Source organism: Monodelphis domestica, chromosome 2 (genome assembly GCF_027887165.1).
Source record: "Monodelphis domestica isolate mMonDom1 chromosome 2, mMonDom1.pri, whole genome shotgun sequence".
Lineage (NCBI taxonomy): Eukaryota > Metazoa > Chordata > Mammalia > Didelphimorphia > Didelphidae > Monodelphis > Monodelphis domestica.
Window position 1 is genome coordinate 367,516,016 of NC_077228.1, and position 72,089 is coordinate 367,588,104.

The window sequence follows — 72,089 nt, forward strand, 5'->3', positions numbered from 1 at the left end:
TCACATGATCATCTCAATATGCACAGAAAAAGCCTTTGACAAAATACAACACTCATTTCTATTGAAAACACCAGAAAGTATTGGAATAGAAGGGTCTTTCCTAAAATTAATAAACAGTATCTATCTAAAACCATCAGTCAAAATCATCTGCAATGGGGATAAATTAAATGCATTCCCAATAAGTTCAGGAGCAAAACAAGGATGCCCATTTTCACCTCTATTATTTCATATTGTACTAGAAACACTAGCAGTAGCAATTAGAGAAGAAAAAGAAATTGAAGGTATTAAATTTACAATGAAGAGAACAAGCTACCACTCTTTTAAGATTATATGATGGTCTATGTAAGGAATCCTAGAGAATCACCTAAAAATCTAGTAGAAATAATCAATTACTTTAGCAAAGTTGCAGGACAAAAAATAAGTCCACATAAGTCAGCAGCATTTCTATATATCTCCAACACATCTCAGCAGCAGGAATTAGAAAGAGAAATCCCATTCAAAATCACCCTGGAAACAATAAAATACTTAGGAATCTATCTGTCAAGACAAACACTGGAACTATATGAATACAACTATGAAACATGTTCCACACAACTAAAACTAGATCTGAGCAATTGGAAAAACATTAACTGCTCATGGGTAGGACAAGCTAACATAATAAAAATGACCATCCTACCCAAACTAATTTACTTATTTAGTGCCATACCTATCAAACTTCCAAAAAACTTTTTTTACTGAATTAGAAAGAAAACATAACAACATTCATTTTGAAGAACAAAAGATCAAGGATATCCAGGGAAATAATAAAAAAATTCAAAAGAAGGTGACCTTGCAGTCCCAGATCTCAAACTATACAATAAAGCATTGGTCATCAAAAGAATTATGTATTGTCTAAGAGACAGAATGGATTATCAGTGGAATAGATTTGGGGTAAGTGACCTCAGCAAGACAGTCTATGACAAGCCCAAAGATCCCAGCTTTTGGGACCAAAATCCACTATTTGATAAACACTGCTTGGGAAATTGGAAGACAGTGTGAAAGAGATTAGGTTTGGTTCAACATCTCACACACTACACCAAGATAAACTCAGAATGGGTGAATGACTTGAATATAAAGAAGGAAGCTATAAGCAAATTAGGTGAACACAGAATCTTAAACCTGTCAAATCTTAGGGAAAGGAAAGATTTTAAAACCAAAAAAGAGCTAGAAAAAATCACAAAATATAAACTCAATAATTTTGATTACATCAAATTAAAAAGGTTTTGTACAAACAAAGCCAATGCAACCAAAAATTAGCAGGGAAATAAATTGGGAAACAATCTTCATAACAAAAAACTCTGGACAAGGTCTAATTACTCAAACTTGCAAAGAGCTAAATCAATTGTACAAAAAATCAAGCAATTCTCTAATTGATAAATGGGCAAGGGACATGATTAGGCAATTTTCAGTCAAAGAAATTAAAATCATTAATAAGCACATGAAAAAGTGTTCTAAATCTCTTATAATCAGAGAGATGCAAATCAAAACAATTCTGAGGTACCACATCACACCTAGAAGATTGGCTAACATGATAGCAATGGAAAGTAATGAGTGCTGAAGGGGATGTGGCAGTCAAGACATTAATTCATTGCTGGTGGAGTTTTGAATTGATCCAACCATCGTGGAGGGCAATTTGGAATGATGTCCAAAGGGCGCTAAAAGACTGTCTGCCTTTTGACCCAGCCATAGCATTGCTGGGTTTGTACCCCAGAGATATAATAAGGATAAAGACATGTACAAGAATATTCATAGCTGCGCTCCTTGTGGTGGCAAAAAATTGGAAAATGAGTCTGTGCCCTTCAATTGGGGAATGGCTGAACAAATTGTGTTTATAGGTTGGTGATGGAATACTATTGTGCTCAAATGAGTAACAAAGTGGAGGAATTCTATGGGAACTGGAACAATGTCCAGGAAGTGATGCAGAGCGAAAGGAGCAGAACCAGGAAAACATTGTAGACAGGTACTGATACACTGTGGTACAATCAATTGTAATGGACTTCTCCATGAGTGGCAATGCAGTGTTCCTGAACAACCCAGAGGGATCTATGAGAAAGAACACTATCCATATCCAGAGGAACAACTGTGGGGGTAGAAATACCAAAGAAAAACAAATGCTTGACTACATGGGTCTAGGGGGATATGATTGGGGATGTAGACTCTAAATGAACATCTTAGTACAAACACCAACAACATGGAATTGGGTTCTGATCAAGAATACATGTAATACCTGGTGGAATTGAGAGTTCCCTATGGGAATGGGTGGAGCGAGGATAGGTAGGAATAGGAAATGATTTTTGTAACCAAGGAATAATGTTTGAAATTGACCAAATTAAAAAAAAATAGTGTTAAAAAGTCCCTGTTAGATAGGAAATATAACCACTACTTAAAGGCATATGGAAGTGTATCTTGATATTTTTAAGAACAAATCTAGTCACCTCTTATTCCTCAGGACATGAGATCACACTCTTCCCCACAATATTTTTGGCTGCTTCCAAACTCATGGCAGTTCAAAAAGGTGTAACAAAACAAAAATAAATGAAACACACTCATATACATGTGAATAATTGGAAAAAATGCTGCTGGAGATATATATATATATATATATATATATATATATATATCTCCCACTTGGTTTCAAGCAGAGGCCTGGGATCAGTTCTCATATTTGATTCATAAAGAATTGTATTGTCATAGACAAGTCACAGTCTTAACCTGTTTCCTCATTTGTCAAATGGGATAGTAAGACCTGATGTAATTCTCTCATAATGTTGTTTTATGACATGAAAGATAAGAAATGCTAAGTGCTATAAACCTCAAGTTGCCATGGAAATTTGAGTTATTTTATTTTTTTCAATATTTTGTCTTGTTTTGAATTTTAAGGTAACAATCTACTATGGTGTGATGAGGCAATTACTTTGGAAATTAAAAAAAAAGGTGTCCATTACTTATCAGGTTAATTACCTTTCAGAATTAGTTACATAATAGAAAATAATACTGCCTGCTGCTCATTCTATCATCACATATTTTCTCCCATTGCCCATCCATACTCTAGCCAAGTCATTGAAATTGACACCATGGGGGATAAAGAGATAAAATTAAGAATAAGACTTCCTACCTGTAATTAAGAAAAATAAAATAAAGTCACATTTTACAATATACATTGGCCAACTGAACTGATTTGATTCACCCATTATAATCAAATGTTAAAAAATCATTTTTACAAATGTCATTTTCTAAGGATATCGTATTTTGTGATCTTTGTCACCAGTCCAGATATCCATCTTAATTTCAGTCCTCAACAGATTACTTTAAATTATTTCAATTCTTTAACATTTTAATTGATTTAGAGTCCTCTGCAGAAGATAAAAGATGATCTATCATAGTTACTCTATCTATTACTGAAAAGAAAAGGAATTCCAGGTTTCTAATATTGAACATAAGAGATTCACTTATGCTCATTCTACTCTGGCTTAGAGCAAGAACCATAGTACAAAGCTGTTGAAAGAGCAGTGGATATGGAATGAAAGAATTCAGTTTACATCCCTGCTCAGCTATTTTGGCATCACTAATCTTACTCAGTATCAGTTTCCTTATCTGCAAAATTAAGAGGATAGATTTGAAGACTTCTATGTATATATAACTCCACTTGATAATCTATCCATTCATCTAGTCATCAACCAACAAACATTTATTAATCACCTACTTGGTGCTAGGAATAAAAGAAAAAAAATGAATTATTTCTTCCCCACATGGAATTTATGCTTAAGTGGGTAGTAATATATGCCACCTTCCTATCCATAATGGCATATGCCCAAAGGTTGTCAACAATTTAATGCTAGCCCAAGACAGACAATCAGAAGGCAAAACTGGAGGCATTGGGAAGGGGGGTGTTAATTACTACATGATCCAAAGATTAAAAAAAAAATCATGGTTGATCAGTCCTGCTAGAGCAAATAACAAAAAGGGAGCTACTTTAAAAAGCAGCAGTCCTAGTCTTTATTGGAAAACAAGGGAAGATACCCACAGAAATATTTTGCTCCATTCAATTCATTTCAATGAACCTTTATTAAATGCCTACTATGTGGGACTTCAAGAAAAAAATCATAATGATATCCAGGTTGCTTTTGACTCTTTTAAGAAAATATAAAAGATATAAAATTTCATCTAATTGGCAAATGTGTCAGTATTTACCCATTTAGCCTATAAATTCATTTAACTTGATGCCCCTTTCATACTCATATGCTTAATGGGAAAAAAGATTAGTTATGTTGGAGAAGAAGAAAAAGGAGACATTATTATTTTTATCTACCAATATGCATTCACATCCATTAGAAGTCTCAAGCCTCAGAGGTCCTAATATAGTACCTTCTAGGAGCTTAGACCCACAATTCATCTCATGACATATCACTAAAAAGCCGTCATATAGTAAAATAATTTGGTCACAGACAACTAGTTTTCTATCTCCCTTACCATTAAAACATAATCGCATGTCTAGTTTAGACAAGATAAGATCCTCATTAGAGTCTCATAAAGTTTGGCTGGCTTGAGTAAATTCCTAAGGGGTAAAACACTATTTTCAAGCTTAGGAAACCAAACTGCATATATTTAAATTTTTGTTCGTACTTTGTGTCTGTGTAATATACTCTCATTAGTGATAAAGTACTCTTGTCTGGTACACTGTTATCCTTTCTTTGCCAAACTCTAGTATCCTAAATTTACTTTTCATCAGGTTATAATCCTGATAAATCAGATAAAGACCTTGTTTAAACAGCCTGAGTCTTGCAGGATTTTTGGATCATAGATTTAGAGCTAAAAGGATAGGGAACAGTCATCTAGACCAATTTCCTTACTTTACAACCACAGACCCGGAGACCTATACAGTTTAATGATGTGCCCATGATGACACAGGGAATAATCCTAGGTTTTCCAGATGCAAATTCTATGCATTTTCACAGATGTAACACTTTTTGTCCTTGTTCACCATCCTCTTCATTTATATTTATTCTTTTCATTTTATTTTGGAAATTTTTCTTTTCAAAGTTCATAGAATTATTATCAATCAAGCAAGTATTCATTAAGCATCTACTATATATCATCACCTGTGCTCAGCACTAGGGACATAGAGAAAAATCATGTGTCCCTACCTTCTGGATTTTTCATTATGGTGGAAGAGATAACATGTATACATTAATATATAAACATGCATATATACATAAATGTGTATTCATATATGTTCATATGTGTATTTATATACATATATGTGCCCACACACATTCTCTCCCCCTCTGTCAATATAAATTTATAATCTGAATCAAGTAGAATGCTCTCTTAAAAATAAAATGTCAAATGAAAAGCAACTATATATCCATATATATGTATAATGCATGTACATATTCAGGAAGAATACTTTCATGCAGATCAAATACAATGTAACTTTGGAGAAAAAAAGCCATGAGATTTATGGCACTTGAGTGGAGTCCTGAAGGAAAGTAGAGATTCCAGGTGTAAAAGTAAGTGTAGAAAATCCATTCTGGCATGGAGGAGAGCAAAAGGAAAGACAAAGAACCAGAATATAGAGCACTGAATGTGAGGAAGGGCAAGTATGCTAATTTGAACAGATTATGACTCCACTATGTTCTGGAAAATTGAGAGTCTAGGTTATAAAGTATTTGAAATGCCAGACAGAGGAGTTTATATTGATAATAGAAGTGACAGGGAATTACTGGAGTTTATTGAATGGAGGAAGGAGAAGGTAGCAGGAACAGTGTGATGTGCTCAGATCTATGCTTTAAGAAAATTATTCTGGTAACTGTGTCAAGAGGACTGATTGAAGTGATGAGACACTTGAAGCCCCCAAATCATTTGGGTGGTTATTGTAATAGTGCAGGTAGCAACTGATAAGAGCCTGAACTAGGGTGGTGGCTACATGAGTGGAGAGAAATTCTAGAAATTTTGTACAGAGATAAATGATCTGGTAAATGAGGAATTAAGGAGTAGATGAGGATAGTGAAGTTATAAAACTGGATGTCTAGAAGGATGGTAGAGTCATTAGTAATACTATATTTTATGCATATATTTATGCAGATGAAGACTACTTCATTTTTGTACTTTGTATTGCCAGAATCTAACACACTTCCTTGCATGGAGTACAAACATAATAAACGAATGTTTGATTGCATTGAATTTAAAGCAAAACAGGACTTATTCAATACTTTAGGTTCACTCTGCCTCAGTCGAAAAACAAACACAAAAAGTGGGAATACTATTCCCAGATCCACCCTGGCCACATGACATTGATTATCTGGAGTTTTATTCATTATTAGTGCTAATTAAGAGTTAAAATCAGGGAAAATAAGCTTGTTCTTTGAATTTACCAAGTGCTGCCAAGTTTCTATATAATTTGAGAGTTAGCATTAATCTTAATTCTATTTGCCTCCTGTAAAAATAGACTTGAATCCAGGACTTCAATCCCCAGAAGCCCTTGCTCCACTTCCCCAGAATGCTGTGTAATCTCACTGAATTCTCACATGGGCCGAGAGCAAAAATCATTATTTAGAGGGTCTCCGCCCACAGCAGGGCTCTTCTTCTTCCCTGTTTCAGCTTGCAAGGTGATGTGTCTCTTTTCGTAATGTAAGTGAGGTTGTATTGGCCCCAGGGCCTAGACATATGCTTTCTTATTCTGTATTTCTTTAAATCCTTAACCTTTAATAAACCTCATAAAAATAATACACCTTGCTGAGAGAACTAATTTCTACCTTCCTCAGTCTCCCCTAAATTTTAATATTTACAGTTCATGACACAGATGGGACAAAAGACTCTCAATTTTTTTTAAAGAAAGATAGCCTAGATAATAATTTTTAAGTCACCTTTCTCCAAGATGCTTTTTTAGAAAACCATCTTGATCAGCTCCTGCCTGCAGCCCCTGATCCTGACCTCTCTCCATCCTCACCTGGTCCCAGCACTGCCCACCCCGGTGGCCTGCTCCAGCTCTGGCTCCTGCTCCTGGCCTCTCACCTGGTGCCTGATCAACTGGCCCTGCCTGCCTGTGTTCCTGCCTGCAGCCATCTGCTGGCCGCTGCCTGCCTGTTTCTGTGCCCCAGAACCAGGAGTGTGACCCCAGCTGGCTTATCACCCAGATCATTGGAGCAGATTGCTCAGGACTCATTTCTACCAGCTGGTAACAAACTGGGGTATTGGCCAAGTGGGCAGATGGTAGGAGGGTAGAGACAAGAGGGAAAGGAGAATTAGTAATTTTCCCTTAGGAAAATCCACAAGGATGGGGGTATTGACCACGTGGGCAGATCATAGGAGGAGAGAGAGAAAAGTGAAAGGAGAAGAGACAGACTTTTCCATACAGGAACTTAAAAGCAATTGGGCTATTTAAAAGGATACCTTTTGACTGTTCTGGTAATTTTATTGACTTCACCTGCATGTCCGGGGAAAAGATTCAACTTAACTTTGAATTTGCAAGTGGGTGGCTCAGCAAACTGAAAGCCAGGCCTAAAGAAATGCAGTCCTGGGTTAAAATCTAGCCTCAGATACTTCCCTGCTGTGGGGCCCTGGATGGGTCCCTTAACCCCCATTGCTTAGCCTTTACCACTCTGCCTTCAGACAATAGGCATTTAAATGGATAATAACCCAAGGAACTTTGAAGACTGGAGGTTATAAATTTTAAGGCATTTCAGACTCCAATGGTTTATAAAAAAAATCTCTCTGTTGCATTTTACTGTTTGCTTTGTTTAAGGTTAACTTTGTGATTTTAAGTTCATTCTGTTATACTGTTCATTTTAATGTACTGGGTTAACTACTGTTAAATTCTGTTGTTTTTCCCCTATAACTGTGCTGAACAAATATTATTGAATAAGCCCATATATGAAAAAACAGCTTTTTTCTATTTTTGCCTTTGTAAATTGTCACATAGAGGATAGATGGATTTCTTCAGAACTGGTTACAATTGCTATAACAACCTTTGGAAAATTTAATGTGCTAAACATCTCAAATGATTTTAAGGGTTTTTTAAATATGATTTTTGGAATTTTTTTTATAATCTCTGGTCATTTTTGCCTGCCCCTACCACTAGGTAAGGCCAATTCTAGCTGAAGTGAAATACAATTATAACCCCCAACCTTCCTGCATTTCTAAATATGTGAATGGAAGTTGGGGCAGTTAATCTCAGGGCATTTGTACCCCTAAAAAGCCTCCAAAAAAGGAGCACCTCTCATTTATACTCTTCAGCTCACTATTTTACTTCCACCAGAATGACATATAGATTTCTTGATTATGTTCTTAACCCAAGATGAGTTTTACTTTGTTTAAAAATATGTTTAAATACCAAGGTTGAAAGATTTGCTATGATTGTAAAAACTTGTGACAAATATCCATCAATTCATAGTTTTTTTTTTAATTCCATACAGCAACTTTTGTGAAATATGATAGTGTGTTTGTTTGCTATTGTAATTAATTGGGCTATTGACAATATGGGGGATATTGATAACTACATATTTGTAATACTGTTCTTTAAAAATGAAAAATGTTACCTTGTTCAATTCATTTGCTTTTCATTCACAGTGGAGCATGGCCAGACATGAAAAGGAAATGGATCTCATTTTTGGTGAGAAAGCCTTGTATTCTATATTTTCTTAGCTGACACAGAGTGTCAATGATTATAAGCTATAATTTTGAATTTTTAAAGACTTTTATTATTATATTTTTCTTGCATGTGCAATATACTTTTTCATGTTTTTTTATATATTTTCTATCCTTTTTTATATTTGAAGCACATCACCAGCATTAAGATTTTCTTTAACTTTTTGACTTTTCAGTAATATAAGTTTAAGATACATTTGCCAATGCATTCCCCAAAAGCTATAGACTATAAAAATTATGCCACTAATTATTTAAAGTAAATTATGGGACTTTGCTTAATGATTCTGTCTGATTCCAGGACAAGATATACACAACAGAGCCATTGCACAGAGCCAAAGAAAAGCCAATCCCGGATCGATTGATGCACTTCTAGGCCAATACAAAGGTCTTGAACCTAGTGTGAAGACTCTAGGTTACTGTGTTTAACATGTTGTTACAACATAGGCTTTCCTTGTGTCCACACTCACTCTGAAAATACTCACAGACAAGTATCCCCGAAACCTTGGTTCATATAATCTGATCCCCTTTTCTGCCTTTCATAGTGTGGTAACTTTTTGTAGTCCTGGCTACTGACTGGGTAAATGCATCATTACTTTGATCATTTTAATTGGGCCCTGATTCAAGGACCTGTTATAGATTTATTTTTCCTTTACTTAGAATTTTTACACATAAGACTTTGATAGTCTATATTTTCATCTAGTATTTTCTTTTTTATTTGGATTTTTCTGATATCTTTTTAATTTCTCTTACCAATTGATTCATATACCTCATACCTCAGCCATGCATCCCTAAGTGATTCTTCAATCACCCTCTTAAAGGGGGAATGTAAAAAATATCATTATTTTAAATTGCAAAGTTTAAATTTCTTTTTAGAAGAATTTTAGGTAAAGAAAGATGAAACCTCTCTGAATCCAGAAACTCAACTGTTGAAGAAAACACCATGAAGAAGCCTCCAGATCATAAGCTGCACAAAAATGAACTTTGAGTGTAGTTGATTGAACATTTATGTGTATGTATACTTTCATGCCAAAGGGGACTGCCCCCTCACTGGCTTTTTGTCAGTGCATCCAGCAATTATCATTTTTGTTTTTTTTCTTTTTTTCTCTTATCCTCAAATTATTGTAATCTTTAAATTGATTATGTTTTTATGATCCTTTGGGGAAATCCTTCTTCCCAGAGGATCAAATGGGGATATTGTAAAAATAGACTTGAATCCAGGACTTCAATCCCCTTGCTCCACTTCCTCAGAATGCTTTGTAATCTCACTGAATTCTCACATGGGCTGAGAGCAAAATCATTATTTAGAGGGTCTCCGCCCACCACAGGGCTCTTCTTCTTCCCTGGTTCCATTTGCAAGGAGACGTGTCTCTTTTCGTAATTTAGGTGAGGTTGTCTAGGCCCCTGGGCCTAGACACATGCTTTCTTATTCTGTATTTCTTTAAATCTTTAACCTTTAATAAACCTCATAAAAATAATACTCCTTTTAGAGAGAACTAATTTCTACCTTCCTCAGTCTCCCCTAAATTTTAATCTTTACACTCTCCCTCCTGTATCTGAAAACCAATAGACTTGGGTGATTCTTGAAATGCTAACTTCCCTCCACACTTAAGAGTCACTGTAATATTGGTCTCTGGGTTACTAAAGTGTTTTCTACAAAATTTGTATGATTCATTGGAATAATATCCTATTCTTGAAAACCATAGAATTAAAAATAAAACAAAAGAATACAATGAAAAATATGTGAATGTAATCAGATCTAGCATTCAACTGACATGTAACTGACTAAAGTTAGGTTAAGCAGTTCAATCTAATTCATTTGGACAAGGTCTGAATTCTGAGTCATCCTAGTGTCAATAGATGTACATACACATGATCATTGCTGTCCCAAAATCAAACCATTTCAGATTATTACTTTCATAAGAAATTCACACATGACATAAGAGAAATAGAATAAGATTTGTTGAAAAGATAACTTCTCTTTCGAACATATTGAGTTTGACATATCTACATGCCATACAGTGTGAAATGTTTACAAAGGAGACTAAGATATGCAAGAGTAGAAAAGAGGAAAAAATTTCGTAAAACCCCAGGTAAAACCAGGTATCATAGGGGAGGAAGTGTTTAGTAAAGGAAAGTGATAGAGGGGGATCAAGAAGAGAAGGACTGGAAAATGGCTGTTAAGTTTTATAATAAAGAGATTGCTGATAATTTTGGATAGAGAAGTTTCAGTTTAGTGATAAGTTCATAAGCCATTTGACAGAGGTTTGAAAGGATAGTAATAGGAGAGGAAGTAGAGCCATTGAGTATAGAAAGCTTGTTCAAAAATTTTTACTGAGAACATGAGAAAAAAATATAGGTCAATATCAAGGTGGGGGGGGATGATAGGACGCATTGAGAGTTTCTTAAGGAAGGCTTTAGCATATTGTACATTTCATGGAAGAAACCAGTTTATAAGGAATGATTGAAGAATATTAAGAAGAATTGATAGGTAAGACCATCTTCTGAAGAAGGAAAAGAGGGATAGGATTAAGAGTAGATGTAAAAGGCTTGGTTTTATAGAAGAGAAGAGCCATGCCTTCGTCAGAGACTGAATTATATAAGCAAAAAATGGGAGGCTAAGTCCAGATGTTGTAATATGAAGTGGGTGGAAAGAAAGCTCAGCAAATGAACATATTCCTCTGTAAATTAGGAAGTGAAATCATCATGTTGAAGTCAACCTCTCCTTTTGTGGTTTACTAAACAATGTAATGATAGTCCACATCTTAATCAGGGCAATGATCTGAATGATCTGGGTAGTCTCTCTCTCTTTCTCTCTCTCTCTCTCTCTCTCTCTCTCTCTCTGTGTGTGTGTGTGTGTGTGTGTGTGGTGTGTGTGTGTGTGTGAGTTTATGATTCTTATAAATTTCTTTATCTCTGAAAAATTCTGTACTTTCCAGGCATTACTGAAGATCTCTTCTTACCTCTCTAGAATCTTTCCTGCCTGAAACCACTCATATACTCCTTTCTGTTGTTTGTTTATGAAGTGCATATATCTTGTCTCTCTAACAACACTTTGGATTTCAACAGATCAAGAATTGTACTTTATGCTTTTTTTGTTGCCTTCCTTTTACAGAAAAAATCCACAAAATATGTGAAAAATAAATATTACTCAATTGAATAGTCATATTCTGCCTTCAGAATTGAACAGGGCTTTTTAATATGCCTTACTAGAAACTTGTTGAAGAATGAATTATTTTTAAATATTTTCAAGAATGAAAGACATATAACCCCTGAAGATTACTCCATTAGGAAATTTCCATATTCTCATGGATTTTCCATTGGTGAATTCATGAGAATAATCTAAAGTGATATATCAGCCTTCCATCTTGGCAAATTATTTATAATGACAATGGCAACTCAATTTTTTTTACTCTTGGGTTAATATCCATTAACCTAAATCTCACTCCAATTACAAGGTTTGGACTAGTAAAGTAAGATATATTTAGGGTTTCTAGATCCACAATGTTTACACATAAGCACAAAGCTTTTATCTATGACCTTAATTCCCCCTATAACTAAGAAATGAAAGAAAAGAAGCAAGTGAATGCTTCCATGGTTAGTGTGAACAATTTCAAATTAAATTAATAGCTATCCTTCAGAAATGAATGTTATTAAGAGAGATTCTATTACTTCTTGACTTCAATTGAATGGAAAACCTATTCTGGTGAGATGAGCTTCCACCATCTCTCCTCCTTAACACTTAGTAGCAGCTCCCTAAAGGATAATATTTGTAATAAAATTCTCACTTAATTAAATCTGGTGAAGATTGTTTCTCTTTTATTTTTCAAAACTTTTTCATTTAGTTTCCAGGATCCTTTTGGGTCTGCTTTGTAGTCTCAAACCTTCAGGTTTTTTTTTGGTTCTCTTTGAGATCCAAAAGGATTTCTACAGCAAGCTGCTTCTCCTTCTTTCTAAAGCCTCTATTTCTGGGAATTTGTTGGTGCCTAGGGCATTCCAAGCTATTAACATTCATGTCCTTTGAAATTAAAGGATGATTCACAGACTCCTCTTGGCAGAGGGGGGAAAAGATTTAATTTTGTCATGGACCCGAAGGATATGAGAAACATAATTTCAAGGGATTCTTGGTCATCTCACCTTTCAGTGTTTACAAAGAACAAAAGCAGGCCACCAGAAAAATAATTGCAGCTTAAGGGTCAGCATCTTTTCAATTCAGTTCAATACAAATGTGACAAGAAATGTAAAGCTTTTTATAATTATTAAAGCCTACACAAATGCTAGCTATTATTATTACTATTTAAATCAATTCAATTCAACAAACATCTACTCTGCTTATAGTACTCTCATAGGTTTTGGAATACAAAAGTAAAGATTTTTTAAAATTACATATACACATATATATTATATATGCATATATTTGTGGATCCACAAATAAATATGATTATACATATGCATGTATTTAAGTATATAAATATGCATGTGAATGCATGTGCATTTGTATTTATATATATATTTTATGTATGTATAAATCTATCTGTCCTTTTACCTTTAAGGGATTTGCATTCTTTGGAGTCTTGCAGTTTTGTGTTTTGGGTGCAAGATGTATATAAAAACAATAATACAAAAATTTAAGGAGGAAATATGCCCTAAAAACTTGGGATCAGGAAAAGTGTTCAAGTAGGCAAACACATCTTTACTAAATTTTCTAAGCTGTGAATATGAAGAAAGAGTAAATTGTAGGCAGAAGTAATCACCCTATGAGAAGGCATTGAGGTTTGAGATATAATGGAACATTCAGGGAGAAGATTCAGGGAGAAGAAAGTCCAATTTGCTGGAAATGTACAAAAAAAGTGGAGGAAGTAAATCTTCAAAGATAGGTGGCAACCTTTGTGAATCCTTTACCTGTTATTCTGAAGAGTTGATTTTAAGTTAGGAAGAATAAGAAACCCACCAAGATTTTTTTAGTAGATCAGACTTCTTTTTTAGTTTCATTTAAATGTTTTATGAAGTAATAAGTTAAAGAAGGTAGATCCTGGATCAAAGGAGATTCGTGTCCATAAAAGATCCCAAGCCTCAGGAGTACAGAAACACCTGCAGGACTATACAGAAGAATACCTACATCCATATGAGATGCAAAGATCTATCAGAAATTCTTAGTATCAGAGTGTGAAAGATACTAGAGTTCATTTCTGGAAATTCATAACATAGATTCTGAATGCTTGCAACACATGCAAGGGATATGGCATACCTTGTCATGTTAAGATGAAGCTACATAATTGAAGTCCATCATGAGCTCCACCTAGCCTCCACTGAGTCAGTCACAACATTCCCAAGGAGCCAGAGGCAACAAATAGGTCTAAACCAAAGAGGAGCCACATTCATCTAAAATACTAAACATTCTGAAAAATTCTGAGCCTTGTGATAACAAAAGGCAAATCTCTCTTTCTCCTGGCTACATCTCACGCTCTCTGTTCAATTTAACCCTACTTTCCTCTTCTCTCCCATTCCATCATGTCATCTTTAGCCCTTTATCTTCATCCAAGATCTTTTCACTCATCAAGAATGCTATCATTAGGACACAGCTGATTGAGAGCCAGGACCAGAGATGGGAGATCCTAGGTTCAAAGCTGATTTCAGATACTTCTTAGCTTTGTGACCATGGACAACTCACTTAATCCAAATTCTCTAGACTTTACGACTTGCTTCTGTATCTATATACAGTATTAATTTTAAAAAGGTAAGGGTTTTTTATTTTTTTTAAGAATGCTGTCATAAATATTGAGACTTGAGGTAGAGGTTTCACTAGATAAAACTTTATGTAAAGTTCTGAATGCATGATTGTCCTTTTTTAAAAAAAGATGTGAAAATTGAAGGTCTGGAGCATTAAGTATATTCTCTAAGATTTCATAACTAATAAAAGTTTAAGTGAGGAATAGAACTTGACTCAACTACTGACTCCAGGTGCAGTCCATTTCCCTTAAATAGCATGTTGACTTTTTCTACATTGGAATGTGTGGTACTATGAAAAGAACTATGGCTCATTAGTAAAAAGACCCGAATTGAAATCTTAATTTTTATGCTAGTTACTTATGTGAATTTGGACAACTTGATATAATCTCCTTGGCCTCTTTTCCTTAACTATGAAACAGGGGGAATGGACATCATAAACCCTAGTTCATTCAAAGTCCATTCAAACATTATCCTTTTATCCTCAGGTCAAACAGGTCATTTTAGTGGCTAAGAATCATCAACTGACCTCTAGTTTAATACCTTACCCACTATACCTGCTTTTGTGTTGAATGTATACAATTGTATATGCCTTCTTCAGCACCTACAATCTCACAACAATCTCCTCACTACCCTCTTTGTTTTACCTGCAGTGTAAAATGGATGAATAGGGTTGAATATGAATTACACACCAGTTAAAAGAAACATACTACAACAATCCCTGCTCATCTGTCTACTTCTAAATAAAATACCTATGATTTCTCTAGAAAAAATAAGTATTTAATATTAAAAATTATTTTAATACCTGTCAGGAAGACATATAAATTATTGAAAGGGTATACATATGAATCCTTGGAGCAGGAATGGATTGACACAAAACAGATAGAGACTTTCTTTCAGGACAATACACAAGTCCATTAGGTTTTAAACTTACCATATTGAAAATGGATTAAGCAGAATTATATCAGTTATAACTGTACAATTGAGAGTAACAAAAACAGGTGTGGAAAAGGCATTTCAAAAGTAGCTTGATTTTATGCATGTTTATTCTGCCACCAGCTTACCTTTCAATATTATTATACCAATTGTTTTGAAACCAAAAATCGTTCTCCAAGTTCCCCATCTTTCCTCTCATGCCATGTCTCTAGCATAATAATAGGGTGATTTCAGGTGATCGTTTACTTTATGATGCAAGAAATTATGGTGGACATCATGAAGATGATGATAATGAAGATAAAATATGAAAAAAGATGATGATAAAGATGATGAATAAAATGAGAGTGATGATGATAATGATGACAGAAACAAAAATGGTTGTAAAGGCTTTGGCTTTTTATATTAGAATGATGTATAGGGATTTTTTTATCTTCTATGTTATTACCACTGATACTGTGACAAAAATTTACCTCATATTTCACATGACTAATTAATAGTAACAATAATAATAATAATAATAATATGTATATATTGCTTCCTATGTGCCAGGCACTCTGCTAAGTGTTTTATAGTTGTTACCTGATTTGATATTCACATCATTACCCTTATTTTACTTATGAGAAAACTGAGGCAAACACAAGTGAAAAGACTTACCTAGGGCCACATTATTAAGTGACTGCTGCAGGATATGAACTCAGATCCTCTTGATTCTAGGCATAGTAGTACTCTATCTACTGCAACACCTAACTCTATGTAGTATATGCATGGCTACTATCAAGCACACATATCTATATATAATTAATATGTATATATGCTATATAATTACTATATAATTTATAAAACATTTCCTTAAATGCGGCCATGTGGTATAGTGAAAACAAGAGCTTTTACTAATTTACACAGTAATTTTACTCAAAATTTTACAAAAAAAATTTTTTAATTTACAAAAATTTTACATATAAAATAATTTTACACGTGAAAAATATTAAATGTTGTATCCAGGTCATGTGGGTTACCAACAGTGCCAGAGCTAGAGATTAAATCAAGACCTCTTGAGAGCAAATTCAGTTTTCTTTTTACTGGACCTTGTTTCCTATTCATAAGCATCAGAGTAATTTGAAAAAAAATGAACTACAGATCATGAATGCAAATTATGTGCAGATATAACATCCTTCTCAAAAAGAAAGATACATTATTAAGGGATGGTAATCTTTTTACACTCTTAAGATGATAAATCTCTCTCAAAGATCATCAGTAGCTCCCTATTATCTCTAGGATAAAATACTTTTAATATTTAAATATGAAAAAAAGAACCACATTCTCCTTAATCCTCCTCTTCTCCCTCCCTCTCTCTCTTTCTCTTTTTTAAAGGAAAAAACATCGTTCAATATCTTGTCATAATGAAGTGTATGATGAAAAGCTGGTTGACCAAGGCAGGATATTTGGTTTGATTTTTTTGTTTATTTTCCTTGACTTCTACCTTCTCATCTCCCTGCCTTCCTCTCAAGAAAGAAGCAATTTTGGAAATAGTTGTTCCAAACAGAAAAAATAGCTTCAGAAAACTATGTAAATGACTGAACTGAGAAACCTTCCAAGATGTCACATCTCTAAACATCTTTCTGGTTTTCTTAGTGATCCAACCAGCTTCCCCTTATGGAGGATGGTGGGGCATTCTTGATAATTACCTGCTTCCTAACACTGTAGCATCTGTTGATGGAAATGCAAAAACTAAACCCTACACCAGATAAAGAGAAGCCATTTCCAAGTGTCTCTCTTTTTGGAAATTCATGATTTTACCCAGTCTTGTCCAATTCATGCTGCTATGTTACAAGCCCAGAGGCATTTTTTTTTGTTTTGTTGTTGTTTGAGGGGTGAGAGAACAGGGGGAAGGTTATTGAAAAATCAATACCTTTGAAAAGAAAAAAAATCTTAGGAACATCCAACCTCTTGTGATGTTATTTATGTTGGTGGGGGATGGCAGAGAGGGTCTAAGACAAGGAAAATCAGTAATGCACAAAATCTAAACCATTTCTATTTTGATCAGAAAACAAAAGGAAATCAATAAGTTGGAATCTTACATAGGAAGTGTATGTACACACATATATATGTATACATAGATATATAGATATATATACACACACACACACACACACACCTATGCATATATGAAGACCTCTGCAGACCTGAGACTCTCTGTTTCACTAATTGTTTTTTGTTCATTGTGTTCCCCATCTCAGAAAAAGGTACAAGTGTAAACTCCCTCTAAGACCTTCTGATTTCACACTACTCCTAATGAGATGGCTAAAACTGAATGAGTTTAAATCAAGCTTTTCCCTTTGGTTCAGAGAAGAACCTCCTGATCATGGGAAATCTATAAAAGCACATACTGGGAACAAAAATAAAAACTGTTTATGAGAAAAAGGAAAAGATAAGGGATAGAAAATTATGATTAAATGACTTGCTCAGGCTCACACAACTAGGAAGTATCTGATGCCAGTTTTGAACCCAGAACCTCCCATCTCTAAGTCTAGCTCTCTATCTACTGAGTCACCAAGTTAACACTAAATTGTCTTATATTAACTAATCTCCATGATGTTGAATTTTCTAAATAGAATATAGACTCTTTTGGGGAATAGGACACATTTATTTCCAGGTAATTAGTCAACATAGCATAGTGTTGCACTTAAAGTTAGAAAGATCTGAGTCTGAATCCTATCTTAGGCACTTATTACCTAGGAAAATTAATTAAACTCTCTCAGTCACAATTTTTCTCATTTGAAAAATAGGGATGATAATGATAACTATCCAAATATCTATTGTGATGATAAAATATATAAAGCAATTTTTAAATCTTTAAAGTCCTATATAAAAGCTAGCTATTATCTATCTATCTATCTATCTATCTATCTATCTATCTATCTGTATGTCTGTCTGTCTGTCTATCTATCTATCTAATCATGTTATCTCCTTATTCATTAAAGTCCAATGGATCCTACAGTCTGAAGAATAAAATGCAAAATGCTGTTTGGCATTAAAACCCTTTGAAGCCTAGTTCCTTCTTACCTTTTCAGTCTTCTTATACCTTTCTCTGCAACAGATACTCTTCAGTCCAGTAATGCTGGCATCCTAGATGTTGACACTCCATCTTTCAGTCCTGAGATTTTTCTCCAGCTCTTCTCCATGCCTTGAACACTCTCTTCTCCACTCTAAATACTGACCTCTCTGGCTTCCTTTAAATTATAGTTAAAATCTGCTTTCTATAAAAAGCCTTTAATTCCAGTATCTTCCCTGTTAATTATCTCCTTTTTATCCTTTAGGCTGCTTTGTATATAGATTTCTTTGTATATATTTTTCTTGGCATGTCCTCTTGTATTAGATTGTAAGATCCTTGAAAGCAAGGATTATCTTTTGCCTCTTTTTGTATCCTAATGCTTAGGACATTAACAGATGGTAGGTGCTTAGTATGTGTTTTCTGATCTTTCTCTCATATATCAATTTTACACTTTTATCACTTACTGGTCAATAGCACAATATTTGATCCTTAGTAGACACTTAATTTTTTTTTTAAATTTAATTGACTGCATGAGTTAGGCACCATGTTTTTTTTTTTAATATGACCTGTACATAATTGATATTATTTAATTTCTAGATATAATATTGTCATTGTGCTATTGGTGTGTAAGTATTAAAATATTAACAGCACCAGTTAATATATATATATATATCCCTCTATATATAATTAATATAATTAGATGTACTTCTCTCACTACCATATTTGAAATTGTTGACATCTCATAGTATAAAATGTTCCACTCTTTCCTGGCCTAACTTGGTTCCTTCTTTCCAATGAAATAATGGCATATAAATATATTTAGGTATTCATATTAGAAAGATTATTAGAAGTTCATGACAGAAAAAGTGAAACAAAACATCTGATTTCAAGCTTCTTTCATTGTCATTGATAATACCCATGGTATAACTTGAAGGGACATGGACCCCAGCATGATAGTTCACTGACCAAGCATGGATAGTTATTTTCAGGCTCAGAGATCATAAAATGAAAGCTCAACATCACAATGTAGCCCAGAGTTTCATATCCAATTTTCTAAGCTTAGACAACCTTATCAATAAACAGAGCAAATCATAATTGTAATGTGTGTTTCTTTGCATAGATACAAGGGCAGGCTATGAACCCTTTGTCTTAGCTGAAACAATAAAATAATGACACCTTAGAGTATATTTTTGTTTTTCAGATTTATTTTTCAAATGATTCAGATCTCCAACTTGTCTTTCCCTTTCAGTCCTCACTGACAGCTGTTCTTCTTCCTCATCGTGCATGGAAGCCTGAAGCTGTCTTAGATTTGATAAAACTAAAACTCCTAAAGTGGCTTAACTTAAATTTCAGTCAGGGTTCTTAAATCTTTCATATAGAAGGAAGATTATGCTTAGCGTTCCTGGGCAGATGGTAAAAACAAAGTAATTAAAAATCCTGTTTTATTACTTAGCATGGATTTTATAATCATGACTAGAAGGTAATTTATAATATTTTACTCTAAATACTATCACCTAAAACAAATGCTTTATTCATACTCTAAAAATGGTAGCAGGGAACTTAAGCTGCAGTGAAATAAAAGGAAGACAATTTTGAATTCCATCTTATAGAAAATATTCCTAAAATTTCTTAAATGGTAAAAATTTAAATTTTAAAGCTATGAAATATTAAATCCCATTTGGACTTCTGAACTTGGGCAGGTCACTTAACCTCAGTGAACCTCATTTTTCAGCTACAAAATGAGATTAGTCCACATACTTTTGAAAGTCCTTCCCAGCTCTAAAATTCTATAATTTGATTTCATAGAATTTTTTGAGTGTGAAGGGAACTCGGAGAATGTCTAATCCAACTCCTTCATTTGAAATATTGGGAAATTAAGGCAGGCCCAGCAATATTGAGTAGCCTGCCCCAGATCACACTGATATAGTTAAGTGCCTGATCAAATACTTCAACAAATGTCCATTACTCACTAGTGATTTTCTCACTGTATCAAACTTCACAGATTTCTACTTGAAACTTAATTCACATTCCACCCCATTTGGTAGTGAGTGCAGCTTATTATCTAACTACCTAATGTATATAAATTGATGGTCTAAATCAGAAAACCCAGGGGCAGTTTTCACATCCTGACGCTGGCAAGAGCCTTTGGAGGTAGGGATTTTCCCTTCAGACTGTCCACAGTGTTCTGGGTTGGCAAACAATTTTAGTAACTATACAGTATAAATCTGAGTCAGTTTAGCAATAAGAAAGAGTAAGAGGATATATGTGTAAACTCCATAGTGGGGAACTGGGGAGGAGGGGATCCATAATCTCTATCATTTATGTCCAGAAGCAGACTCAATCCAAGCTTCAATTCATAAAATTCACTTAAAATATATTTTTGTAGTCTTTTTCCAGGATTTTACTTGGAAATTTTGAATTGCTTTTTCATATGGAGAGTGATGTTTAACTCTCTTTCTTTTGTTCTTGACTGGTTCAAGTATTAGGAGCAAATTTGTCTCATGAAAGTTTTAAAGACTTCTTTCTGAACATTTTGAGAATATTTTTTGTGTTACAAATAGTAGTTGTTATTTGGAAATTTTAAATAATTGTCCTGTAAATCCATGTAGAAAAACCCCACCTCATTTCATTCCCATGTCCTTTGGTAGTTATTTTTACAGCTAGTTCAAAACAGGAAAATAAAATGCACAATGGCCATGGTCATATAAATGAAAAGAACAACAACATTGTTATAAGAGAAATTGGAAGATCTGAAATTGTAATGACTGAAATTGTACTCACAGGAAATATATAAAAATGCACCTCCTCCTCTTCTTTGCAGAGGTAAGAGATCATGGGTGTGAAATACTGATATAGGTGTGAAATTTTGTGTAATTTTGGATGTGGTTGAAGGATTGACTAGTTTTACTGAAAAAATGTTATGTTTTGTTTTGGGGTTTTTTTTTGGTTATAAAAATAGCTTTCTGAGAGAGGAAATGGAGGAGTAAATAGCAAAATGTAGGTATTTATACAACAAATAAAATAACATCTTAAAAAAAGACACTAGTCATATTCAACAAAGTGTATTAACAAAAATAGCACAAAGTGAGAGATTAACAGAATAAAGCTATTGGGTGGAGTATGAAATAATAAAATCTTCTATTTTAATTTTTCAATTTTTTTTTAAATTTTACATTTTATTTTACATGTATTTCTCCTAAATTCTCTTATTAGTTATAGCCCAATGTTAGTTTCTCAAGATACTTTTCGATACTGAATTTTCCATACAAAGCTTTGTAACCTTCCTACCTTTCAAGTTTTTTACATACTGCTATTCTCCAGTGATAGAAGGTCTTTTTATTATTCCTCCCATAATACATTGCAAACCCCCAACTCTATGCATTTTCACTGACTGTCTCTCATGTTTGGGACTCTCCTTCTTCATCTTTTACTCCCAGCTTCCCTGACTTCTTTCAAGTCTGAAGTTAAATTGCATCTTTTGCAAAACATGTTTCCCAGCCCTTTGTAATGTACCTTCTTTCTGAGCTATCATATCCTGCATATATTATGTTTGTACATAATTGTTTGCACATTGCCTTCCTATTAAAACATGAGCTTCTTAATAAAAGGTTCTTTTTTGCTTTTATTTATATCTTCATACCAAAAGATAGAAAAATTTAATAAATTAAGAAGCATCAGACTAAGGAAATTAGTTCATTAATTATCATGGTGGTACTCAAGATGACAATTTCTTAATAAAAAAAAAATAACATGTACATTTTTACTCTTCCTGAATAGTCCCATTAATATATTCTAAATTTATCTGGCTAATTCTTCCCTATTTATTCATCATCACAATTGCTTAAGTTAGGCACTCAACACTTAGATGGGAACACAGTGCCTGGTAAATAATAGATGTTAATAAAGATATTTTAACTGATAACTAATGTTTACAAAAGTAAAAGGGGGGGGATTAAAAAAACATTTATTTCTCTTGAATTCTGTCTTAGATATAGCCCAATGTTAGTTTTTCAAGATATATTTCTATCCTGACTCTACCATAAAAGATGTTTGCTATCAATCACAGTTTTCTGTCACCTACATTTTTGATAAGCATATCTTTATCCAAGTCATTTAAAACAATATTAAAAGGCATAGGACCAAGTCAAAGGACAAAGACCACACATTAATGTACAATATTTTCAGCTGGTTTAAGAATTGCACAATTAGCCATATCTTCTATTCAACCTACTACAGTTACTGCAGGACTAAAGTAGGTCACAAAAAAAGTACAGTCTTGGAATTATAATTTGTATCTGGTTCATGACTCACCAGGTCCAAACATAATCATCTCTTTATCATTTACCTATGAACTTTCACATATTTTTCCTCATCCTCAGAGAGAAGAAATAATCCAGCACTGAGGCCAGATTCAAAACCTTTTCTATTTCTCAGAATTTTTCAGAGCTTGTATTTTTATTGACAGAGCACTTGCATGCCACAGTGATGGATTAGAGTAACTTGACATACAGAACAATTTCACCCATATACTAAGTTTCCACAAGGTCCAAAATAATATGTTCTGTCACAAAAAGAAGCAAAAATTCCAAATGTCATTCTTTTTTTTTTTGCCCTTGAACTGCTGATTTCCCATTATTGACAAACACAAATAATATATTACTATGATAATTGCATTTTAAAAAATAATAACATTATATATATACAAATTATTTGTAGATGTTAATCTGAATATTTCCATGATCAATCTGAAATTCAGGTATCAGAAATTACAAACAAGAATATTTTCTTTCTGCAGATTCAATCCATCCATCAATTATCAGTAATTTATGAAGTTCTTGCTTAATAGTAGGCATTGTATGATTCATATGTGGTTGTTTTGTTGTCATTGATAATGTGTTATTAAAGAGATGCTTAAAAATGTGTTCCATTTTGTACCAATTATTTGCCTTTTTATTTTTATTTGATTTTGCAATTATGTGGCTTGATATTGGGCCAAATTTACTGCAAACAATTTTGTTTCCTGTTTGGTAATATGCCTCACTTTTTTGCCGTTGTTTTCACCAATGCTTTACAAATATGTTTGTTCCCTAAAACATTATTATCCTTGGTTGTAATTCTCTGCTGCTTGGAAAGGTCACTTTTATACCAGTTGACTATTCATGAACACCATGTTATGGTGGTAACTTCTAACTCTCGGTTAATCTAAAAATAATGAAAATCACAATATTTTATTTTTATATATTTTTCAGTTTTTAGAATTTAAATAGATTGGATCAAAACTGATGGAATTATATATCATGTCTTTTTTCCTACCCTTTCTTTTAATTTAGCATTGAATTTCACATTCGCTATAACTATTGGAAGGCTTGGATAGACACAGACCATTGTATGTCACTAACAGATTAGCTATTTAAAGGTGCATACAGAGGCCAGAAAGTGATATACTGAAGCCCTTCTTCCCAGCTCTCAAGAGCTGATTATTGAAGTTTCAGTGTGAGGATTTTCACCTAAGAAATTGGCAAATTCTACAAATTAAGACTTGATTTGTTACTTTATTGTTTGTCTAGGTTTTGGAAATGATAGAGAAAATATAAACAAAAGTTAAACTTAAAAGAATGTGGGCTATAATTTTTTTCAGAGTTGGTTGGTTGTTAAATACTTACCAGATATATACACTTAATTTCCATCCATTTGCCTGAGGATACTAAAATACACTGCAAAATTCCTTTTCTTTTGATTAAGCAAGAAACCCAGTTTGTAGAAGATTTGTTTTCTGTAATTAAAATTCCTATATGTCTTTTAAGCAAACAAATGTTATTAGGTTCATTATCATCATTCAATTACATGAAGTATCTTCATTGCATACTATCTAGGGCTAAACAATTCACAAAGGAGCAAAACAGAAATGTGCTTTAAGTAAGTTCAAGCTTTCATGGGTCAGAAGTATACTCAATATAAGAAATGTACTATGTACTTTCTAGGTTTGATCACAACTTATGCATTGGCATAAAACAAAAAAAAAGCTAGCTCAACTAACAAAAATACAAAATAATATTAATAATAATTGCAAGAAGGAAGATGAAAATGACTAGAGTGAAACAGGAAAAATTGTTAAATATGGTGCTTGACTTTTTAAAATCAAGTTAAAAACTTTTACATATAAAGAGCTTTTAAATTTTTTTTAATGTCTTTAAATGTATTTCCCAGACACCTTCCCCCTGTTTTTTTGTTTGTTTGTTTGTTTTTTAACCATCCAGCTAAGTGGTAAAGTGAATACAGCTCTAGGCCTGGAGTGAGAAAGGCCCAAGTTCACATTTATCCTCAGACAATAATCAGTTCTTTGACCCTGGCTAAGTCATTGAAACTTTGTTTGCCTATGGTTCTTCAAGTATAAAATGAGCATAATAATTTTATCTGTCTCCCAGGATTTTTATGAAGGTCAAATGACATAACATTTTTAAAGCATTTAGTACAATTCCTAGCACATAGTAGATGCTTAATGATTGTTATTTCCTTCTACTCTTATGAGATAAAAAACATTTAATTAATGAAATTAAGTTAAAACCATCTGACACAAAATTTTCTTTTAATCATGCATATTTTATAACCTTCCTCTTAATTCTCTGCTTTGAATTAGGAGGTATACTTCCATAATCATTTTGTCCATTTTTATTGCAATTTCCTTTAAGTAATCTTTTCATTTATGTTGGTATTATGACATACCTTGTTTTCAGACTCCTTATTTTATTTTGTCTTGTTACTTTTTTCGTTTCTTTGTATTTATCAACTTATATTTAAGTCACTAATCACTTTTTTTAGCAGGCTTAAGGGAATCTGACCCTTTTGAATTTCTCTCCCCACCCATTTAAGTTCTATTCTCTATTATGACTTACCTGTAACATCTATGGCCTTGAAAGGTGAGCACTTAATTCTTACCCCTGCCTATTATGATGGGAATTTACATATTCTAGTGTCACTTAACTTAAAAGATTGTTTGTTTGTTTTATTTTTAGGGAACCAGATCTCAGTTAGGTGGGATTGTTGCCTGTTAAGTCAACAAGATAGTCACTGAGGGATGCTTAGTTGAGCTCTTTTGAAATATGTCAGTGTTGCTATGGCTACCTAAACCAAAAAGCCTTGGGGAAAGGGACCTGGAGAAAATCTACTTGGAAATGATAGAATATTAACTACAAAATTACACATTAGTGACTCCATTTTCCAAAGGAGGGCTCTCTTTGTGTAGGGCTCATCTTGTGCTTGTAATTAGGGGGCAAAAAGAGGACCTTTAAAATAAGTGTAACTGCAAATGTCAGTTAGATGGAAAAAGTTGTCATTTACTATTAGTTCTGCTTCATGTAAAAGCAGCCTGACACAGAGCCTTAAAAATGTATCTTTAACACTTTTGTCCATTCAGCGATTATTTTGTAATTAATTATTTTTTATTGCAAGATATTTAAGAATAACATTATTATTAGATGAAAAATATCCGCAGAACACAGATATACCTCAGTTATTATTTTTCAACAGGGAAGCTTCTCCTAAGAGCAATTTGCTTCAATAATTTAGCTATATAACAGATATGTTTATGATATATATATATATGTCCACATGCAAATTTGGTGTTATTTCTAGAAGATATTATAGGTGTTCATAGTTCTCATTAACTTTGGCTGCATTGACTTCAGTGGTTGGAACATAGACTTCTATGATGCTGAATGATTTGCCTTGTATTCAAACAGATATCAAATAAATTATTATACCTTTTTTTGAGATTTTATCCCAGAACTGCTCTTCTCATCTTTTTTTATTCACTATGAGGCTACTCCATTTCTTCTAAAGGACTCTTTCCCACAGTGGTATATGCAGTGGTCACTTGAATTAAATTCACCCATTCCCATCTATTTAAATTCATTGACACCCATAAATGTCAATGTGTTGTGGGGGTGAAGAGGTACACCCCTGGGGTTTGGGAAGGATACCTTTTGCAAGAATGCAAGACTCCAAAATTTAGTTTAAAAATAAAAAGAGAAATTTATTAAGTTAGAGAGTAATGTTGAGAATGGCCCGGAGGATGGCACAGGTGGAACAGCAAGATGGAAGGCTGCTCCTTGGGAGGACAGCATGGATGGAAAAGCTGTCCCCCAGATGACATCAGTTCTGAGGATTTTATACTCTTTACAACAGATACTGTGTCATGGTGAGGATGTGACTCTAGAGTGGCAAACCCTCAGGCATTCAGTCAGGGGTTTGGTTATCTGACTGGGGTCTGCCTGGAGACATAGGGCATGACCCTCATAAAAGATTCTTTAGTTTTAGGGGACAGACAGATGTCTGAGATGTAGCCTGATAGAATCGAGGTGTAGCCTGGAGGTTCATCTCTCTGTCCATCTTAAATCTAAAGGAGGATCAAAGGAGGACAATCATTTCAGGGTCCTATAGGGGCCATTGGATGTTTTAGGTTAGGAGTCACGAGGATGTAAGGGAGCAAAGGAATTTCCCTGATAATAGTTTGCCTGAGTTTCTGGGGGTACAGTGCCCATGTCAAATGTTTATTCTATCTCCTGCTTGACCACATCCAAATTATCTTGGCTCATAGATCTTATATGCAAGGTTCCTGTGCAATATTGATCTTTACAACACCAGACTTTCCTTTCATCACCAGATATATCCATAAATAAGATTTCTTTTAGCATTGGCCCATCCCCTTCATTAATACTGGATATGCTTGTAGTTTTCCTCTGTTCTTCCTTAGTAAGATATTGGAAACCTCCTGATCCAAGGAATTAGTCTTCCAATGTCATCTCTTTTATCAATTTATTGTCATATATCATAATATCAAATTAATATTGTCCATAAGGCTTTCTTGGCAAAGATACTGGAGCAGTTTACTAATTCCTTCTCCAGAGCATCACCTTTTATAAGTATACTCCAATATGACCTGTCTATCTTGAACATCCCTGAACGGCATAGCTCATAATTTCATGGACTTATGGAAGCCTCTTCAACACTATGAGGCAGTGATCCAAGAGGCGACTTATGCATAAATATCTAATATATATAAATTTATGTACATGTATATACCTAGATATGTGAATGTGCATATATATATATATATGCCTGTTTAAACTTGGATGTATGTTTATGTGTATATATCTATTATATATATATATATATATATATCATATGCATCATGTCCAAAATAGAGACCATTATCTTTCCACAAAATCCCTTCCCTCAAAAAAAACTCTCTTTTCGGATTTTCCCTAATATTACCAAGGTCACTACCATGCTTTTAGTCATCCATTTTTAAAATAACTATTTGATACTAAAATTTTTATTTATTTTCATCAAATATAAACTACCTGTAACCATTTCTTAATGGTTCTAATTTCAGAGAATCTCTTATATATCATTCATGGACTATTAAAATAGATTTCTTGTCTTTCCTAACTCAAATATCTCTCTGTTCCGTCCACCAATGAGCTACTGAAGTGATTTTCTTAAAGTAAAGATTTGATTATGTTACTATCTTGGTCAACAAATTCCACTCACTCCTTAATACCTAAGGAAAAAAATAAAAATCTTTGACATTTAAAGCCCTTTGACAGTTGGACTTTTCCTATCTTCCTAGACTGGTTACACTTTATTTTTTCTTTTCCAGTTACCTACTCTATATTGTAACAACATTGGTCTTTTTTGCTGTTTCTTGCCCATGATACTTTTTATAGGTTTTCTGTCATGCTTGAAAATACTCTCCCTTTTATCTCTGGCTCCTAGCTTCCCTATCTGCAAGTCAGTTCAAAATAATTAACTCTCACCTCTTCAATGTATAATCTATTACCAATGGCTGGTTGATTTTACTTCTGCCTCTGTGTCTTTGTCTGTATCTGTGTCTGTTTCTCTATTTCTCTGTCTGTCTGTCTCTGCCTCCCTCTCTCTCTGTGTTTCTGAGGCGGGACACTTCACAAATGAGTTCAAACACCTAGAATATTGATTATTGGAAACATCATTTATTAATAAAAGAGAGAAATAAAGAATCTACCAACTGGAACAGAATTCCCTAATGGAATGCTGCGTTGGTTTGACATTAAAGACCAAATTATATACATTGCAGAATTCTTATCTAATAAACAAACCTTAACACAGGAATGTCGGGTCCAAGATGGGGGGAACGATTCTTAGATTTACAATGGGGCTGTTATCCAAGAAGTGTTTATCTTCACTTAGTCAAATGTTAGTTCACTGGCCCTTTGATATTCCGAAAATTCCTCTTTTGTCTCTTGCCACCCAAACTAAGCAGAATCATTTTGTTATCTGCCCCAAACATCTTGTCCTTCTGGAGGGAAGGAAAAACCAAGTCTGTCCCCTAAAAATGCAGACAGGGATAATTTTTCCATCTTTGGTCTTTCTGGGACTACTTCATTTCCTTTTCTCTATGTCTCTTTCAGTCTCTGTCTCTCTCTGTCTGTCTTTCTCTGCCTTTCTCTCCATCTCTCTCTGTCTCTCTCTGTGTGTCTCTGTCTGTCTGTCTGTCTGTCTGTCTGTCTGTCTGTCTGTCTTTTCTCTTAGACTGATACCACTCCACTTCAGGCCCTTATCACCTCACATCTAGACTATTGTAATAGGTTGCTGCTAGTTGATCTGTCTGCCTTAAGTCTCTCCTCACTCGAATCTATCATCTTTTCAGCCACCAAAGTGATTTTCCTAAAGTGCAAATTTAATCATGTTAGTCCCCTATTCAATAACTTCCAACACCAAATACAATATTCTCTAATTGCTATTCAAAGCCCTTAATACCTAGCCCCTTCCCCCCTTTGTGGTATTCTGAAACCATAGTCTCTGTTATTTACCTGTCAGTCCAGTGACAATGGCTTCCTGACTGCTCCATAAACACCTCACCACTCTGCCCAGGGCATTTTCTCTAGTCACCCATTTCTGAAATACATTCACTCCTCAACTTTACTTATTGAGTTCAATGATTTCCTTAAGTCTCCACTAAACCCCATCTTTTATAAGAAACATTCCTCAATCTCTCTTAATTCTAGTGCTTTCCCTCTCTTTATTATTTTCTATATTTCCTATATGTTGGTTGCATTTTGTCTTCCCTATTAGTTTGTAACCTACTTAAAAGTAAGACTATCTTTTTGTCGCTCAGCACTTAGCACAGTGTCTGGCTCATAGTAAGTATTTAACTACCCTCTAACAGGTTAAATACCCACTTGACTAACAGTTTAACTGATTGATTACTTGATTGCTAATTTGTTTATATTTTGTACTTTTTCTTACTTCTTCCCTTTCCACTTGGTGAATCTAATTAATTCAAGCAACATCTACATGACTCTAATATCCAGATGGCATCTGAAAAACTCAGGTAATTAAAATTGGAATTCTTCAGCTCCAGGAAGAGAAAATTACTCCTACCACCACCACCACCACAAACACCACAACCACTACCACCACTAAATAAAGGTAAATGATCACTTGTCAAATATATTATAGAAGGATTTCTTTAATAAGAAATTGGTCCAGATATCCCTTTTAACTCTTCAATTCTGGGAGATGCCAGACAATGTAGAATCATAACTAAAGCTGGTTAACCATAACTAACTAAACTTACCCTTTTTCCCCCTAAATTGCTTCCCAAATACATAAAATGGCATCAAAATATCCCTTCCCTTAGCTACACATGAAAGAACATAGCTTGAGCTCACAGCTGCATTGCCTTTAGCTGAATGGGTAGGGAAGAAGGAGGGGGCAGATGGTTAGCCTGTTAAGGCTATCAAATGCTTCTGCCTGGGGCAGGTCCTTTGTATGAAGCAAACTGGCAAGAAACACTAGGTCCCTATTTTGTTTTTGTTTATGGTTTTTTACTGACCATGCTCTGTGTATATCCTCCTTAAAGAATGGACTGCTTCTTCTAGAACCATATAGCATTTTACTTCATACACCCTGCCTAGTTATATTCTGATTGTTATTCTTGGTTCATGTGACCACTTAGTCTGCAGATTCTTTATTTTTAAAACTAATGATTTATTGATTTTTTTAAATTTTTTCATACTTTTCATAGTTCAATGACTCTCACACACACACACAAGACCCTACCTTGTGACAAAGAATTATAGCTGAGAAAAACATATCAATATGTCAGTTATGAATAAGAAAGTATGACTTGCTTCTTTTTTAAAAAAACCCTTGCCTTCTGTATTGGAATCAATGATGTTTCCAAGGAATAAGAACATTAAGATCTAGACAAGTCGGGTTAAGTGAATTGCCCAGGGTCACACAGCTAAGATGTGTCTGAGGACAGATTTGAACCCAGTACCTTTCATGTCTAAGTCTGCCTCTCAATCCACTGAACTGCTTAGGTGCTCCCAATGTAAGCCTTATTTTCACTTCTATAGTATAACACTTCTCTCCAAGGATGGGGAGGTATGGTTTATCCATAGTCTTCTAAAGCCAAGATTGGAGATTGCATTTAGCAATAATTCTAACATATTTCAGTGTTGTTTTCCTTATATGAGTATGAACAGATTGTTTTATGGGATGTGATTATTTCACTTTGCATCAGCTCATGCAAGTCTTTTCCAAATTTTCCTGAAACTTCATACTCATTGCTCTTTGCAGTATAATAATCTTCTGTCATGCATAAATAAGCAAATACTATAATTGCTCAGGTATTTCCTTTTCCTTCAATACAAACTTTGTTTCAGTTCTTTTCTAACACAAAAAAATGGATACAAATATATTTGTACATAAGGGATCTTTCCTTCTATAACCTTGGACCAAATAATAATATAGTGGCTTCAAGAAGTAAAAGTAGCTCAGGGAAAACCCCACACTGTTTTCTGGAATGAATAATCCAGAAGTTCAACCACAGCGAATAATATATCTGTTTTTCTTCATTGCCTCCAACATTAGGTCGGTTCTAACTTTTCTAAATTTTATAATGACTTTCCTTTAGAATTCACACTCTAGTCACATTGAATGTATTCTTGATATTCACCCTCTGCCTCTCTCCTCTGTCTCTGCTTCTCTGTCTCTCTTTCATGCAGATACAGTTATGTATATATATATATATATATATGTATATACATATACATATATATATATATATGTATGTATGTATATGAGTATGTGTACATGTGTATGAAGTATGGTTGTATTTCTCTATGGAGGATGTGACCTTATAAGATAATATTATCTATTGATCTACTTAGTCTGTTGATTCTTGGAAGGGAGTACTATGTTAACCCCATTGATTTGTCTGTCTTCTCTGAGTTGGATTTCTCTCAAGAATCTTACACTGAAATTTAAAACCATTCATGCCCCATCTGCCTCTTGAGGTCAATCCCTTACTCATGAAATAAGAAAATAACTTCTTTATTTCATGCACAAAAAACACTTTGCTTGGCAAAAATTAACAAACACAACATGTTTTGCTCATATCTAAATGAATCTAGGAGCTTGGATAGATTAAGTTTAATTTTTTCAGTTTTAGATAATTGAGAATATTTAAATAAACCAACGTAGTCAAACTATTTAGGTCTCTGTATTTACAGTGTACTCACTCACATTTATATACACTCATACACAAATATACACTTACAATTTTATATTTAATAACCCAGATGTACTTTCATTTAAAGCTTTTCCATCATAATGAGCTTATTTAAATGAAGGAAACAAATATCTAATTGATGTAGTTGAGATTTTTTATTAAATTTTCTCATAATTTATACAGAAAACTACAATAGTTCCTTGAAGTTCCAATAAAGACTTTTTCCCCCCAATATGGAAAAAAATTCAACTGTTAAATAACTCTCACTCATTCTACTACTCACAGTGGAGGTCAAGAGCACCCATAATTTTTGCCCATAATTTACCACCATCCATGAGAGCTGCCTTGGCAAGCTGCCAATAGCCCAAGAGCCATTCCTAATTCTGAAGAACATAAAACAGATTGCAGCCTCTCATCTTCAATATAAAATAGTCGGCACAGGAAGGCTACGGGTTTCAACACACAATACTCTATTTTGATTTAAGTAGCTTTGTACTCATAAAACTGAATCATTTTTCAGGATGAAGAATGTTATCTTTGCAAGCCAAACATCCATATTACAATAAGTATGCTTAATGAGAAGCCTCTTGAGAGGCTTGAAAGGTCTCCATTGCTCTCTCCTGTTATCTCACAATCCCATCTAAAATGGAAAATACACTTTTAGGAGAAGAGTATCAGCTCTTCCTTTTTTAAAATGGATGAAGCTATATTAATGTGGAGTGTCAAAGGACTGATTGTAGGACCATCAGAATTTCTCATCACATTCACTGTTATGTTCTGCATGTCTCTCCTTGAACCATGGACAGCTCTTTAGTTTAATAATGGAATGCAGTGACTTTCTCTTCCTCTGGACAACTTGAATGGTAGCAGAAAGCATGCTATGTTAGAAAGAGCACAGATTCAGGGATTAGAAGGTCTAGATTCAAATCCTACCTCTAACATTAACTGTCTAAAGGATCTTACACATTTCATTTAAATCTTTTTCATCAATCCAATGAGACTAAATTAAATGACTTCTAATTCTGTTTCTTGCTCTAATACTATACTCCCAATGATTCTCAGGTCTCTTTCTTCTTCCAGTTCAACCACAAGCATTTACTAAATATCTGCTTTGTGCCAGGAACTTCAAGATTCTAAGGATATGATATAATACAAAACAATCCCTGCTCTCAAGGAGCTTAATATTCTAATTAGGGAAACAACAGGTACCTAAAGATATATATGTGTGTATGTGTGTGTGTGTGTGTGTGTGTACATATACATACTGGTATATACCTTTATATACATGTATGTGTAAATATCTAGATATAAATTTATATATATATATATATATATATATTTCATTTGTAAAACACATATTATATACATGATGAATGTATATGTTATACATGTAAAGGGTATAAACACACATGTGTAAGCATAAAACACATATTACACTTATGTAATATTTCATGTTTTAATATATAATATCATGTTATATATGTGGATATATATCATTTGGATGCATAATACAGAATACATTTAAAAACCCAAAAGTTGTGAAAGTAAAAAAGAACCTCAAATAGCAAGTTCTCCTTTCATTAGAAAACATTCTGCCAAAAAACTTCCCCTCTTAAGAGAATTTTATTTGTTAGGTCTACAATTGGTATCATTTGTAGGTAGAGCAGAGGACAGAAAGGGAAGGAGAGTATTAACAATCCATTACTGGTCATCTTCTCCCAAAATAGAAGCTTCATAAACCTTTCTAATGTTTATAGTCACCTATAATAAGGATGAAATTGTGCTTTTTCCATGTCAATGTTTTGAGTACAATCACTCCAAGAATAAAATATTTTCTACTGTTCTTACTTGAGAAAAATGGATGAAGTCTTCCTTTGGCCTTTGGTTCAGTAAGTTTCAATTTTATTTTCCTGCTGGAACAACTGGCTTTCAAGTCTTTTCAGCCTTCTTTTATCATGCTTTCCTTTTAGATTTATAGTTCCCTTTTCCTACCTGCCTTCTCCATGATATGCCTCCAAAGGAAAGATGAAATAAAAATGATTCCTCTTATTTGTCTATAAAATTAAAAAAACTTCACAAAAATGGTAGGAAATGAATAGTAACAGCATATTTTAGATAACTTCCCCATGTCAAGAAAAGAAACCTTGCCAGCATTTTATTCTGCTTGAAGGCAGGCATATGCTCTTGCTAAAAGAAACAACTTTGTATCATTTTTTTTTCAAATCTTTTTTGCCTCACCGATATTCACTCACTCACATAAACACTTATACCCACATATATTCTTTTCTCAGATCACAAGTCAATAAGATATATTTTGAACATAACTGGGAGACACTCCTTAAGAAGTTCTATTTATGGATGACATCTGAAGTACTTATTCATTATATATTTTTTATTTCTTCTCCAAAAATGATGTTTCAGCCTGATACTCTACAATATGCTGTGTAGAATAGATGATATAAGAAAGGGTTAGATATAAGACTTTTTAGTATATATAGCATAAAGGAGCAACAGAGGCAGCAGCAGATCAGGCCAAGATGTTGAAGTAAGAAAAATTTGAAACATCCTCCAAATGACCACAAGAGAACAAAAATGTCTTAAAACAAATATGGGAGCAGGAGAATCAACAGAAGAATGTGTAAAGCAGTAGTCTGACCAAGAACATTGGGAGACAACAAGGAGGATGTCTCACATGAGTGTGAGGAGAGATTGCCGAACCAGGCTCAGTGAAACTCAAGATAACATACCCCACAAGGAGCAGGGAAGAGAACAGCCAGCTCGGTCCAACCTCAGTAGGGTAAGAGCAGAAACCAAAACAATCAAAACAAGTAGCAGTGGGAGGAAATAAGCCCTGCATAGTCTAGTTAGAACAGAGACTGGACATGAACCAGTGCAGGCAGCAATAAGAAGAACCCAGCCCCAAAAGGTCCAGCCCCAAGTCAAACTAGCTGAATTGAAAAGCTTGCAATCTCCACATAGCAGGTAAATCAGGGGATCTCTGCAAAGTGCTCAATCTGCTACCCAGACAGCTGAGCTGATCCCAGGCACAGTACAAACTCAGGTCAGTACTCCCTCCACCCCAGGAATGAATATACATTTCAGAATCTAGACAAAATAAAGGAAAAATTAATCCAAAAATAACTTAAAGAAAAAGTCTGATGTTAGGAAAATATCTGAATAAGAGAAATTATTAGAATACAAGCTGAGAGGAGAGAAATACAAACATGAAACTGTATAAAGACTCAAAGAAAATGTGAAAGGATATAAAGCCCAAAGTGGACCAATGGAAGAGTTCCAAAACAGATAGGAAAACAAATAATAATAAGCTTAAAAGAAAAATTAGAAAAGAATAGAAAAAGTAGAAAAGTCAATAACAGCACAAACACTGGCTAAAGAAAACAGTTCCCTATAAAGGAAATACAAAAAAAAAGGAAATACAATACCTAAAGCAGGAAAAAGAGTACCCAAGAAAGTACAAAGACTCAAAAAAGAAAATGGCTTCCTAAAAATTATAACTGGACAAATGAAAGCTAATGACTTCATGAGACAGCAGGAAACCATAGATCAAATCTAAAAGAATTAAAAAATAGAAGAAAATTTGAAATCTCTCACTGGGAAAACAACTGACCTGGAAAACAGATGAATGAGAGATAATCTTTGGAATACTTGAAAGCCATGATCAAAAAAAGAAACTGAAGACCATATTGAAAGAAATTATCAGGGAAACTACCCTAATTTTTTTAACAAGAAGGGGAAATAGAAATTGAAAGAATCCACCAATCACTTCCTACAAGAAATAACAAATTTAAAAATTCTAAGGCTATTATAGCCAAATTCCTGGACTCCCAAACCAAAGATAAAATACTGCAAACAGAAAGAAAAAAGAAAAAATCAAACATTGTTGAAGCACAGTTAGGATTACACAGAACTTAGCAGTTTCTACTTTAAAGGAATGGCAAGCATGGAATATAATATCCTACAAAGCAAAGGATTTAGGCCTAACCAAATATCACCTACCCAGAAAAACTAAGGATAATACTCCAGGGGGTGGGGGGAATGGATGTTTAATGAAATAGAGGAATTCAAGGTTTTCCTGATGAAATAACCACAGTTTAAAAAATTTTGATTAACAAATTACAAACTCAAAAGAAGCATAAAAAAGTAAATGGGGGGAAAACCTAAGAGAATCAGTGGGGTTAAACTAATCATGGGAAATTGGTAAGTAGGATACTTAAGATTTCTATATCACTTGAAATACCTAAAGTTCTTCATATATTTAAAATAATCAAAGGAAATAATGGCATTAAACTAATTATATTTCTTGAATAGAAAAATGATTACTAGAATACTTAAGATATATAAGGTACCACCTATTTAAGATTCTTAAAATACTTAAAATAATCAAAGGAAATGAGATCAAACATTATGTTATTAGTAAGAAGGTGATAACTAAGGTGCTTAAAATTTCTATGACATTTAAAACACCTAAAATATCTAAAGCACTTGGGATTACTAAAGTACTAATGAAACTTGAGGTTTTTATCATTATTTGGCCAATGAACAGAAACATATTTTTTGAGAGAGCAGGGAGTCAATTGAATATGATAGGATGATATTCAAAAAAATTAAAGGATAAGAAAGAGGAATGCACTGGGAAAAGGGAAAAGGAAAGAAAGCTGGGAGTAAATTATTTTACATGAGGAGGCATGTATGAATCAACATAGTGTAAGGGAAATGTAGTGTAGGGTGGGATATGCTTAAATCCTGTTTTCACTGGAATTGACACAAAGTGGAAATAACTTTTGCACTCAGGTATAGAGATCTGTCTTACAATAAACTGGGAAAAATATGTAGAAAAAGTCTCTATAACAAAGGATGAGTCAAATTCAGAAGAATACATAACATTTTCAAATTGACAAATGATCAAAGGATATGTACAGGCAATTCTCAGATGTAGAAATTAAAACTCTTTATTCATATGAAAAAATTCCCCAAATTATTATTGATTAGAGAAGTGCAAGTTAAGTAGCACTATGGTAACAACTCTCACCTTCAAACTGGCTAAAATGGCAAAAAGAAAATAATAAATGTTGGAGGGAAAGTGGAAAAATCAAGACACAAATACATGACAATGGAGCTTCAAATTGAAACAACCACCCTGAAGAACAATGTGGAGCCCAAAAGAATATAAAACTGTGCCTAACCTTTGATCCAGTAATACTACTATGATGTCTGTATCCCAAAGAGATCAAAGGTAGAGAAGAACATATCTGTACAAAAGTATTCATAGCAGCTCTTTTTGTGATGCCAAAGAACTGCAAACTGAAGGGATGTCTATCAACTGGGGAATGGCTAAACAAGTTGTGGTTTATGTTTGTAATTCAATATCATTGTGCCATAAGAAATGACAAACAAGATGATCATCAAAAACCTGGAAACACTTATATGAAGAGATACAAAGTGATGCAAAAGAGCATAATACACAACAAAAACAATAATGTATGATGATCAACTGTAAATGACAACTATTAACAATAAGACAAGGATCTAGGACAACTCCAAGAAACTTATGACAAAAAATAATAATATCCACCCCTCACTGAAGGAAAGAGATGCAAATTGGAACATAATATTCTTTATTTCATCCTTGAACTTTTCTCCTGTGTAAGCAGTGTGTGTATTGTTTTACAACAAGATGTACTTAGAAATATATATTATACAATAAAATATATACAACCTATATATCATATTGCTTTCCTTCTTGGGAAGTAAGGAGGAGTAGAAGGGAGAGAAATCGACTGGATTACAAAATGTCAGAAGGTGAATATTCAAAAATTGTTTTGACATGTAATATGGAAAAAAATAAAAATTTAGTAAAAAATTTTAACCTCAGGGCTCCTTTGATGTCCATGTTAGTTCTTCTTTGCTTTTGTGCTATTTTATTACAAAATATGTCCCTAGATATGAAAGAATATCTACTTTTCCCAAAGATGTTAGCAGACTTTATTGATCTTCTAAAAGATGTGTGTGGTTTGTGTGTGTGTGTGTGTGTGCATATGTGTGTGTGTGTGTGTGTGTGTGTGTGTGTGTGTGTGTGTGTGTGTGTGTGTAGCTACTGTAGCTGTGAGGGCACTACTTTATTTATTATCAGTGAGGTAGGCTTTTTGCAAACTTCACTGAGAACCTACCAATTTATCCATCTAGAAACCCACTAAATTATTTACTACAAAGAAGGGGAATAAGGATAACAAAATCATACTTTTATAGACCCCAAAGGCTTGCAATCTGCTTTCTCTACAGCATTGACTTTGTGATATAGATAAATTGTTCAGTAGAGCATAGTGGAGAGAGCACTAGACAGGGAATACATTCTCCATATGAATTCTGTCTCAGACAGTTAACAGTTTTGTGATCTGGGAGAAGTCATCTAACCTCTCTGAGCTTCAGGGGTAAAAGATTTAGTGCTGTAAAGGACCTCACAGTCTAACTAGTCAAACCCCTGCATTGACAGATGACTAAAATAGTATCATGATAATTGACATTCCCAAGGTTACAGAGAGAGAAAATTTCTCATCTACAAAAATGGGGATGATTATAACAACCACTAAACAGGGTTATGTGAGAACCAGATGTGATAACTTTATACAAAGTATTTTGCAAACCTGGAAGAGCTAAAGAAATATGAATGAGATTTATTTGATCTGTTTGGTACTATAAGGACTTTCATTTTCACTGTTATGGATACTATCTGACTCACCACAATAAATATCAATAAATATCATCATCCAGTAACCCACCTAGTGATGAAATTCTCTAACATTCACTAGAAATCACAAGAGAAGAGATTTATGTTTCTTAAAGCCTTTGCTTAACTGTAGGACTTGATACTATTTTAATTGAATTGGCTTAATCCAGAATGACCTCCACCATTCTATCATACCTATACTCCTGCCACCTGGTGTATTAGGAGAAACAACATTCCAATGAGCATCAGAATTCCCTTTCTAGGGAACATAAAGATCATATCATTAAGTCTCTAGCTTCCTCTCCTTCCTTTGGGGAAAGAAAATTTACCCTTACCTGAACTATCTATCTATCTATCTATCTATCTATCTATCGATCCATCCATCTATCTATCTATCTATCTATCTATCTATCTATCTATCTATCTATCTATCTATCTATCTATCTATCTATCTATCTCTCTAATGCTCTCAGAGCATTGTGAAAACTTGTGAAACCACCTCACAATAATCCAAATTTTCTCTTGAGACTTCATCAATCTCCCTGACCTCATAATCCCTTACTTAATTATTTATTATGACTTATTGTTCCACCCTATCTTGAGTATAAACAGTCATACCCTTGATTTTGCCATTGTTCACAAATGCATCAGTTTCATGCTCATGCACTCTAAAATTCCCCTATCTAATAAATTATGATCACTCTACCTTTCTTTCTGTGTTGCAAATTTTGTAAAACCATGATTTCCATTTCTTTCCTAGGCCATAATGCCAATATTAGCTATATTTTCATTTCCCCATCTTAACCCTTAGGTAACCAGTTCACTTCATTTTTGTCCTATTTTATTGAGATCCTTGCTCCTGTATCATCTCTCCACTTGTCCTGCAAAGCCTCAGCTTCAGTTCACTCCTATCATCTGTTGCCTTTGTTTTTACATTGGTACTACTGAATGAAAATGAAGAAAATCACAAAACCATACTGAATATATGCATTACAAATTTATGTTTCAAAATCTCAGCTTGGCCCTCTTAGTTAAAAGGCAATATTTTCTACCTCACTAATTTACTTACTCTCCTACCTACCATAATAACTGTTCCAAACTTTCCCTCATATTTCCCTTTGCTTCCCACTCCCCAGCCTCTTGGATGAGAACTTGGTCTCATATTTTACTGACAAAATTGAAATTATTCATCAAGAGTTCCCTCGTCTATACTCCTCATCTCATATCACACAAATGCCTTTTGGTATTATCTCTCCCTTTCAACCCTGTGTCACATAATAAGGTGGCTCCTCTCTATGCCAAGGCCAACCCTTCTATGTTCATAAGTCTTCCTATTCAATCTAATTTTGTCCAGCAAATTGCTTTGCCTAACATCTTTGCTCTTACTAATCTTCATTTAATTCCTGTCCATTGACTGTTTCCCTGCTCCTCCAAATTATGCCCATATCTCTCCTTTTCTCAAAAAGCCCTTGTTTGATCTATGCATTCCCAATAACTATCACTCCATTTCTATTCTTTTTTGTCACTAATCTCCTAGCTGAATAAGACAAATTGGCTTACAGACATGTTGGAGTGAGAATGTTATGACATCAAAATAAAATTGGTCATTACTACAAGAAATTTTATAAGACATTCCTCATAGAACTTGGACTTCTGGATTAATGCAAATTTTGCAAGAACCTAGTAAAAAGTGTGTCATATATCACTTCAGGTTGCAAACATGTAGCACCTAATAAATATCTAGAAAGATATGAAGGAAAATAATTATATATCATAAGTTCCACATACTTATAACTGAGGGCAAATCCCTATTCTATAAATACAAAATCCCAAATATAAACTTGAGAATTTAAGAAGTAAATTAACATAGATAACATTATCATTTAAAGTCACTGAGAAATATGCCACTGAGTGATAAAAATTTAAGAACTAGAAACTAAGAGAAAATCCAAAAATTGAGAAGTAGCTGAAAATTTTATAGTATGTAACTATTATGAAATATTATTGTGCTATAAGAAATGAAGAAATACATGTTTATTCAATTTTAGTTCACTACATAAAGCCCTATAGTATATAGGTAGATAATTTTCAAATAGTTATATATATGGCGTCTGTATCAGTTATATAAAGAAAGACAAGATTGAAATTCTCCATTATACGATCTACCCAAACCTTGGAAAAATCAGATACTAGTTGTACAACCAAACCTTTTCCAAGTAAATAATTCTCTTTAAATTTGAAGGTTACTTGTATTCCCTTGTTAAGTATAAGTAGCCTTTTTTCTCCAGTTTCCCATAAAAAAGCAGATAATTTGTTTAGGCCTTAAAATTGGTCATGCTCTACATAGGAAAGATTTTTGATACAAATGCCTCTGTTCTTTTGGAAGTCTGAGAGTTCTACAGACAGCATCACTTTTCTTAATAAAATCCATTTTCTTGTGAAAAATATAAAATTTTATTCCTTCTTTCTGATGACTCACTAAGTCATGGAGATGATGGATTCTAAAATACTATGATCAAGTTACCAACTATTTGTGCAGAACTGAAATGGCCTGGTATTATTTGATGGAAAGGTGATATCCCAATTGGCCACTAAGAAGGTAAAATGGATTACTAGGTGTAACTTTTTAAAAAAAGAAAGTAGTAGGTCCCTGTAATTCTCTTCTTTCTTCCTCCCATATTTTATCATGTTGTTCTTAAATGTCTTTGACGCTCTCTCTATACTGTACCTTGACGTCCATACTTCTTTATTTTTCTATGTTTGCTATTTCCTGATTTTAGGTGAAAGAGCATCAATTCGTGAAATGCATATGTCTGGAATTGAAGGGAAATTTGTGAATTTGAGAGCCTTAGAAGTTCTGGATGGTTTGACTAGAGATGAATGATAACTAGGAAAAGATTCCCCAACAATTACTTCATTTCATTTAAGCAAAGAAAGAAATTCAACAGAAAATTTGGAATGTTTATTTGTTAGTCCCTCATGATCCAATGCTTATGGTTTCATCTCCTGGTATATTATATCTATGCTTGTAAATTATAGACTGCCTACATGTCATCAGTGCATGCTATGAGGTTCGTGTCTTGTAGCAATTCTTTTTTGCATAGGAACTAAATACCTGTCTCTTACCTGATTTATATTGTTCAATTTGTAGCTTTCTACCTTTTGTGGGAGATCCTAAATGTGAATCAAACATTTGAAGTAATTCTTCTACAGTGAAAGAATGTAGAAAATGTAATAACTAATTTAGAAGCCAGGCTTCCACAGGACTGAATCTGGTCTGACAGAATGCATGGGTCCAGAGTTGAAAGGTCTTTAATGGAGAAGGAAGGGCATATATGAATCCAAAAGTGGCAAATTCTTAGCCAAATTGAAAAGTTTCATGTTTGGACCCCTTGACATATAAAGCATTTGTCATCATAGGATAAACCAATGTAGACTGAAGTCTAGGGATCACAGAGTAAAATTTTGGCCATAACAATTCACAAATATGATCTCCAAAGTAACAGTTCGTGTTAAAACTTTCTGTCCTGAGATAGCCTGAATCATGAGAGGGAGTACCCATACTGAAACTCTCAGAGAGATCTGAAACATTGAGGAAATTATGTGATTGAACCATTTGAACAAATGTAATTGAATAATACTATGCAAAAGATGAAATTAAATGTTTTCCCTTTTCTAAATAGATTCACTTTACTTAACCCCTAATATTCCTAAAGTATAAAACCTTAAAACATAAAGTTCAATAAAGATAATGTTTCAGTCTATTTCCTATATTCAAGGGATTCTTCAAGCCTTTGGTTTGCATATAACCACCATGCTAATTTACATTTATCTTGAGGATACAATTTTAGATATTTCTTGCAGTTAAATAATAGATGACAGTTTCTTACTGTTCATTTGGTCAATACTCTGTCACAATATCCCAGAGTCAAGGTGCTAAATCTCATCTGCTAGGTTCTAAAGGTAGACTGAGAGCATGAGATGTCTCTTTTCTAGTGCTTTTGATTTGAATCACCACAACTGCATTCCTCCTACTTTTAGCCAACAAAGAATGACTTGCATACCAGTTCCATTAAATCAAGTAATATAAATTAGCCCTTAGAAAGAAATATTTGAAGATCTTACAATGGTACAAACATTTCCTCTCAGCATCTTGGAGATACTCTTTACCTGATACTTCTTTTTTCCCTGGGGAGAGTGAACTCAGTCTTTGCTTAGTTCCTACACAGTATTTGTACCACCAAGATCACATTAAATGTGCAATTGCTACCAATTGAGTCTTAATCTCAGATACTGCCAAATTGGGTCCTGAAGATTACTCCATGATTCTTAGGACATTGATGTTAAACTGGCTTCAAAAATTAGCAAGAAATAGGATTCCTAGAATCCTAAAATATAATGGCTTCCAGATTCCTGGACTCCTAAGTAGCTTGTTCTTCTGTCCTTTTGAAATTTATAGTTTAAGGATTCTAGATTAATCTCCTCCACCTAAAACAAAAGAACAAACATTGAGGAAGACCAAGAACCAAGATCTGCATTTTTAGGCCCATATATTAGCCTTGAAGACTTAGGGCTCAAAGTATCTCATCATAATCTCACATGGAATACCATAATCCAAGAGCAGAGATCCAAAAAATGAAAAGAGCCAAGGAGAATGACCTGAGACTCTGATCAAGCAATGTCAGGTTGAATGGCACCAAGCCACTTTTGGCTATGCAGACAATCAAAAAAATCTGCCATTCACCAGGTGATTAGCAGAGCAGAGCTAATTTCATAATATCCATACATGCTCTAGGGTTTCTATAAGGCAATTACAATGAACTCCATCACTATTCAACAAGAAGCAGGCTTCCCCAGCCTCTTCTACATAAGAAATTATGTCATCCTGATCTTGTGCAAATCCTCACTACATTTTAATTAGACTTTTGCTTGCCTGTTCTTGTACATAGAAACAAGTAGCTTCTTTCTGCCTTTTCCTCTTTCCTGCAAAACTTAAGGTAGTATAATCTCAAGACAGATGGTAATTTCCTTTCCCCTAAAATCTGATAGTTTGATTCCATCAAGGATACATCAGAGAGGAACCTTGATGACCTTTTAATTTCTGAGAATACTACTATATAAGGCGAATTATTTCTTGATTTAAATAAATCAGAAAAGAAAAAGATTGTTTTGCCTCTACACTAAATGACCCTAGAATTCTTTGTTAATAAATTTGGAAGCAGATAGAAAAACCAATATTCTTTTTAGGAATAAAATGTATTTTCCTCCATCATCTACTGATATACCTTATTTCAGACTTTGTTCTTCTGCTTTAACCTAATATCTTGGTAGTGGGTAGACAGAAAAGAACATGAGACCTTCAACCCATAAAACTTCATTGCTTAAACTATTGTCTTATATTCTGTTCCCTTCTACAATCAAACCCCATAAAAATCTATCTATAATTAGTTCCCTCACTTCATTTCCATTCACTCACTTCTGAACCCTCAACAATATGACTTTCTACCTTATCATTCAACAAAAACTGTTCTTTTCAAAGATAACAAATGATTTCTTAATTGAGAAATATAATGGATTTTTTCTTACTCCCCATTCTTCTCAAATTAACTGCAGTATTTAACACTATCTATTTGATACTATAGACTATCTGCTTTTCCTGACACATTCTCCTCCTTTGGTTTTCTTGATATTTTAGTCTTCCTTTATACCTGAATGATCAGACATTCTCAGCTTACTTTTCTGGTAAATCATCCAAGTCATACTCCCTAAAAGGGAGTGTACACCAAGGTCCTCTTATCTATTTATATCCTCACCTGGCAATTTTACCAGCTCTTCTATAGATGACTCAGATTTTTAAAAACAACAGATAGACACATAGATACATGGAACAATTTGTCACAACAACCACGGAATTGGCTGAGGCAATTACTATGGAGTACTTCGACTGTGGTGAGACATCAAAAACAACATGGTCATTTACTCCATCCCAAAGCTGTTGGGATGCAGTGGCCAAGAATTTTCTATTGCCAGTGAACTTTGATAACGCTGTAAGAGAAAAATGAGACTGATGACAGTTGTTATTGTGATTCTAGGAAAGAGGAAAGGTTTATACACAAGAGAATAATCACATATAAATAAAATGAATTTATTAACAGATAAGGGAAAGTTTTGGGGAAAGAAATAAGGGGTAGGGGTAGCATCTGACTTTTACCCACTACATTTAGTTATCTATGCTTACACTGTCTAGCTATCTTAACTAAAGACTATTAAGAGTAAATCCCTCAGTAAACCCAAAATATTCCTCTCCTTACTAATCTTTCTGACTACAGACTCAATTTGTCTGATGATTCTCAGCTTCTACAATTTATTCTTCTTCAATTTCTTCTTCAATGATTTGTACATTTTCATTATTCATACCATTTGCTAATTTGATATGTGAACAATGATAACCATGAATCTCTAACCAAAACTTTTACAGAAGATGGAGAAACTAACACAATGATATAAGGACCTACCCAACTCTCTTGTGTTGCTGATGTTTTATCAAAATTATTGACATATATCATATCTCCTGGTTTGAAATTATGAAGAGAATAGTCCAATGGACCTGCTTGGATCAACATACCCATATCATGTAATTCTTTAAGTTGTTGTTGTAAAGCACTTAAGTATGAAGCAAGTTGACAATATCTTCCGAAGAGAGATATATAGACTGTCTTACAAGTTTTTGCCTGTAATGGAGCATGTCCAAAGAGCATTTCATAGGATGATATATGTAAATCTACTCTTGGTCTCGTATGTAGGTAAAAGAAAGCTATGTGAAGACTATCTGGCCATTTTAGATGAATTTCAGCACAGGTTTTCCCCACCATAGTCTTGAGTTCCCTATTTACACTCTCCACTTGACTTGAGCTTTGTGGGTGATATTTGGGTGTGATTCCTAGATTCTCATAGACCCTTTTCAGGATATCTTCAGTGAAATGAGATCCTTTATCAGAGTCTATAGTAAATGGTAAACAAAAATCTAGAAATAATTTCCTTAATCAACACTTTTACCACAAAGCTAGCTGTATTTGTATTTGATGGAAATGCTTCAGGCCACTTAGTTAATCTGTCTACAATTACCAGACAAAACTTGTATCTTCCAGCTTTTGGCATGCTGATGTAATCAATTTGCAGACTTTTAAATGGACAATATGCTAAAGGTATACCACCTAAAGCTTTCTGTCTGAATGCCCCTTGGTTGAATTTTTGGCAAACAGAACAACTTGTACAGATCTTATTTGCTACAGTGCTTATTCTGACTGCTACCCATTGCCTCTTTACAGAGTCTACTACAACTTGAGTACCAAAATGACCTTTTGTGTGGATGGCTTGACACAAATAGGTATATAAGTCTTTTGGTAACAGCTGTTTTCCAGTGTCTGAAACCCATATTCCATGTTCTTTCCTTGCTCCAAATTTCTCCTTCCACTTCTGACTTTCTGAGTCTACATAAGCTTTTTCTAGATCATCAGATTCAATAGTTGACAAATTCATTACATACACAGGAGCATTCCTGGCAGCAACTTTCACAGTTATATCAGTTCTATGATATCCTTTAGAGACTTAATCTCTGCCATAAGTATGACTTCTATAATGGATCACCGTTAGGTGTTTAGGTTTTTGGATAGCATTCAACAACTCGGCTATTATTTCTGCATGAGCAATTGGTTTTCCCAATGCAGTAACACAACCTTGTTGTTTCCAGATCTTACCTATAGCATGACATACAGAAATGCATAACAAGAGTCTGTATAAATATTTGCTCTTTTACTCTCAGCTAGAAGACATGCTTGTTTCAAAGCAACCAACTCTGCCCCTTGAGCACTAAGGTTACTAGATAATGATCCATACCACAGTGTCTCATATGTGACAATTGTAGCACCTGTACATCTAATTCCATTATTCAAATATGAAGCTCCATCAGTGAATAATAGCATGTTTGAATTTTCAATAGGATTGTCTTTCAAGTCCATCCTAGGCATATACACTAGATCTACTACTTCTAAAGACTCATGTAATGTTTCACCATTCTTTGGCAAATCAGGAAGAAGTGTAGCTTAATTTAATACACTACATCTCCTCAAATGGATGTTCTCACAACTGTGATAAAGGATGAAAAGGTAACTAATCCATCCTTTATCACATTACCTAGGAGTATAATTTCATACTTAGATATTAATTGATTGGGATATGCTTGAGTACAAAATTTCCTCATTAGTGCTTCTATTTGATGTGAACAATATATAGTTAATGGACATCCTGTGAAGATTATGTTTAACTCTCTTCTGATTATAACAATGAGAATACTTAACTCTCCCCTGATTGTGAAAATAAAATTGTAAGATCTGCTTATTTTTAGATTTAATCCCCATAAGAGTAAACACCCTACTTAAAGTAGAGTATGTAGATCTGCCCATTTTGTATCTCATAACCAAAGATGTAAACACTGCATTTCACACATTAAGTGGCAGATCTGTGACCTATGTTTGAAATAGTGGATGATGAATCAGAATTTACTGACTGCCCAGGGAGGATGTCCTAAAACAAAGCATCAACTGTGATTGGTAGATGTAAAATTAGAGGAAGACACAGAAAATGTTGCAAAGGAAGAGTCCTTAAAAGGAGCTATTACTTCCTGTGAGACACAATTCTTCATTCTTTGATTTGCTGACTGGACCTGAGACCCTGTTCCTTTGAACTAGCACATGGTGAGTGAAAAGCTGACTCTTAACTGCTGGATTATCTGAAAAATCTATCCTCAAGAGAAACCTACTCTTTTCCTGAATCCCCAGGTCCTCGGCTACAAGGGCCAAAGCCCCTTCAGCTAATAACTAACTCTCCATACCCAGGCTGACAGAAAGGTTGGAGATAAATTACATAGTGCTCAGGCTAGATATCTTACCTTGTCCTCTCTCTGATTTCTTGCTTCACTTTTTCTACATTTTGTAAATAAAATCTCTTTGGAATTAATTAAATACCTGGTGACCACACTCAAAAAATATAAAGTCCAACTCTTTTAAAATAAATCCCATTTAAACTTTACAATCCCAAAACTAAATCTGCTTACTTCTGGACTAATACAGCTAAAGCTGCTACACCCCTTAGACAAGGAACTGTACCAACAGCTATTGTATTAAGCTGACAACTATAATATCCAATTGGATGATAACTCTGTCCTAAAGTCTGTGTCAATACAGGAGAGGCAATATCTTTTGTTTCATTTAAAAACAATTGAAACAGTTTTATATAGTCTGGGATACCCAAACAGGAGCAGATAAAATGGTTTATTTAAGCTTACTTAAGGTTTGCAGATGTTCAAGCTTTTATTTTCCGAGGTTCTGGTTCTGTATTCCTGGTTAAGTCTGTTAGGTACTTTGTTAATTCACTATATCCAGTCATCCATTGTCTATAGAAAACAGTTGTTCCAAGAACAGCTCTGAGTTACTTTTTGGTCTTAGATGCACTCAATTTCTGAATTTGTACTATTCTTTTCTGTGTGATACTTCTGGAACCCTCTGATAACACAAATCCAAGATATTGCACTTGAGGGAAAACTCGGTATAATTTTGCCTTGGAGATTTTATGCCCACATTTATATAATTCTATCAAAAGAATCTTGCTATCTCTTAGACATATTTTAGCATTTGGGGATACAAGGAGAACATCATCTACAAAATGTACTAATTTACTTTCCTTTTATGTTATGGTTTTTAGATCTCTATTTAAAATTTGTGAGAATTGCCTTGGTGAAAACTTGTGGAAGATGAGTGCACGTTCACTAAGTTTTTTTTTTTCCCATGTAAAAGCAAAGATCTTTTGAGAATCCTCATGAATTTGTATCAAGAAAAACACTGAGCATAAATCAATCACAGTGAAATATCTTGGTTGACTTGGAATGGAAGAAATTATAGTAGCTGGACTTGGTACAATAGGATGTTCCTTTACCATATAATCATTTACAACTCTTAAATCCTGTATGAATCTATATACTATTTGCCATTTTGATCTAGCTTTGGCTTTTTAATTGGAAGTACAGATGTATTATGTTATGAGAAGCAAGGTATTATGATCCCTTGTTGGATTAGGGATTCAGTGATTGGTCTGATACCCTCTATTGCTTCTTTAGTTAAGGGATACTGAGGTGCACAAGGAACTGATCCTTCCTTACTACTCACCTTTACTGGAGTAGCTGATTTCATAGACCTACATCTATGGAAGACTTTGACCATATACCTTCAGGGATATTTTCAGGTATAGGATAGATTGAATTCAAGTCATCCTCTGTACTGACTGAATCTAAGAACAGCAGTGGAAAAGCTTTCAAAGATTCTTCTGGTAGAATAATGCTATATCAACAGTATCAGTACATTGGATTGTTGCTTGTAATTTATATAATAAATCCCTACCTAGAAGATTCATGGGACAGTCTGGCATATAAAGAAATGCATGCTCCACAGATAAAGGTGCTAAAATAATCATTTTAGTTTGTAATTTCATTACTCTATCTGGTTTTCCAGCAGCTCCTATAACTTCCATTGTACCTACAGCTCTACAATTCATAGGAAGACTTTGCAAAACTGATTTACTGGCTCCAGTATCAAGCAAAAGATCATAAATCTGATCACCTATAGTAACTGATACGTATGGTTCTGTACTGTTTGGAGACTGAAATGTTTCCAATACTGGTACAAACACAGTAACATCAGTACAAAACTTAGTCATTTCCTGTCCAACCAAGTTTACATCTGCTTGAACTACATGAAATTCCCAGGATTTTGCATCTTTAACTCTATCATTAGCTTATTCATTACTCCCTTTGGCCCTTATAGTCTCTAACTTGGTATTATTGTTCTCATGTACAATTTCATTATCATTATCCAGTTTACATTCTTCACTATTTTCCCTTATTTTACATACATTTGAATTTTCTACTAATTTTACACTACAATTTTCTTTTTCCCTATAATTATTACTACTAATTACATTATCCTTTGATTTAATCAATTCATCTATATCATCATTAATCTTATTACCATTACACTTATTAATTCTCAATTCATTATCCCTTGATTAATATACAGAGGAACACTGGATAACGCTTCCTAAGAAACAAGCCCCTTTGCTCTGATAACCCTTAACAACCTGACTATATTTAGATATTGCTCCAGACATAACCCAGTCCTCCATTGTGCTCAGATCTGGCACTTGAGCTCCCTGACAGCAGGAATTCTGACATACATTCCCATTATTTCTTTTGAGTAGTTATTATTATTCTAGCCATTATTGTTATTATTCCAGTTATTATAGTTGTTCCAATTATTTTACCTATTAAATTCTCCATACCTGTTCAATTGTCTGGAAAACTGACCTCTGTATCCACATTCCTTTACAAGATGAGTGATTCTATTGCAGAGGAAATGATGTTGGGTATCTGTTCTTCTATACCTAGGCTTATAATAATTGTTATTAGGTTTCATAAATCTTAATTCAGCCACTGCCTTAACCTCTTTAATCCTACTTTCTCTAGCTTTTCCTTCTGCTTCCTTTAATTTTCTTTTAAGATCTTCTATCACAATATCTCTCTCCTCATATTTGTCTTCACTATCTATGCTTAAATATGTAGCCTTTCTTCTAATATATACCAGTTCCATCTCCTCCAAATAAGGATAATTGTTTTAGAAGAATAATTTTATCTTATGTATAGAATTTTTCAGAAAGATCCTTTTTATATGTGCTATTGTTCCCTCTTCAAGAACATCCATATTTTGGTAGGTTTTGGCAGCTTCAGTGATATCGTCAAAGAATTATGTTGATGTTTCAGTGGCTTGTTTTTTTATTCCATGCATTTGGTCTCTTAGTATTTCTACCCATAACCTCTAGAATTGCCTGCCTAGCTTCATTCATCATGTCATACTGGACTTTGTTGTTCATGTCAGTGTCATAATAATTTACTGGCCATGGTGTTAACAAGGGATCCTGCCTAGTTTCCTCTATGAACTTATTTCTTTACCTTTTTGTTAAAAAGCTCTTTCATTAACAGGGCAAAATCATTTTAATCAGGGACAAATAGATCAGTAGTTCTCCTCGTTTCTTTAATTACCTTAGTAGGGTTATCTGCAAAGGCAAGTGTTCTCTTTTGTATAGATTCCAAGTCTTCAGCTGTAAACCTCTTATGGGTTTTTACCTAGAATATCTCATCCCTTGAAACTACTGGGAGATATCTTAATGGGAATAAAGTAACCATTCCTTCAGCCTCTTCCTTCTGTAATCTATTTAGATTTCCAGTTGTACCATTATTTTCTTTTGCCCCACAATCATATTCAGTATTCATAAACCTTTATCATTCATATACAATTCCATCTGGTCCAGTTATTGCTTCATGAGTGTGTTCATTTGTTTAAGCTCAGAATCCTTAGTTAACCAAACCATTGTAGCTTTAAACCAGTTGCCAATAACAAATAACACAACTCTACACTGATACACAACACAGAGACAAATACGTAGTATGGGGATATGGGATAAAACAGTTGGCACAGTCATTTCCATGCATGGTTTCATCCACTGACAGTCTAGAACCATTTAACATGCTTTGGGAAAAAGAATGAATACAATATATTGGATATGCAGAACACACTCCCACAATCCAACCAAAAGATGCATTAATATGTCCCCAAATTAGAAGAAAACATAAAATATCTCACTGAAAAGGTCACAGATTTGGAAAACAGAGGGAGAAGAGACAACCTCCGAATTATCAGTCTCCCAGAAAAACCAGAGATAAACAATAAACTCGATATTATTCTACAGGAGATTATAAAAGAAAATTGCCCCCACTTTCTGGAAATAGGGGGCAAAATAGAAATAGAAAGGGTTCATAGAACACCCTCTATACTAAATCCCCAAAAGAAAACCCCTAGGAATGTAATTGCCAAATTCAAGAGCTTCCAAGAAACGGAGAAAATCCTACAAGAAGCCAAGAAGAGGAGCTTCAGATATAAGGGGGCTCCCATAAGGATCACACATGACTTAGCGGCTAACACACTAAGAGACTGCAAAGCAAGCATGGAACACGATATTTAGAAAGGCAAGAGAGCTGGGTCTCCAACCAAGAATCAACTACCCAGCAAAACTGACTATATACTTCCAGGGGAAAGTATGGGCATTCAACAAAATAGAAGATTTCCAAGCATTTGCTAAGAAAAGACCAGAAGATAGTGGAAATTTTAATATCCAAACACAGAAAGCAAGAGAAACATGAAAAGGTAAATATGAAAGAAAGGGAAAAGGAGATAAATCTTATCTTTTTCTTTAAGTCAAACTCTCTTCTATAAGGACTACATTTACATCAAATTATATATATTAATACGTGGGGGAAATGTTTTGTGTAACTCTCAAAAATTGTATGCATCATAAGAGTAGTTAGAAGAAACATGCATAGGGAAAGATTGGTGCATAAAGAAGATTTGGGGAAAGTGAGGGCAAAGAAAGGAAAAGGGAGGGGGGAACCATTGATAACACTAAGACTTGCTTCAAGAACTAGGGGGGGTCTTAATAGAATAATCTTTCCCATATAAAGATACACATGGGAAGGGGAGAGGAAGCGCTCTCATATGAGAAGGAGAGGAAGAGAGCATGAAGTGTAATTACTTAAACCTTATTCTCTGTGAAATCAAATCTGAGAGGGAAGAACATCTAAATCCACTGGGATCCTGAATTCTATCTTATCCATTAGGGCAAGAAAGAAAGGAAAATTAAGGAGGGGGAGGGGGAAAAGAGTATAAAAAGGAAGGGAAGGAGAGGGGGGAGGGGAAGGGAGCATAAAAAGGGAGGGGCTAGGAAGGGAAGCATCTCAAGGGAGGGGACTAGGGGGACTGACCTAAAGTAAATCACTGGTTCAAAAGGAGATAGCTAAAGAAGAAAGGTCAGAACTAGGGGAAGATATCAAAATGCCAGCGAATCCACAAATAACAATCATAACTTTGAACGTGAATGGGATGAACTCACCCATAAAACGTAGACAAATAGCAGATTGGATTAAGACCCAAAACCCTACCATTTGTTGTGTTCAAGAAACACATATGAGGTGGGTTGACACTCACAAGGTCAGCCTCAACTGATAGAAAGAAGGCAGGAGTTGCAATCATGATATCTGACAAAGCCAAAGCAAAAATAGACCTGATCAAAAGGGATAGGGAAGGTAAATATATTCTGCTATAAGGGAATATAGACAATGAGGAAATACCACTAATCAACATGTATGCACAAAATGGTATAGCATCCAAATTTTTAATAGAGAAACTAGGAGAACTGAAGGAGGAAATAGACAGTAAAACCATATTAGTGGGAGACTTGAACCAACTACTATCAAATTTAGATAAATCAAACCAAAAAATAAACAAGAAAGAGGTAAAAGAGGTGAATGAAATCTTAGAAAAATTAGAGTTAATAGACATATGGAGAAAAATGAATAGGGACAAAAAGGAATACACCTTCTTTTCAGCACCACATGGCACATTCACAAAAATAGATCATACACTAGGTCACAGAATCATGGCAATCAAACACAGAAAAGAAGAAATAATAACTGCAGCCTTTTCAGATCACAAGGCAATAAAAATATTGATCAGTAAGGGTACATGGAGAGCCAAATAAAAAATTAATTGGAAATTAAATAATATGATACTCCAAAATCGGATAGTTAGAGAAGAAATCATAGAAACAATTAATAATTTCATTGAGGAAAATGACAACAGCAAGACATCCTTTCAAACCTTATGGGATGCAGCCAAGGCAGTACTTAGAGGAAAATTCATATCCCTGAGTGCATATATTAACAAATTAAGGAGGACAGAGATCAAGGAATACAAAATGCAAATCAAAAAACTTGAGAAGGAACAAATTAAAAACCCCCAGAAGAAAACCAAACTAGAGATTCTAAAAATTAAGGGAGAAATTAATAAAATCGAAAGTGAAAGAACTATTGAGCTAATAAACAAGACTAGAAGCTGGTACTTTGAAAAAAACAGACAAAATAGACAAAGTACTGGTTAATCTAATTAAAAAAGGGAAAGAAGAAAGGCAAATTAACAGCATCAAGGATGAAAAGTGGGATCTCACCTCCAATGAAGAGGAAATTAAGGCAATCATTAAAAACTACTTTGCCCAACTATATGGCAATAAATGCACCAACCTAGGTGATATGGATGAATATTTACAAAAATATAAATTGCGTAGACTAACAGAAGGAGAAATAGATTTCTTAAATAATCCCATATCAGAAAAAGAAATCCAACAAGCCATCAAAGAACTTCCTAAGAAAAAATCCCCAGGGCCTGACGGATTCACCAATGAATTCTATCAAACATTCAAAGAACAGCTAACTCCAATACTATACAAACTATTTGACATAATAAGCAAAGAGAGAGTTCTACCAAACTCCTTTTATGACACAAACATGGTACTAATTCCAAAGCCAGGCAGGCCAAACACAGAGAAAGAAAATTATAGACCAATCTCCCTAATGAATATAGATGCAAAAATCTTAAATAGGATACTAGCGAAAAGACTCCAGCAAGTGATCAGAAGGTTCATCCACCATGATCAAATAGGATTTATACCAGGGATGAAGGGCTGGTTCAATATTAGGAAAACTATCCACAAGCAAACCAACAAGAACCACATGATTATCTCAATAGATGCAGAAAAAGCCTTTGATAAAATACAATACCCATTCCTATTAAAAACACTAGAAAGCATAGGAATAGAAGGGTCGTTCCTAAAAATAATAAACAGTATATATCTAAAACCATCAGCTAATATCATCTGCAATGGGGATAAACTAGATGCATTCCCAATAAGATAGGAGTGAAACAAGGATGCCCATTATCACCTCTATTATTTGACATTGTATTAGAAACACTAGCAGTAGCAATTAGAGAAGAAAAAAGAAATTGAAGGCATTAAAATAGGCAAGGAGGAGACAAAATTATCACTCTTTGAAGATGACATGATGGTCTACTTAAAGAATCCTAGAGATTCAACCAAAAAGCTAATCGAAATAATCAACAACTTTAGCAAAGTTGAAGGATACAAAATAAACCCTCATAAGTCATCAGCATTTCTATATAATTCCAACACAGCTCAGCAGCAAGAACTAGAAAGAGAAATCCCATTCAAAATTACCTTAGACAAAATAAAATACTTAGGAATCTATCTCCCGAGACAAACACAGGATCTATATGAACACAGCTACAAAACACTTTCCACACAACTAAAACTAGACTTGAACAATTGGAAGAACATTAACTGCTCATGGATAGGACGAGCCAATATAATGAAAATGACCATTCTACCCAAACTCATCTATCTATTTAGTGCCATACCCATGGAACTTCAAAAAATTTTTTTACTGATTTAGAAAAAACCATAACAAAGTTCATTTGGAAAAACAAAAGATCAAGGATATCCATGGAAATAATGAAGAAAAAAAAATACAAAGGAAGAGGGCCTTGCAGTCCCAGATATCAGACTATATTATAAAGCAGCAGTCATCAAAACAATTTGGTACTGGCTAAGAGAAAGAAAGGAGGATCAGTGGAATAGACTGTGGGCAAGCGACCTCAGCAAGACAGTATATGACAAACCTAAAGATCCCAGCTTTTGGGACAAAAATCCACTATTTGATAAAAACTGCTGGGAAAATTGGAGGACAGTGTGGGAAAGATTAGGCTTAGACCAACACCTCACACCCTACACCAAGATAAATTCAAAATGGGTGAATGACTTGAACATAAAAAAGGAAACTATAAGAAAATTAGGTGAACACAGAATAGCATACACGTCAGACCTTTGGGAAGAGAAAGACTTCAAAACCAAGCAAGAATTAGAAAGAGTTACAAAATGCAAAATAACTAATCTGGAATACATCAAATTAAAAAGGTTTTGTACAAACAAAACCAATGTAACCAAAATCAGAAGGGTAGCAACAAATTGGGAAACAATCTTCATAAAAACCTCTGACAAAGGTTTAATTACTCAAATTTACAAAGAACTAAATCAATTGTACAAAAAATCAAGCCATTCTCCAATTGATAAATGGGTAAGGGACATGAATAGGCAGTTCTCAGCCAAAGAAATCAAAACTATTAATAAGCACATGAAAATGTGCTCTACATCCCTTGTAATCAGAGAGATGCAAATCAAAACAACTCTGAGGTACCACCTCACACCTAGCAGATTGGCTAACATGACAGCTATGGAAAGTAATGAATGCTGGAGGGGATGTGGCAAAGTAGGGACATTAATTCATTGCTGTTGTGAGTTCATGTGCTGGAGTTGTGAATTGATCCAACCATTCTGGAGGGCAATTTGGAACTATGCCCAAAGGGCGATAAAAGACTGTCTGTCCTTTGATCCAGCTATAGCACTGCTGGGTTTGTACCCCAAAGAGATAATAAGGAAAAAGATTTGTACAAGAATATTCATAGCTGCACTCTTTGTGGTGGCCAAAAATTGGAAAACGAGGGGATGCCCATCAATTGGGGAATGGCTGAACAAATTGTGGTATATGTTGGTGATGGAATACTATTGTGCTAAAAGGAATAATAAAGTAGAGGAATTCCATGGAGACTGGAACAACCTCCGGGAAGTGATGCAGAGTGAAAGGAGCAGAACCAGGAAAACATGGTACACAGAGCCTGATACATTGTGGTACAATCGAAGGTGATGGACTTCTCCATTAGTGGCAATGCAATGTCCCTGAACAATCTGCAGGAATCTAAAAAACACTATCCACAAGCAGAGGATAAACTGTGGGAGTAAAAACACAGATGAAAAGCAACTGCTTGACTACAGGGGTTGAGGGGATATGACTAAGGAGAGTCTCTAAATGAACACTCTAATGCAAATACCAACAACAGGGAAATGGATTCGAGTCAAGAACACATGTGATAACCAGTGGAATTGTGTCGGCTATGTGAGAGGGAAAGGTGGTGGGAGAGGGGGAGGGGAGGAAAAGAAAATGATCTTTGTTTCCAGTGAATAATGTTTGGAAATGACCAAATAAAATAATGTTTAAAATTTAAAAAAAAAATGTCCCCAGACATGCTTACATTAACAATTAATGTAAGCATGTGTGTGTGTGTGTGTGTGTGTGTGTGTGTGTGTGTGTGTGTGTGTGTACAATGAAATTTGTGTTGCTATAATCCACTGTGATCATCTTATTTATATACAATTAATGAAAGGGAAAAATTTTTTCAAAAAAAATTTTTTAATCCAATATGGCCTCTTGACCATGTGGCAGAATGATATTTAAAAATTAAATGTCTCTCCCAGCTCAGAGTCCCAGTGTTCTACTCCCCACCCCCCATGGAATGTTCCACTTGCTAAGTGCTAAATGGAATTTCCCAGTCTAACTGATTTTCCCTATATAAAACTTAAAGGTTTTTCTATATAACCTACTTTCCTAATGTTTCTAATCCTAGCTAACTCTGCCAAATTTTTATTTTGATTTTAGTAAAGGGGAAAGGTTTATACACAAGGGAAGAATCTCATATAAATAAAGTGTATTTATTAAGAGATAAGGGAAAGTTTTGGGGAAAGGAATTAGGGGGAGACATAGCATCTGACTTTTACCCCACTATATTTAATTATCTCTGCATACACTGTCTAACTATCTTAACTAAAGGCAGTTAAGAGTAAATCCCACAGTAAACCCAGAATTCTCATACACACAGCATCAATGTTTGGTCAAATATCAGGAATCTAAGCTGTAGGGTCCTCAGATGGTCTCAGGAAGGTAAGGGTCTTCTCCCAGTCTATCTGTCCACCAGAAGACTGGAGATTTCCTCTCAACCTCAGCCAGATGATTCTCAAAAGCCAGTTGCTTGATAGATGGATTTTCAGGAAGTCTGAGCTACACACCTTCCTTCTTCACCTTTCAGTGCTAGACTGCATCAGTTGGTAAACTGTTCCTTGGAACTCTGGCCCAACAAACTCAGGAAAGATTCAAAATCTCAATCCCTGTCAATCATTCTTGCAACTTTTACCTTCCCTTGCTACACAGTGCAACTCTGTCTCACTTAAATCCAATTCAGGAACAACTCAAGAAGACATCTTTTGTCAGTGGTTCTTTTGGAAAATAAAGGAAGAATGACAACAGTAACAAGAAGATAGATATCCAAACGTAATCTATCTCTCTCCTGAGTTCCAGTCACACATGAATTACCAATATTATATTTCAAAGTAGCTAGAGCATAGGCATCCCAAATTCAACTAATCTAAAACAAAACTTTTTCTACTTCTTATCAAAACCACCTGTCTTCTAAACATTTAGTTTCCATTGATAGTATCACCATCCTTCTAAGGTACACAATTTTGCAACATTGACCTTAAAAATAATTAATTTATTCCTTTCTCATTTAAACTTTCCTCAATTTCCCTAGTTAGGAAATGTCTCCCCTCCTTTTGACTTCACATCGGGTATTGTGGTATTTATAGCAGAGAATAGCGTTGTTATTGCTATTTGGTCATTTTTCAATCATGTCTGAGACTTTGTGACCTCTGGGGATTTCCTTCACAGAGATACTGGAGTGGTTTGCCTTTTCCTTCTCCATATTATTTTTTTTCAGATGATGAAACTGAAGTAAATAGTAATAAGTGACTTGCCCAGAGTCATATAGCTAATAAGATTCTGAGGCCAGATTTGAACTCAGGAAGATGAGTCTTCTTAGCATTCTGTCCACTTTACCATCTAGCTGCCCCAGAGACAGAACAGAGACTAACAAGCAATATGGAAAACGGTCTAGGGTGTAAAATAACTCTGAAGTTAGGAACCAATGTCAGCTTGGGCCTTTATTTACTATACCACATTGGCTCTTCTACACGAATCCAGGAAGTTCTTTTTATTTTTATCCTTAGCACCTAGAATAGTCTCTCTCATATATATCATGTTCTAAATAAACATGTTCTGCAAGTAATTCAATTATATAATTATAATCAGTGAAACACAAGTTGTTAGTTGACCCATGGAAGCAGAAACAATTGAGGGAGAATCTTAAGTCAAAGCAAAATGTCAAGCAAATACTTCTAAAAAAGGAAAGATAAAGCTTATGATACTTCTTTAAACCCTTTCCCTATGATGCTCATAGATATTCCACCTAGCCAAACATAATATTATCCTTTACAATCCTTTGTTCTGTCCCCAAACCACCTGCTAGCAGATGTATGCCACAATGTAAGAGCAACCCTTCCTCTACTCTCCACACATACATGCTCATTCATCCTTAAGGTTTCTATTCTGTAGTATTATTTGCTGTCAGCAGTTCTTCCTTCTGGAGCTCAATTTCCTTTTATCTCTTAGCTATAAATATAATTCGTCTTTACTATCATCCTTTTGTTAGGATCCTTTCTCCTGAACTGCAATTTTCTCTCAACCAGGACAGTTTGTCATAGTCCAAGTAAATAAGTAATCAACCCTTAACAGTTATTGCCATATTCCCTAACAGTTAAAGCTTGGGACACTCAAAAGTGGGGTAAACTGAGAAGGAATGTGAAAATATTCATCATAGCTTCACTTAACCACAAAGTTATCCCCAACAGCATTTGCTTCCTATCTCAAGTAGTAGATTAGTAGAGTATTCTCTATCTTATATAAGTTTTCTCAAGGATCAAAGTAATTAAACTTACCAAAAGAAAAGCTCTCAGCCTTTGTTTTTCTAATTGCACCCCTACATGAAACCAAAATACAAAAATAATTGGACAAAAATTAGATAATTATACAACATGCCACTGATCAAGAGATCTATTTATCTCAAGTAGAGTGTAGCTATAAAGTCACCAGTCCCCTGTATAGATGGAAAAAATGTTTAGCTAAATACATATTAAAGATTTTTAAATCATATGCTAATGCATAACATTTACTAAATGCAAGAAATCTTATACCCAAAGTAGGATCAGCAGGGAAAAGCATAAAGAGCTAAAATATGTCACCCTCCAATGGACAAGTATAATATAGCAAGTTATCTGAGGCCTTAAAAATTTTAAACTTATTTGCTAATTACCAAATTTAGAGAATATATAGTTTTATAATTCAAATTATGTTGATTCCTTTATCCCAATCAGTTTCTAATTCAATGAAGTATTTTCTTTTTAACTTCTTGATAATAATGTTGTCCTTTGCCCAGTCCCTACAAGAAGAGTTAAAAATTCAATAGTTTCCAACTATCAATATGTTTCCACTTTTAAACTGCTAAAGAAACAATTTTACTATATGAAATTAGTCAATGAAACATTGTTCTATAGAATAGTCTCATACACACAATTCTGTACATATACATGTGTACACACATATATACAGACACCTACTAGGGAATTACTTTCAATGTAACCTTTCGCATTAAGGAAGTAACCAAGTCCATTAGGAACTGAAAACTGAATAGGTCTTTATTATTTGGGGAATGACTGAACGAGTGGCTGTATATGATTGCAATGGAATAGTATTGTGCTAAAAAATGTCAAACAGGAAGATAATATGGAAAGACATATGAAGTGATACAAAGTGAAGTGATACTTAGTGAAGTGAGCAGAACCAGGAAACCTTTATACACAGTAACAGCAATAATGTACAATGATCAACTATGAATGAATTGACTATTATCAGCAATTCAAGAATCCAAAACAACTCCAAGGGAAGCATAATACAAAAGGAGATCCACTACCATGAAAGGGACTGAGGAAGTATGAATGCAGACTGAAGCATACCATTCTTCCTTTTATATTCTCCATGAATTTTTCTCTGGCATAAACGAAATGTGTCTTGTTTCACAACATGAACATGGAAATGTGTATTACATGATAACATATGAACAACCTATATCATATTACCTGCTATTTGGGAGGGGAGAAGAAGGAAAAGAGAGAAAGAATATGGATCATAAAATGTCAGGAAGTGATTATTAAAATTATATCTACATGTAACCTAGAGAAATTTATAAAATTAAAAAATGAAAATGTAACTTGGAAATATTCTGTAAAATATATAAAACACAACAGAGCATAAAGATTATAAAGTCCATTATGCAAATATAGAGATATAACTCCAGCATGATAAACCAATCTCCTAGCAAATCTAACATACAGTATAATTAATATCTCATCAGAAAGTCTTCCTTGTTTTCAAATATCCTGAAAATCTATTTTAACTTTTTTATACATTCCCCTCTTCCAACCTCAGGGATCATAAATGTGATAAAGTATAGTATATTCTGATAGAATTAAGAGATGAGGTAATGGATCCATCAAAAAACTAGTTTGCACAGAATACAGAGCATTAAACTTGGAATCAGAAAGACCTGAGTTCAAATCTAACCTCAGACACTTACTGGCTATGTGAACCAAGTAAGTCATTTAACCCAATTGGTCTTGTTATCTTCATTTGTAAAAAAGCAATAACATCTACTGACCAGTAGAGGGAATTGAAAATTATAACATTTAAGAGTCTTAAAATGCTATACAAGTGACAGCTCTTATCATTATGGTTGTGATTATTGAAGTAAGAAAACATTGGTTCATAATGTCATAGGATCACAGAGTTGGAGCTGGAAGTTCAGCTGCCTCTCAAGTCCTAAATAACATTTCAAATGCAATAAAATATCAAAAACTAAAAGATAAATAGCAAGTTTTAAAATTGTTTTAGCACTTCCTATGATTTCCAGCTGAATTAATCATCTGCTGAAACATCATAGCCTATTTATAAAAAATTTTCTCAGTCTTGGGGAGAATACATATCCATATCAATTTCTAGTTCCTTGTTCTCCTCTACCTGATCCTATAATTCCTACTTATACTGATTTCACCAAAACCTGCATATACTTATAGAAATGAAAGAATATGTGAACCGTTTGTTCACATTCTCTGGCCCATGCTCCACCCACAATGCACTATTGACAATGAAATGAACAATTCTGTCTGGGTAGTATTTTTTAGCTTAATGCTTTGCATACTATATATGAAATTTACTGGTGTGGCTATTCATCCATGGATGAAAGGATTCACATAACAACCAAGCCATTAGCCAGCTGTTGCTAGCAAAAATAAATTGTGATTCTCAAATGAATAGTTTTTATAAACTTGTGTGACTAAATCATGTGACTAAAGTTAATGGCAACAGGTATTGAGGCAAGAGTTCTCTTAAAAAAGGATTATGGTGACTTACAAATGCTCAGTACACATAAGGAAATAAGACAATACTAGTGAATTATTGTTCCTGATGGCTAGGAAATCAGTTTGAGATTTAATAATCTCAAAGGGAGTGTTTCTGATGCTTGTCCTATTCTTTTCATAATAAGAATCAGGTATTTGAGAACCACACCATCTCTTTAGCTATTCAATTGGCTCAACTAATAGAGGAAATTCTTGGAAAGTGTCAAAGTGTTTCCCAGAGACCCTATGCCAGAGAACCTATTCCCTCTATCTAATAGTTACTGTTCTCATTAATTTAAGGAGTAAGGTCAGTGTAAATTTATTTGATCAGAATAAGTATCAATCCTCTATTCCCTCTTCTTTCTATTTTATTGAGCTTTCATTATATTATCAAGGCATAATGGATTTAATTCTACAAATAAGCAAGCATGCTACTGCATACTTTTACTCATATAGATTCAACAAAAGTAGAATCATGAAATTTAATTACTACATTGATGCAATGAAGTCATGGTCCTCAAAACCCAGCTACGATGGTCTGGACACGTCATCCGCATGGACCCACAGCGAATACCAAGACAGGTATTCTATGGTGAACTGTCAGCTGGACTCAGGAAACAAGGCCAGCCAAAGAAAAGATTCAAGGATCAGCTAAAGTCCAACTTGAAGTGGGCTGGCATTACACCAAAGCAACTAGAACTCGCTGCCTCTGACAGAAGCAGCTGGCAAACCCACATTAACCATGCCGCCGCCACCTTTGAAGATGAGCGACGTCGACATCTTGCCATTGCACATGAATGCTGACACCAGGCCACAACCGCACCTCCCGTAGCAACTGGCGTCCCATGCCCCATGTGCCACAAACTCTGCGCCTCAGTCTTTGGACTTCAAAGCCACATGAGGGTACATCAATAGATGATAATGCACAAAGACAATTGTCATTCTCGGTCACCAAGAGACTACCACTAAAACTAAACTAAACATTGATGCACCTGAAGTTTCTTCCCAACTCTAGTGTCCAACTATATAAGATATCATAGGAATTTCCATTCAGTGTTTGGAAGGCCTCTCTTATTCTCTTGATAAACAAGTCATCAAAGATGATTCCATCTGATGTTTTGAAGCCCTCCCTCTCATTCTCTTCACCTTGACTAGATACCAAAGGACTGCATCAGTGGTTGGTTAACCTTCAATCTTAATATATTGTTAGCCTATCATTCTTATTTTGGTTCTAAATTTCTCTAATGACATCTTTTAAAAACATTCTGGTGTAATTTTTCAAATCTAATGTATTAAATGCCCTCTGCTCACAGACATTGTAAGTCTGTCCATTGCCCTGTGAGTGATTCTTAACTCCAATTCTCAAGAAGATTGGTATAAAAAAGATAAGTCGTTATTTAAGGAATTAAATTTTTAGAAGTGCACAAATCATTACTAACATGCTTTGGAACCTTATGTTAAACAAAATTTGTGCTCTTAGTTTGGCAAGGATTGACATTTCAGGTAAGGCAGTTCAAAAGAAATTACGCCAAGCAACAACATATAACATTAAAGTAGACAAGATTATTGGGCCAGTTTAAATGAATTAAAAAGCTAATGCATTTGTTGGTTCTGATCCTTAATAAGCATGCTTACTTCTGTTGAGGCTGCATGATATAATGGAGGAGCACTAGATTTGAAGTTCAAAAACTAGGTTTGTATTATAGTTCCAGCATGTAACCTTAGACATCAAAGCCATGGTTTCCTAATCTGCTAAATATAATAATAATTTTGCAACTTACCTACATAGCATAGCGTAGAGAGTAGAGAAATGAACTTTAACTTAGGAATGTTTGCGATTAAGTCCTTCCTCTGACACATAATGGCTGTTTGATCCCACAAAAGTTGCTCAGACTCCAATGTCCTAAGCAACTGTTTTAAGACAATGAGTTGCCTCCTGGGCCACCACCAGTTGTCTTGACTTTTGCTCTGCCACTGGACTTGAATGACTCTAGAAGAGAATGAAGTAACAACTTTGTGCAACTGTCAAGACATCATCATGATGTTATTTGTCCTCTCTGTAATAAATGATGAACAACACTGCAGAAAAGATAATGATGTACATTGGTAGAAGAAATTCCTCACCAGAAGCTCCTTCTACGGATGAAGTCACAGATCCAAGTCAAAAAAAATCTGCTTTCTTTCACAGTTTTATTAGGAGAGAAGGATGTTGAGAGCCTTTAAATGGTATAGAAATGTGAAATATATTTTTCTGGCACACTACAAAAATGTCTGCATTCCTCTGCTTTGAGATAGAGGATGATTGAACCTCCAGCTGGGAAAAAGGGGAATCTGTTTTCAGTATCCTCAATTGCTATTCAGTGACCCATCCTGCTATGGCATTTTGCCCTCATTCCCAAGGCTGAACAGTTTCCTAATTATCATTCTATGGAAGGCGCAGCATTTGTCTCAGCCTCACCAGGATACTGTAAACACACTCAACTATTTGGTGGTTGTCAGAGATGCTTAACCGCAGAGTTTAAAGCAATCGTTTCCTCCCTTCAGAAGAAAAACAAGGAAGATTCTTTTTTTACTGCATCCAGTTTTCTTTCTCCCCGGGTTATCTATTTGCTCTCTGGATCAAATCCAAAAAAAAAAAGAATCTGCCTGCATGAGAGTCTTCATTACATTTTCAGAGATATTTCAGTAGTAGTGCTGCTGCTTCAGAATGAGCCACTGCTCCAGGGATCATTTACCTGCTTATTCATCCTCAAGATAGGAACCATGAAATGAAAATGGAAAAGAAAACACACCCTAAAGCTCAACCTTTAGTTTTTAAGCTACCATTTATCTATTAAGTGCTCTAAAGTTTGCAAAGAACTTTACACACATATGCCATTGAAAGTATATTGAATTGGGGGGGATGGTTAGGAGGGAGTTGAAAGACATAGTTACAGTCTACTAGAAATACAAAATTATTTTGGATTGGAAAATGCATCCAAATTTTCAGTGCATGGAATGATATTTTCTTATTTACTAATATGAAAAAACTACCAGTTTGAAAGTAAATTAGATAAACACAATGAAATTTCTAGGTAATATGGAAATATTAAAATATTTGCATTTCCAAATCAGATTGCCCAAATCCTGCTTTCTATACTTTTACTCCACAAAACAAAATATAGAAGAATCACTGGTCTTTTCAAACTCTCATTCGAAATCTGGGCTTAATATTAGAACTCTATTTATTTTTCCTATATTTTATTTCAAAATATGTTTTTCCACAATGAGAAAATTCACATTTGAATTAGAGATTTAGAGCTCAAAACAATGTTATAGATTTTTATCATCTTTCTCATTATACAGATGAAAAAACTGAAGCCCAACAAAGTGAAATAATGTGTCCATAGTTAGTCATATAAGTAGTCAGAGTTAGGATTTAAACTTGGGTCCACCAATTCCAAATTACTTTTGCTTTTACTATGTCTGTCTCAGGACTAATGGCTTCATGATACAGACGCTCTGACATAATACAACTTCCTGATCTTCACTTAGCCCATTGATGTCAACTTATTTTGGTCAGTTATCTTTATCCTTCTACAACTTCACCATAGAGGCTATACTTTTTAAAATTAATTTCTTTGTTACATTAAAGTCAAATTAAGCCTTCCCCAGTTTGGGGAGAGGAGGAATAGAGGGAGATACATAGAGGATAAAATAAACAAGTTCAATACAACATAACATGGGTGACAATAGAACCCTCAGGTTATTCATCACTCTTCATTGTCATCACATTGCCATGCAATGTCTTTTTCATTTATTTTATGAGACTTAGATGATATATTTTATTCTTCTTCAGAATAAAATTTTTGTTATATGTTACAACATTGTGATCTGTGTAATAGTCATCTTTAGTTGTATACAGTAGTGTACTAGGTTTTACTACAATACAGTGAGATCAATAAAATATTTGTATTGAAAAGAAGAACCATTGGAAAGTGGAGATTGTAAAAATATATCTAATATCCCAAAACAGTCTAGCCCATTCTTCTCCTTTTTTGTCATCAGCTCATCATATATCTGAATGAACTGTCCCAAATATACTCCTATATGTATATATATATATATGTATGCATTCATGTATGTATATATTTATGGAAGTATTTAGACATGTATAAGTATTTGGACATGTATGTATGCACAAATATTTTATGTGTATTTATGGAATGTATGTATGTTGTCATAAAGGAAATCTAGTTCAGATTCCCAGTGGAAAAGTCTCTTGGAAAATGTAACTAATCAATCTAAAAGAATTTTGAATGTCTATTCAGGCAATGGTGAAAAAAGTGAATGAAGAATGTCTGTTTCCATGGTTATAATATTCATTTGAATGGATAGCCTATAGAACTTATACAACCATTTGCATATCCAAGACAGACAGTATGAATAGACAAGATTGACCCAAAATTTAACTTGATCTGACAAACTTCAAAGATTTTTGTAATAACCACAAGATTCCTATGGAAAGTCCATCTTTTTAATACCAACATTCTACAAGTGTTGCTCTATGGAAACAGGATATGGAATATATCCGTTCCCAAATACTCAAAAATGAGCATCACATAGAAGACAGCATATGGTTGGTAGGAGTTAGCATATAACCAGTAAAAAATACTCAAGAATAGGAGGAAAGGATGCCATCAGGAAATATATAATAGGAAGAGCAGTTGAGGATCATCATGCACTGGTGACAAATAAAATACAAGCATCTTTTGTGCTCCAATAGTACTTTCATTATAGCCTTCAGTACTTTAACTGGACCCTCCTATTGTAACCTCATAAAAGTACACAAAAAAAGAATTACCCAGGATTTTTAGGCATAAATGAATTCTGTATTCTACCAATGGAGAGGACTATAAAATCAACAAAATCTCAGATTCATTTGAGTATTTTGGATTTCAGCACAAACGAGGGCATAAAGGAACACACACAATTAAGAATATGTTGGAAAAACAAATTGTGGTATATGTTGGTGATGGAATACTATTGTGCTCAACAAAATAATAAAGTGGAGGAATTCCATGGGGACTGGAACAACCTCCAGGAATTAATGCAGAGTGAGAGGAGCAGAACCAGGAAAACATTGTACACAGAGGCTGATACACTGTGGTACAATCAAATGTAATGGACTTCTCCATTAGTGGCAATGCAGTGATCCCAAACAACTTGGAGGAATCTACGAGAAAAACCACTATCCACATTCAGAGGAAACACTGTGGGAGTAAAAACACCGAAGAAAATCAACTGCTTGAATACATGGGTCAAAGGGATATGGTTGGGGATGTAGACTCTAAATGAACATCCTAGTTGAAGCAACAACATGGAAATAGGTTCTGATCAAGGACACAAATAATACCTAATGAAATTGCGTGTCAGCTGCGGGAAGGATGGGTGGAGTGGAGGGAGGGAAATAAAGTGAGTATTGTAACCAAAAACAAACAAACAAACAAAAAAACAAATAAACTAAAAAATTAATGAATAAATTAAAATTTAAAAAGAGAATATGTTGGAAAACTTGTTATAAGAGTTAGAATCAAGAAAGTTCCCTGAACTGTATAACATTCAGAAAATCCATTACTTTATGCTAGAAACATTTTCTTCAGGACTGGTAATCAACAAGTATTTTTTTACTATGTGCCAGACACTTTGCTTTAAGGTGGGGATACAAATAAATACAAAATAAATATAATCCTTTTCCTTAAAGAAATTATATTCTAATGGGTGAAGATAACCCATAAATATTATTCAAAATCATAAAAGAAGAATGCAGGAGATGAAAAGGCTCCCAAGTAAGGAGGGGAATGAATAAGAAGATAGTTTTAAAAGTCCTGAAAATGATGAGCATCGAATAACTTAGACAAGATAAAATTAGTTGAAAGGAAACAACTGATTACCAATGTGAGTAATTTCTGAATTAGCTCTGGGTATCCCCAGTAAGACTATCTCTGTGTTGGGTAAATGTCAAATGAAACCTAAATGGAAGATTATATTCAAAAATGTGAATATATGGTAGACACGTGAAGAAATTCTGATCTGTCCCTATTTAAATAATCAATTGACAATGAAAAAAATGGGAGGAGATAAAACAATGATTATCGACACAGAGGATAACCATTTCCTCAGTAAGTTCAAGAGACAAAAATCAATAGATAGATCAAAGTAACCAAGAAACCATATAAGCTGTAAATATTTGATATCCCTGAAAGAGAGAGATGGTGTCCAAGGGCTACAATAATTTAGAAGATAAAATAATTTCTAAATGTTTATGCAAGAGTTTGGTGGAAATCATATTAGTATTATTAACTCAAAATAGTAAGAAATAATGGAGGAGAAGAAAAAACAAGATTATATAAAAGACAGTAAAAGACTCATCTCCATCACATCATCAAGAGAATACTTAAAGATAGAACAAGAATGAGCATAATGAGCAGATGGAAAATGAGTCAAAATTTTCTATAATTGCCTTCAGCATCATCAGTGTAAGTGAAAGTGCCACATTTGGAATCAAATACCATAGTCTGTAATGTCCTGGCATAAAAAATAAAAAATGGGAAGAACTCCTGAACTAGACAAAGTAAACATGGGAATTATGAACTAGAAGCAATACAGTTTTGACATTGTGGAAGGATTGATGCACTATTTGAAGGAAGGAAGAATTCCATATGCCTGGAGAAAGTAATATATCTTACTCTTTAAAAAAGATACCTGAGAAAATATGAGTGATTTCCAAATCATTTGTATATTTTCAGAAAATTATTATGATGATAATCTACATTCTCATTAAGAGATTCTGGATGTAGAAAAGAGAACACAAGTTGTACAAATGTTTATTCTATAGTAGATTATTTTTAACAATCTTTGCCCCCCAGTTTCTGCTTTTGAAAAATGGTGATTATAATAAGAGCTACCTACCTCAGAGCAGCATGGTGAGACTGAAAGAGTTAGTGCATAAAAGTTCCCTGAAAACTTTAAATATATATATATACATATATATATATATATATATACATACATACATGTCAGACATTATTATTATTACTGAAAACTAGGTGATTCTCTCTCCTGACTAGTAGCTGATTGTGGTTTCTCAAAAACTTTCAGGAATTTAGTTGCTTGTTTGATTCCTTTCTATGCTTTACTGATATCTATCCAATGTATGTAATTGCAATGCCATTTAGAAAAGTGTCTCCACTACAGAATCTGGCATAAAAATGTCACTAGTAGTTCAACATTGTACCTCCCAATACAGGATTGATATAATATTTCACTGGTAAAAAATATAACAGATACAGGAAGTGACTTGGCGAAAACTTGGGATGAAAACCTGAAAGCAAAGCTCTTAACAGATTAAGCAGATCAATTTGGGGTACGGGGCAAAGCTTGAGGAAAACAAACAGTGAAGGATGGTGTTGCTAAAAAATAAGTAGCTAAGAAGAGTATATAAGCTACAAAGAAAATACCCAAATCACTGGAATGTCATACTAAAGACTTCAGTTAGGCAGGGCTCTGCTGAATCAGCTGGAGTTTTACATTTGAACTTCAGTTTTTCAAATTGTGTCTGCTCTCTCTTCCTTCCAGTGTTGAATTAAAATGTTACTGTCAGCAGACTAACTGCAACTTGAGCAGCTTTGTATAAGTTTCCCCCCCCCCCTAATCTGGACCTCAGTTTACTCATCTAAGAAATTAATTGATTGAACACATTCTCTATGTTCCTTTCCATTTCTAATTCAATTTCACCACCTAACCATGTTGTCCTTTGACTATAGGCTTTTGATGGGAAGATTCGCTTCCTCCATTAACATTGCAAATCAATATCTTTTTTATGTGAAGCAATGTAGCATAGTGGATACAAAATTGGATTAATTTTCAGGGAAAACTATGTTAAAATCTTGCCTCTCGTGGGCTCTATGATCCTGAGCAAGTCACTTCATCTCTTAGTGCTCTGGAAATCTTTGAAGATCAGACCAGGTGCCAATCTGCATTAATTAAGGGAGGTTCCTCTTTGGGTCTCTGCTATATCTGAAAGTATGTTTCGAGTTCACAGTCTAACACAGATAAAATACTCTCATACATAGGATCTTTGATTAGAATTTGAAGCTAAGTTTGAGATCATACATTTCTCTACCACCAAGACCATCTATTTTAAGTGAGTAAACTTGAGTCCCATAGAGGTAAAAAAAGATCATTCCAGTATAAGTGGAAGAAAGCCTTTGTCTAAGCACAGGAACTGCTTTGATTCCAAATCTATTATTTTTTTCCATTAAACCATGTTGATATGATTAATGAATTCAACTGCCCTTATACCTAACGTGGTTTCCAATCATATCCCTGGTATGTTGGGAAACTTTTAACTTCTTTGAACAAAAGTCTAATGACAACTAACTTCCTTTTTAGAGAGGGAATTCAACTTCATCCTTAACAAAATTGTATTAAAGAGTTGTGGCAAGATCCTGAGTCCCCTTCTCAACCATCTAGCTGTTGCTGAGAATCTGGCAATGACTGTAATGTTCACTTGCCCATGCAGAAAAAGAAAGAATTATACTCGTTATTGAGTGGAAAAAATACAAGAAAGGGAAATTGACCTTTACAGAATATGCCAATTGAGAATAGAGCTCTTCTATGGACACTAACAAAGACATTACAAGTCATCATTTTAAAAGTTGAGGGGAGATTTTGAGTGTTAAGTCACTTGTCAGGACCTTGACTTTCAATATAATGTCCTTATTTTTTCTGGCTACATGATCTTTTTATATGCCAAGGGGACCCTTCTAATAGAGTAGGACTAAAGTATTGCTGTGTATTTGCATCTTAAGAATCTCACTACTTATGTGTTATGGAATGATAACTTTACAAATTTGGTATCCCTTTAGTACCTAAGAGTGAACTATTTGTGACTCATCTCTTGCTATCTAACTCTAAAGGTGTGGTGCTGCTGTGAATTTTAGATTTACTCCATCCTGCATAGTCTTTAGAATTTTAGCAAACATGAATGTATTCACCCCTACTTAAGGATTAAGTGTGGGGGAGGAAGGTCTATTAACCGCATGTGCTAGCAAGTGACAAATCAGAAACAACTGACTGACCCCCTGGGCTGTCCAAAGCCAAGTACAGTAAGTGAATATAAGAACTGCCTTTACATTTTGCATCACTTCCTGTGAGAGGAAGTTAGTCGTTCTTTATGTCACTTTCTGTGCCTTACATGTACCAATGGTGGCTTAAACTTGGCTTTGGACAGCCCAGGGGGTCAGTCAGTTGTTTCTGATTTGTCACTTGCTAGCACACATGGGTCACAGACCATCCTCCCCCACACAATCCTTAAGTGGGATTATATAACTTCCTGCTTGCTAAAATTTTAAAGACTAAGCAGGGTGGAGTAAATCCAAAATTCACAATCCCCTCTGATGATGATTGGGGGATTAATCTCCCCAACTGATCACTTAACATAATCATCTTGTACCTCTAAATCGTCTAAATACAGGTGCATACAAAATTTCACCTTCTAAAAGGAAACTATAATAGTTAGAAATAAGATGGGAATAGAAGAGAGAGAAAGCAAAACCAATGTTTTTGGGTTTTGTTTTTTGTTTTTTTTTCTGGGCACATTGACAAAAAAAACAATCAGGGGGAAATCCCCTTTTGGCATAATAGTATACATTCAAAATAAATGTTCAGTCAACCTTCAGTTCAAGCAACCACACCCAAATTTTCATTCTGGATCTTCTTAATGTAGTATAGGTTTTTCAGGCATCTTTCTGCAAACAGTTCATTCTCTGGACTTTAGGAGTTAGCAAGCTTCTTTCCTTGATGATCTTTCTCAACCAAAAATTTTAAATATTAGATTTTTGTGAAAATACACTGCCAAGAATATTTCAGTCTCTTAGTGGTAATATCCTGGTCATTCTACAAACATTTCTAAATTACAAATCCTCATCTTGCTATTTAATTTCTAAGAAAGAAATAAGAAGAATTTTTCTATTTAATTAACTGCATATAGTATTGTAATAATTAAAATGCGTTTGACAAATTTAAGAATTAAAAAAAATTGTTGTGGTCTCCATTTATAAAAATTAACTCTTAAGTCACAAGGATGTTAGTTGGTTTAATAG